This window comes from Chenopodium album, chromosome 1 (genome assembly GCF_948465745.1).
Source record: "Chenopodium album chromosome 1, dcCheAlbu1.1, whole genome shotgun sequence".
Classification (NCBI taxonomy): domain Eukaryota; kingdom Viridiplantae; phylum Streptophyta; class Magnoliopsida; order Caryophyllales; family Amaranthaceae; genus Chenopodium; species Chenopodium album.
Window position 1 is genome coordinate 78,289,080 of NC_137834.1, and position 70,577 is coordinate 78,359,656.

The following is a 70,577-nucleotide window of genomic DNA, read 5'->3' on the forward strand; positions in this document are numbered from 1 at the left end:
TTTGAGTCAATTGTTCTAGGTCATGTTTAGATCTGATATTCTGTTTTTTTTTTTTACTCTATATTTTGAGAGATTTGGAGGTTTTCTCCAAATTTGTGAAATAATTGGAATTTTGAGATTTTTCGGTTTAAGTTGCAAAATTTGAAATTTGTGCGGTTTTCCTGCGTTCTTCATCAAATTTTGAGAATCATGGATTTCTTCTTTTTTTTTTTCTACAAATTGAGCCATGATGAGGATTGAGATGTTTGAGGCAAATTTAATTCTATTTTTTAGAAGAAGCGTTCTAGATCTGAAATTCTATTTTTCCGTTCATTTTTTTCCTACATAATTTATAGAATTATTATAAGTTTGAAATATGTGGCGTGAATAGTGTTCTTAATGGAAAAGATTGAATCTTTTGCCTTGATTTTGGACTAGAGAGGTGAGCTGAATAAAGGGATTTCCGTGTTGAATTTTTTATGCCGAGGTATTGAATCCTTTATTTTTTTGGCCCCTATCTTATCTCTAAGATTTCCCTTATTATTTTCAACAAAATAATAAGTATTGCCTCAAAAAAAAAAAAAAGAAGTATTACATTTTCCTCAGAGAATAAACATCTGATTTAAGAATTAAGAATTATGAGTGATTTTTTTTTTTAAGGAATAGATAGATTTTGGGGATGAGGTATCAGATCTTATAGTTATAACGTTTGTCAGGAGCATTTATTAGAATTGAATTGAATTATATGCGATAATTATTTCAATTGATCTGTTATTATTTTTGTGATATACTATACAGAGTATTATTTTCATTGTTTAAATGGCTGTATGTTTGTTGGTGGGTACATGTGATTAGGGTGTTTTTGGGTTTTTTTTAGATTGTAATCTTTGGTTTTTTTTATCTTAGTTTTTTATTTTTATGATTTTGTTGATTGCTTATTGAGTTCAGTTTTTATGATTCCTGGTGGTTTATTCTTTTGAATGGTTGCACTCTCAAGTTATTTGCATGGGAAACTTATTTATTCTATTCTTTTGAATTGGGATACTTTATCTCGGCTTGATTGATGTGGATTCCTGTTGGTTCTATTCTTTTAATTGGCTTGTCACATATTGAGTTAATTGATTAATAATCCTGTTGTTTTTATGCCTTTGAGTTGTATGATTGCTTATTGAGTTGATTGAATTGGAAATCCTGTTAATATTTGCTTTGAAGTTTAGAGCTAGTTTTTAGGAGGTTCAGGTTCTTTTTGCTTGTGATCTGGTATTGCAGTTAAGTTATTACAGGTTTAAGGATGGTTTTATGTGTTATTTTAAATTTGTTCAGTAATTCTCTCCCCGGATGTTTCCATTTCCTTTTGTGTTGCCGTTTTAAGTTGTTCTTTAAAAATTGCTTCCTAATTATGTAAGCCCTTGCCTTGCGCTTAATAATAGCTTATTATGATCTGGGCTGCAGGATTAAGAGCTGGTTGAGAGCATTGGCATCCTCATGCCCTCATCATTTATAGGTTATGATCTAAATGTTCTTTTTCTGCTGCCTCTCCTCCTACATCAAAACTGCATTTGTGTATTTTGCTGCTAACTATAGCCTCTCGTTTTTGGTATGTAGTTCTCAGATGAATGCTGTGTTTCAGTAATCACTTGTTAGGATAGTGTAGCTTTATTTGGCGTGGTGTGATGTTTTCTCTTCTCTTTTAACTATTGTGAATGATGTCTTATTGAAATCAATGCTAATTGTAATTTATCTGATGATTGATTACAGAATCACAAACTCCTGTCACTCCCCAGTTAAGTGGTGGATCTTCTGAAGGAAGTGAACCTGATGTATTAGATATAGAAACAATTAAGGTACCTATCTTGAGACTTTTTATTTACTTGTGATGTCGAAAGTGATTTGATGTTTGGATGTTTTTTACTAGGGTTTATGATTTCTTATATATATATATATATTTTTAATTTTCAAGGCCATCCAACTAAAGAAGCTAGGTCATCATACCAAAGAGTTTCAATGGTTAGGCTCCCAATGGACATGCAAAAAGAAGAGAAAGCACTATAAAGCTTTCCATCGTAATGGAGTTAAAGTCATGGTGAGATTTAGTTATGTTATCTGCTTGATATTTCACATTCTTATCTGTATTCATCTGAAATATTGTGCGATTCTGCAAGTTTAACATTATTCTATAATCTTTATTAATAGGTTAATCAGTTTGTTCGTGTATTGGCTGAGGAGAATAAAAGACTTGTAGCCTACTTGGATGATATGTATGAAGATGTGAAAGGAAACAGGATGGTTGTGGTACGGTGGTTTCATAAAATTGATGAGGTTGGTATTGATTTGCCTCCCAATTTTAATGACAGAGAGATTTTGTTTTCTCTTTGCCTTCAAGATCTCAGTGTTGAATGCATTGACGGATTTGCCATGGTTCTAAGTCCCCGGCACTATTCCAAGTTTGTGTCTGAAGCCCAGCATGCTATGCTTCGACCATATATGTGCTGTCAGCAATATGACAGTGATGATCTCAAGCCTTTGGACATAACTCAAGTGAAAGGTTACTGGGAGCAGGATGCTGTCAGATACATAGCTTCTCTTCCTTCAGCAAGGGTTATTGAGAATACTTGTCTGCCTGAGGATTCCTGGAAAAAGGAAGATATCAGTGCTTTCAATGGTAGTAAACCAAGGAAGAGACTGCGTTTATCAAGAGAGTTCAAAGAGGACATGCAATGTGCTACTGTAAGAGGTTCTTTGGACACTGTTCCCGCAACAGGTCATACCAGTGCCGGTGTAGCGCAGGGTTCTGGCTTCACTGTATTTAGAAAAGAGAATGTTGAAGTTGTAGCGCAACACACAGCTGTGGGTTCAGTGGTTGAGAATTTGTCGCAGGATAGTGGGATGTTTGGTTGTTGGTTTAGAGCAACCATCATTAAGAAGCACAAGAACAAAGTAAAGCTACGTTATCATGACATCAAGGATGCAGAGGATGAAGCTAAATGCCTTGAGGTAATTTTCAGCATCTAGACCAATATTTGTCTGGGAAAACTGATAAATAAATTGGGAATAGACTGCAACTCTTTTATATTGAGATATTTGCTTGCATTTTTTATCTATGAAATTTTAGAATTTTTTGTTTATCAGTCTGTCCTTTCACAAAATTTCTTAGGTGAATTTATTTGTGCTTAATTTTGGTTGTGAAACCACATTTGGTAGCCTTTATCATATTGATATTGTACATTTGTACTTGTATTAAAATAAATAATGTAGAATTTTGGTGGGAGGGAAAAGGTAAAATTATTCCTGTCAGCTTGTGTAATTGTAATTGTTCCCCTCTTATATGACAACCTATTTGTGTCTTAGTTTTTGTTTTCTTTGTCACATACAAGTATATATTATAGGTTTTCAATTAATTAAGGATTTGATTATATTTTCAGGAATGGGTATTAGCATCTAGAATTGCTGTTAGTGATGCAATGGGCCTTCGACTTGAAGGTAGGACAACTATCAGGCCTTCTCCGATAAGTGATGGGAAAGTCACGTGGGCCATCAACGTTGGCACCATTGTTGATGCTTGGTGGCATGATGGCTGGTGGGAGGGTATTGTTATCAGGAAAGAAGCTAATGAGAAACTCTTAGTTTATTTTCCAGGTAAGAAGCATTCTTGTGATATCTTGGTATTCGGTTTCTCTGTATATTTATTTAAATTATTATAACTTTATCTAAATTTTAAACTAACGAAGGATAACTCTCATATTAGGTGAAAAGCGAGAAGCTGTCTTCTCTCGAAGTGATTTGAGACATTCCCAAGAGTGGGTAAAGGGTGCTTGGAAAGAATTTAGCGCAAGGGCAGATATTGCAATGTCCATAGTGTCTGACCTGAAAGTGGGAAAAGGTCTGAAGCATGGCCCCGAAAAGCATTCGCAAGCTTGTGATTCCAAACATCCTGAGTGTGATATCGGTAAAGATGAGCGTGGATCTCAAGATTTTTCTAATACTTTCCGTATAAGTACAATGTACAAGAAGGAAAACAGTACAGCTGTGACTGATCTTTTGAAAGATGATTACCTTTCACACTTGAAGTGGGAGTCATCATGTAAGAGAAAGCGCAGTGGACTTGTTCAGAAGCTGCATCCTCGTAGGAGCTATGGGTTTACCCCTGAAAGAAGACGTGACAATCGTGAGGTGTTCCGTGTACCTTCCACCTTAAAAGCTGAAAAAGAGCATCGCAAGTCTGTTAAAGTTGACCGTGACAACTGCAAGTACATAACTGATGCTATTTTCAGCCCATCTGTAGTGCCGTCTTTAACCAGTCTTGTTATGTCCAGATAGTTTATTTTCTATGCTTGTGAATCTATCTTTAACAAGGCATTTAGGTCATGGCAGTATTTTCTTTTGTGTTCATCCATGTGAAGATAACCATCTCCGTTCTCCTTGCTACAAAAGTGGTGGGGAAATAGGATTGTCATCCTAGACAAGGGCGTGGTGATAGAGCAAAGATGTGTATCAACTCATATTTAACAAGGACCCACAGGTGCGAATTGATTTTGAAACTGTTGGGAAGTAGTTTTGAGTAAGATTTAGAATAACAAGTAGGAGTATTTATTTAGGTTAGGATGCTAGGTTTTCTTATCTCTTTTTTGCTTAACTATGCAGTCTTTAACCTCTGAAGGCGTAACTTTTTACTTTGCCTAGGATTCTGTTAGTTTTGTATATTACCGTTAAGTAATAAAGATCTCACAGCTTGTATCGTTTGTATTGTCCTCACTGAAATGAAGATATATGGCATTTTAGTGATCTGACTGATGGTGTATTTGTGTGTTAATCATGGACATGAATTCGTTATATTATTAAAAATGCACTGTTTGTTATAGCTATTGAGTAATTGACTAATCATGCTCATGCTATTGAATATTTTGGAGTAATTACAGTTCTAATTGTCCCTATCCTCGTGCTCCTAGGTGTTTTATGCCTGTGCAGCAAAGGGAGGATGCAGATCTGACACTATTTCTGTGGGCCAGTTATTGAGCAATATTGGTAAGATTTGTCTAACTTGACATCTCTTATTTTGGAAGATTACGTTGGGCGTAAGCATAAATGGCTTTCATCATCCTACTATATTGAGACCGATTAGTGGGATTCGCTTGCTTGCTTCCAAGAGAGACCCCTCAATTGAACAAACAGCTCTTCGAAGAGCAGGTGGTCAAACAGTTGCCTTCTTGATAGATTTGTACCATGCTGTAGGACTTGCCTTAAACGGGATGGTTATCTCCTATGAGAACGATCTCATTTTTCTGAATTTGAGCAAGCTGGTCATTGAGGATTTGAGGACCATTAAGAAACTCGAGCTGCAATGGCTAGCAATCCAACGAGATAAGTCTCTGGATACTGCAGATTTCACACCTTCACTTGAAATCTCAGTCTTTCCTGTCTCATCTAAGTGGGTTTCGAGCAGGGATTCTACAATTTTAATGATTTTAACAGTTGTGGTCCATGGACTGGTAGCTCTGGGGCGAAGAATACTGGGGTCTGATAGAACCAAAGATGACAGTATAATCAGGTGGTGATTTATATGGCTGAGGTACAGAACAGTGCTGAAAAGAAAGTGCTCATGCAAGATAATTGCTTTGATTACCTCAATTAAAGCATAGGCTAAGATGCTCCAGCTTTTGCTTTACTCTTTAATTCTTTATAATAGTGGAAGGGTGCATTTTCTATTTTGACTTTTGGGTCCCAACCCCATCCTTCGTGATCAAAGATTGTATCCTTGTTTATATAAAAATAATTAGGAGTATAATATAAAAAAATTCTTCATTCTTCTATTCATCATTCCATTTTAGTGGTGGTATTATAATCTTAATAACTATTTTCCGTTCCTAAAAGATTGTCTTAACTTAAAATTCTTCATTCTTCATTTCGAGCATGACAATTGATTTCGGAACCAATGTTTTAACTTAAATTATTCCCAGTACTATCTTAAATCTGTAAAATCGTCTAGAATCAGCTTAATACCTCAAATTTGCAGCTGTAGAGCATTTATTTCCGTTGTGTAAAACAAATAATGACGAAGACTAAAATCAAGACGTTGGCCTTATGAAATTTACCAAACCACCAATTATACATAGTTTTGTGGGGTCATTTTACCACTCTTTTTCAAAGCATCTATATATCAACTATGCACTTAAGCATATTGTAAAATAATGTATACTCCGTATTATATATAAAGTACACTTTCCTACGCTCCTATTACTTTCGTCTGTCTAATCATATTAGATACTGACTTTTCTGCTTCATCAAATTATGTATTATTTCTGAATTTTAGGTAGAAAAAAAAAAGATGGTACTCCTCTTTCAATGTAGGATAATCTGCTATTAGTTCCTTTTCAGTTTTTTTATCAGCTTGTGGGATTGAGATTTGTTAACGTAAGTATGAATTTTCGGTCTTAATTACGCGTATTATAAAAACTGTGGAGGGCCAGCAGGCATAGTGTTTGTTAGGTAACTTTCGTTATATTGTAATAGAAAGAATGAAGGCATTTGATGTTGATTATGAATCTGCAACGGAGGCGATAGAGGTTATCAGAAGTGATCAGTCTGCTGCTCTTTTTCCTCAAACTAGCCTTGGGTTTATGGAGTCCCTAACCATGCCTGATGTTAGTCGGCGAAACCTGTACTGATTTTTTTCTGTAAATGCATTCAGTTTTCTAAATGACAGTTATATCAGCTTTCATTTTGCTAACAGGTGCAGGAGGTTGTTATATCAGCAGACGTGAGATGCTCAGACTGTCAGAAGAGGATTCTCGATATGATCTCTCGTTTTGATGGTGAGTTCTTTCTTTTAGTCTGAATTCGATGTTGTTGTAGACTTGTAGTTGTCGTAGTAGCTCTTGACAGTACAGGGTAAATTTATGCATGTTCGTTGTTTTACTTAATACAGAAACAGAATCTGTGGTGGTGAATTTGTCAGAAAAGAAAGTGGCTATCACTTGTAAGTACATCAAAGGCTCAAAGAAACAAATTATTGCCCGTCAAAAGATTACCTTTGGCAAGGTTGCTTTGATTAAGCGAATATTTGGATCGTCGAGGACTTAAATTTTCTGGTCTTAATCATTCATGAAGCGCTGCCATACAGTAGCTAGTAATGTAAGTAAACAGATTGGAATAGAGCAGGGTACCTGTATAGTGAAAACTCTTCAGTTTCTTATCTTTCTGAACTTATTTGTATAAGCATCTCTCATTTTCTCCTTTTTTTGGTATGTGAAGGTTTGTCACTTCAGTGTTAAAAATTGATCAATTTCAGATGTCAATTCTTTGTTTCATATGTTATTCTTATGCTGGATATCGCGTCTCTTTGGTATTTTCGGACCTCTTAGCTAAGGGGGTGTCTGAAATATAGTTATTTGCTTCCGAAACCAAAATTTTACAATCTTTACATCATCTTTGCTATTGTAACACGGAAAAACACAGGTGCTAGCCTCAAGGTAGATGCCATTGTAACGCGCTACATGCAGTCTCGAGAATGATTAGGTTAGGCAAGCCAGATTCTTGAGAATAACCAAACTCAAGATTTTGTAATAGGTTTTGTACAGGAGGCCAAGTTTATGGACCAAGAAACATAAAGGAATACTTAAGAAAACCTTAGCCCATCTAGGAGGATATTCTAATTACTTACCAATAAACTATGATATGACACAAAATACCTAGACCATATATATATGCAGCACATAATTTCATGTTAATAATCTCTATCAAATAGAAGAAGAATCAGATTCCAAAATGAAACCCCAAAAAGTGAAACAGAATTTCTTCAGTAAATTCTTAAATTTCTCCTGCTCAAATCCTAATAATAAAACAAAAGTTACAGGGCAAGTTGCTCCAGTTATTTGGTCCAACCCTCATGAAATGTCTATGTCAATAAAGGCAAGTTGAACCTCAAACCATTTTGTTATTTTTTTTATTTTTATTTTTTGTTCTTGGATTTTATTATTATTTTTTTTACTCCATTATTTAAATTTTTTATGTGAGATTATGTTGTTGCAGTATTGTTGCATGCTAATGAGAATCTCAATTGACTGCAAAGGGTGTTACAAAAAATTAAGAAGAACTCTTCTCAACATGAAAGGTGAGGTCGAATTGAGTTCATAATGAATTGTTTTAGTTACATGATTATTGGTTTGTTGTTGGCTTTTGGGACGCAACTTTGTAAACTTTTCTGATAAAGAGTTTAAAATCACGGATAATAGGTTAATAGTCATTCTAAATAAGATAAACCTTTTATTTATTTATGAATAAATCATCGTAGAAAAGAAAGTTCAAGTTCAAAAGTCATTTAGTAATTATAGTTTTTGCTTGTTTGAATTCATAAAAAAAATGAAAAATATTGGTTAACAAATTTTTTTAAGGGTAATGATATATGTAGCCCTTAGGGCTATGTTTAAGCATTAAATATACTTCCTAAAATGGAATTAAGTTGAGAATTCATGACAAATCACGCGAAAATCGGTGTAATTAATGTTAATTTTTTCCTATTATTTTCTTTTTTAGCTTCTTATTAAATTATAATCGATCTTGCTAACGAGCGCTCCGGGGCGTTAGTTAAGGATAAATTATATTGGTTGAAATGGTATTAAGTTAGGAATTCATGACAAAATCACGCGTCGTTCGGTGTAATTAATGTTAATTTTACTCTAATATTTGCACTTTAATTCATGACAAAATCACGCGTCGCTCATTAGCTTTTGCCAATTATAATTACCTCATTTTTTTTTTTGGTATTGGAAGAGTTGGAAACACATGTGATAGAAAGACAATACAACAGAGTAAGCGTATGCGGGAGATTCAGGCCATCTGATGTGGCCATAAAGATTAGGAAAAGGATGAATCGAAGGGTGGAGATTTTGGAAATTCAAGAGTTTGATGAAGGAATTCCTCAAGAACAACCCCTTGATAATCAACCTATGGGAAATGGTCATTCTCATGCTCATGTTGCATAATGTATATTAATTTTTTTTTTATGAAACCAGCATTTGACCTACACTAAGTACAAAGATGTTTATACTGGCTGAAATAGTGTTGGTTGAAAGGTTATCGGTTCGATGTTGGATAACAAAATTCAAATTAATAGTCCCTGGAATGTTTGAAATACAGATAAGTTGTAAAGTCGGTTTTATGTAAGTGTGAATATATACATACCAAACATTCTAGCTACTAATTGAATGTAGCTGGATTATTTAAACAATTCTTTCAGAAAAAAGGCTTAAATCAATATTAACTATTCATTGTAAGTATCAATATCAATTTGCTCCAAACGAATTAAAATCAACTAATCTTTCGTATGAAGCATGTAAAGGTCTTTGACCACCATTTGGGCCCGGTACTCTCATTGACTTTTTAGGAAAGATAAAAAGATAACTTCTAGTTTAACATCAACTAAATTCTGGAATTCTCCTAAGCTTTCTCAAAACACAAATTAAAAGTTAATTTTCATATTAACTTTGTCCATATAATGATGACTTCTCTTGTACTTTCTTGCTTTGAGCTTGTCATTCCTAACATTTATGCTTATTCTGGGCGACTAAAGATAACAAAGAATTGCATTGTGTTAATATGGATACTATGCATCTTCTTCGCGAATAGGGAAAAAGATGTCCATCTACTTTGAACAAAGCTCTCCTCATGAAGCAAGTTTGTAGAACGTATCCCACACTACATGCTTGTTTCAAAAAAATTCAATGCTTATACAAAAATTCCTTTCAAATGTCTATCTACGAGACATGATTCTTACAAATTTCGAGGGTTGATTTAAGCGGATCGGACAAACCTCTATTAAAAGGCTATGTTTGGAAAGTGGGTAATGGATGTTCCATAATAGCACGAAGTTCAAATTGGGTCCATATTACCAAACTTAAGTTTAAAAGAAAATTTACTTAGCATTGATAAGAATTGGACCATCAGTTACTTCATACATCATCAGGCACATTGTTAGAATTCTAACAAGGCATTGAACTGCTTTCAACATGATGTCACTACTATAATTCTTGCTATGCATGGAATCTCTAGCGATTAATAAAGAAGACTTTTGTTATTTGCTATTGATCCCATATGTCTTTAAGATGATAAGACACTCGGTGATTATTAATTAGATGACCCCCCAAAATAAATAAATTAAAAACTTGTCATTATAATATCGTGGCACAAAAGAGCACAAAAGTTCATACAAGTATTTTATTAAAGGCTGTGAAATAAAACAAAATTAAAGTTCATTGCTCTCAAGCTAATAAACTCTAGGCTCGGGAAGAGAATTTATCTTTTACTACTTAACCTAACTCCTGTAGATACCCAAATGTGTCTCCCCAAAACCAAACCCAGTGATGAGTACCTTTCACGTCGAATCATAATCGAATGAAGCGAAAGTGTGGAAAGTTTAGTGTTGCGGATAGTTTTAATTTCTTTTCTCTTCTCTCTTTTTTGAGAACTTATTTTAAGAAAAAAAGCCAATCCAGTTTGATTGGTCCAATAATGGTGTAGTTGGATGGGGCTTGACAAGAGTTTTCCAACGATATATTATAAGCCCAATTCCGATGAATATTGAAGAAGTTATGGCCAATTTACCAAACTGAGCCCGATTTGAGCCTTATATGCGGCCCAATGATCTAGGGGATGGCCTAATATGATTTATCATTCCTAATGCAATTAGGAATGGTTTTAGTCTTCTAGATTCTTCTAGAAGGTTCTTTTCATTCCTAATTCAATTAGCATTGATAAATTGACTTTTGTTGACTTTTCACAGTTTTAATTAAAATCAAAGAACATTTTTGAGGAAAAGATACGATTTTATCCTCCTATACGGCCAAATTTATCTGATTTTAGAAAACGCGTCAAAAACAGGACTAGCGCCTAACGCCAGACATTGGCGCCTGGCGCTAGGCCTGGTGGCGCCAGCTCTGTTTTAGGTGCGCCAATGCTCTGTTTTGATATTTTATCTTTTTGACTGATTTCTCTATAAATAACGTATTAAAAACTCCGTTTTCAATCATCTACAACCGGTTTTCAATTAGATTCACCAACAACCAGTTTTCAATTCTCCCATTCTCATTCTCTTCAATCCATCTTTTCCTCTCTTTTTCTAAACTTGCTTCTCAAATACAAAATTCTGCATTCGCAAAATCTAGATACACCTAGCCATATTCAAAGTTGCCTTTCGCCCTAGACGTGAAAGGTTTAATTTCTGAGGGTTTGGTCCCAAATCTCTCTTTCAATTATTTAATTTAATTGTTTGATTATTATTTTCCTTGAAGTTACTAACGTGTGTATTTTGTTATTAGAAAGAGGTACGAGGCATCAAAGTAAGTGCTTTAATGGTTTTTATTGATGTTATGATGTAGAGTTCATGTTTAAATTGTTATTATGATATTCCTAGTATCATGTCTAGGGTAACTTTAATATTAAATATGATTGTTACGATGCCTTTTATATTCTTCCTAATACTTATGATTGTTAGTATCATGTTAGGGTTAAAGATTTGATTTTTTTATTGCTTAGTGACATGCTAGGGTTTGTTATTAATCTTGTTAGTATCGTGCCTAGGATCTTGCTATTATTATGCTTTAATATTAACATGAACATGATTATGATTATAATGATTATAATTTATGATGATTATGAATATTATTATTATTTTGATGATAATTATTTTATTTATGATGATTATTTATTATGATTATTATTTTTATGATTATTATTGATGATGATTATAATTTTATTGTCATGATTATTATTATTTTATGATTATGTTGCTTGATATTCTTTATTTATTGCTTGATCACACTGATATATCCATTTTATATAGTGTTTTACCCCCGTCCCTTGGTCGTTATTAGTAGTGTTTTTGGCTCTTTCGGACCACTTTTATTACTAATTTGTGTGTTCTAGTGTTTTCGTAGTTTTAGTTGTATTTTACAGGAATTGCACTCTTGGAGCATTTTCCCGGGCTTTATGGATCAACTACGGAAGCTAGAAGGACACGACCACTTTTGGAGCCCAGGATCGGTGAGAGCCAGTGATTAAGGGCTCGGTAATTCGGATCCCGAGGCATTTGGACCAAGTATTTGAGACCCGAGAGGAAACCCAGATTGGGCCGAGAAATCTAGCCCAATCGAAGTCCAAGCCTCAAGAGGAGCAAAGACCCGATCGGGCAACCTCTAGCCCGATCGGGCGCGGCAAGATTAGTAAGCTGAGCGTGCTGAGGCGCGCCCGATCGTGCGAGCTGCTAGCACGATCGGGCGATGCTGCTTGGGAAGAACGCGAAGAAAAAGGCGCGTCCGATCGGGCGGCCCTTCGCCCGATCAGGCGATTTTTGAAACAGGAATTAAAGTGGTAGATCTTTTAGCCTCCTGGCGTCGAGCTATTTTTCCGCAGGACCTCCCCTACAGTATCGTCACCGCTTCGACCTGGTACATCTAGGACCCGTTTAAGCGCCGCGTTTTTAGAAGACCTGATTAAGTTAGTTTTAATTCTTGTTTTAGAAAACGTTTAAATACGATTTTGTACGGAATTATTGGAGGACCCTCTTTCTTAGACTTTCTCTCTCTACTTAGGATCTTTTCTCTCTCTTAACTCTTCTCTCAACTCCTGTTCTTGATTATTTCCAATAATACAGATTAGTTTGGTAACGATTTCTCTTCTCTTAATCTTATTTCCCTTCATCATGATTTACTCTATTACTTTGATTAGTTTAGATTTAATTATGTGTGAGTAGTTTTATTTCTAGGGTTTGTGGGGATCCATAAATAATATGAAGGGGTAATTTATTGTTGTTGATTATCAATGCTAGATTAATTTCCTATTGATTGATTTAATGCTTTGTGACTAGATTTGCGCAGATCTTTTATGCATGAGTTTAACAATATTGATTCGAGATTCGACAGATGAGAATTGATGTTTAGGTCTAGTTTCAATAGGCAGGTTAATTTATAAATGGTTAAGTCGAGATTCGAAAGATGAGATTTAATACCGGTAAATTAATTGTGTGATTATAATACGTAGCGAAAGCCCTTTATAATCTGATTGATGTATGCATTGATGAATGATTATTATATTCTACCCTGGAATATTATTTATTGGTGAACCTATGCCCTAGATCCTTTTATATATTGTTTTCTCCCTATTCTCAATCTTAGTAGTTTAGTTTCATACTCAAATATAAATATTGGTTACTTAGATAATTTAGATTATAATAATTAATTAGGAGTAAAAAGACTTGTTTCCCTGTGGAGATCGACCCTACTTCCCTATCTACTTTAGTTAGAGGATTTAGGCATTTACTTTTGATTAGAGGATACGACTTTACCCTGTCACACACCTTTTATGCATGTTTAAAGGAAATTTGTACTTGTAATCATGCTTAATAAAATAATTAATAACCTTGTTTAGGGTTAATATGATTATAATTCAAGTGATCGCCAATAATAGTTTATTTGTGCATTAATATTCAACCAACATAGATAAACAGGTTTAGGGTTAAACCTATTGATTGCATGTTAGTCAGAAAGCACACATGAATACGATCAGAATAAAGTAGAGGCCTATTATTAGGGCAGGTTCAATCTCTTTTAGGTTGGATTTGTACCTTCATCCCGGAACCCTTATTTGGTTCAAGACCTTATGGAGTTGACGATCTCTTGGATTGTTAAGGGGTGTAATCTTCACCCTGTGAACGGTTTATAAGTTCCTGAAACTTGTTGGCGACTGTTTTACTCTATTTTCTTCCCTTTTGGACGCCACCGTACTTTAGTGTATGATCACAGTGGGGTTCAAGCAAGGGGTTTAACGCTGAAATTTATTCCCCACAACTCCGCTACTACATTTTGGAAGATTCTTTGGTCTCTTAACATACACAACCAAATTTGAAACTTTTCTTATGGATGCTGCTTCATAATGCACTTGCATTTAAAAGTGAATTCAGCACACACGTGTTCCAGTTCAAGATGTGTTTTGTAACCTTCATAACAGAGGAGGAATTGCTTCATATATATATCGAATAACTTGGAGGGGTGGAGGCCATGACATCCACTATGAATTCAATGGAAAACATTTTCTTTTAGTTTGGATCCAAGGTTATATCGGATTTACTATTATTCTAGAAGATTCTTTAATTCCTATCTTCGTTTTAAAGCCCTCGCTATTTTTTAATGATGGTGGTGAGAAGTTTAAACTAAACTCGTGGTCTCATACATAAGCTCAAATGACATATTACGTCTCACTTTTTTCTCTTACACCTCACTTCTTGTTTACATCTTATGTTTTGAATACTATACCTTAGGGAAACAAGATCAAACTCCTAACTATCTTGGCCAATTATAAATCATGTCATCTTTATAAATATATAAATACAAATATAAAGGGCAACGCAGAATAAAAAGGAAAACTAAATATGCAACTCGGGGAAAAATTAAACAATTCTCAAATAATGGAGAATTAAAAGTTGTTTTTATTAATTAATAGAATTTTTTAACAATGTTAAGTAGTAACATTATAAATGTTTGACATTTGTGCACAACATACTCAACAACCTATGCTTTTATTGATTCATCAATTAGAATACTACAATTATAATACATATTTGACAAAATGAAAAAAAAAAATTCTTTAAAAAAAAATTAATCAAAGCAGTAACCCGGTACAACGCTCGGGCCGCACACTAGTTATAATTAAGAAACAGGCTGCCCACTCATATCTTATAAACTTAATCGTTTTTCTTTACATCCAAACAGCACCAATGTATTCAAACTTTGCAACTTTGATGGTTTTTGATATGCACGGATTTTGTATAACCTCATACATACTACGGGCCTGTTCTAATATAATTATTTTCAGTTCAATTCAGCTCAAGTTAGTTTAATTCAGCTCTAATAAGTTCAGTTCAACTCTAATAAGTTTAGTTCAGTTCAGCTCCTAATTTCCTTCTGTTATAAAATATTCAGTTCAGTTCCGTTCAGCTCCTAATTTCCTTCTCTTATAAAATATTCAGTTTAGTTCAGTTCAGCTATAATAAGTTTTGTTTAGTTCAGTTCAGTTCAGCTCTAATAAATTTAGTTTAGTTCAGCTCAATTCAGTCAATCAGAACAGGCCCTACATCCAGTAGTCTTAATTATGTGTTTACTCCTCGTCCCATGTTACTCACCGTCACCTCAATGTATCCACATGGAAAATACATAATCCACTAGTGCTGTCAAATTTCAAACCGAAACCGTTTAACTGTCCGAAACCGACCGACCCAAATGAGAACCGAACCGATTAAAAACCGATTTTTTTGAAACCGAAAACCGACCCGAACCGTATTTTAGTAAACCCGAAACCGAATCGACCCGAATAATGTTAAACCGTATAAGAACCGAACTCGTTAACAAACCGAACCGAATATAAACCGAACTGAAAGAAAACCGAACCGAAAAAGAACCGAACCGTATCTAACCCGAAATCGGTTCCAACCCGAAACCGTTTAAACTGGCAAAAAAACCGCTTACACCGAACCGTTAGCAAACTGCTACCCGTTTGCACCGAACCATTTAAAAACTGAACTGATTGTAAACCGAACTGGTTATAAACCGAACCGTTTATGAACCAAACCGCTTCTAAATCGAACCGTTTACAAACTTTTTTAAATAATTAAATGGATTTTTTTTTTTTTTTGACGGGGATATAATTAAATGGATTAAATATTAGAAATCTTAGAATATTTTTTTTTAAAATAGCAAGGCAAATCATTCATTAAGGTCTTAAGGATAATCACTGATTACTTGATTAGCAACACTTGTGTACATATGATTATCCTTAAGCAAAAGAAGACAAAACTAATTAAAAGATTACTAAGAGGTGTGAGTGTATGACAGCATGGAACTGAATGTACAGTAGGTTTGATTGATTATAAAAAGGAAGTAGTATAGTAGTAGAATGGTGATGTTTGTGTTTTAAGAGTTGTGAGCTAAAGTGAGTGTGGAGACTTGCAGCCTAAAGCTGCTAACTTGTAAAAAATCATTTGTTATCAATGAAAGCTTCAACCTTTCCTCTTAGTCTTTCTATTTCGGGTTGAAGCGGCAATTACACACCCTAAAATCATGCTATATGGCCTGAGACTTTTCAATCAACAGAAATAATAATCTTCATCAGTTGCGAGCTAGCTGAATATTACACAAAGACAATAAAGGACGCAAATCAAGCTAGCTGCTACATACCATCGCACATTTCTTGGGACACAAAGAAAACAGGAGATTGACTAATTTGCACAAATTGTTTACTAAACATTCAGATTGCAACTCAACTAATTTTATTCTCAAATTTCATTACATATTCAATGATCACAAAAAATTCTCAAAAGTAAAGCACTTTACTCACACTTTGATAGCTTGAGTATGTATAAAACCTCCTCATACTTAAATTGTATGAAACTGAAGGTTGTCTTAAATTCAACTCAACATATTTATACTACACTGCCAAGATGATGATCAATCACATCAAGAATTAACTGAATAACACAAAACACAAGGATATGCCTCACAGTATTTTTAGAGTTTAAAATCCATTTTAGCAACCTTAACTTGGCAGTAGGCACGCAACTGAAGAACTGATAAAGCCGTTTATGCTGGCTGCTCCTAAGAAAAATCATAGAACAGTTTAAGCCAAGCAAACCAACAAACTAAATTGATATGTAAATACTATCTTGTTGACTGTTTTAAAGCTGCTAACTAGTTCCCATCCCCTAAAATCATTCTGTCTCCTAATGAAACTGAATTCAGACAGCTCTTGAACCACTAGAGACTAGAGTTGACAACATTAATCAGTGTTCACAAACAAGAGCAAATTACATATACAACTGCTGCCTCCTCCATTTGCATGTATCTCCATTACAAGAAGTAAAATGCAAATCAGAGCAGCAACAGTAATTTGAAGCAATAGAAGAAACATCACAACACTTCAATACACAACACTTCAATATAACAATCCCAAAACCAAGCAAAGTCCATTAGCAATATGAACTACTCGTAGTTTAATTTTGTTAATATGAACACCAACCAACAACACTTCAATATGAACACCAACCAACTTATCAAAAAAGGTGTAATGCCTCCACACATCTGATGTTCGTTGACGCTTACTACCACTAGTGGTAGTGACTTCTTGTTGAGAAGAATCTTGATTCTGAACAGTGTCTTGAGAATCTATAGTATGCTCATCATAATTTCCAAACCCTTGCTCCATTACTAAAAAAACAGAAACAAAACAATATGAACTACTCGTAGTTTAATTTTGTTAATTCAAATTCATACATTTCCATCCCTGAGCCATGTTACAAGGAGAAAAGATCCATTTTCAATTTTTCATAGTAATTTCCTTGAACCAATTGTTTGTAAGTTTTTTTGGATTTTTTATTTTTATTTAGAAAATGGTTGAAATCAAATTAATTAAAATGGCTGAATTCAAATTAATTAAAATGGCTCGATTAGGGCCCAAAAAATAATGCAGGTCAATAAAAATCAAATTTGACTCAATTACGAATCAAATTAGGCTAAAAAAATTCACATAAAATACTTCTGGATTAAGTATATCAATCTAAATTAAACACAGTAAAATCCTAGAAACAAAAGTATTCATTGTACTATTTCATAGCTTCAGTAATTATAAACAATACTTCACGAACCCCTCCTAATTTGAACCCTAAATTGACAATACTGAAAATTAAATCAATGATAGTTTGATTAAACCCTAGATTATGAAAAACGATCTTACCTCATAAGCTGCTTCAATGGAGGATAGAGAGTGGGAGAGACAGAGAGTGCTGAGCAGAGTGGGAGAGAGGCAGAATCAGGACAGCTTCAAGGTCCGCCGTGAATGAGGGAGACGGAGAGGCGCTGAGCCAGTGAGAATGAGAGGCGCCGTGAGCCCGTGAGTGGTAAACTGAGAGTGGTAAAGTGAGAGTAAGAGTGAAAGGGTTTCAAAAGGGTTTCAAAAGGGTTTCATGTAAATCTAACCATTGGTTTTTTAATCTATGGTTCAGAATGGTGATCTGTGTGTGTTGTGGGAGAAAGAATCTAACCATTGATTTTTTAATCTATGGTTGATAGTGGTGATCCGTGTGTGTTGTGGGAGAAAGAATCTAACCATTGATTTTTTAATCTATGGTTGAGAGTGGTGATCCGTGTGTGTTTGTGTGTTGTATATTCATCTACAAAAATATTATTCCCTCAATTCTTTAGTATTTTTTTGCCCCATTTGATCGGGATCAGTGCCCAAGACACGTATTAAAACATCTACTAGACTACTAGTATATCTTTATTTTCATACACGTAAAAATTATAAAAACGTTATATTAATGAAATGTATAAATAGATAAATTTAAAAAGATCACTAATGAAGTAATGAGTCTATAACTTTGTACTAATACATACGAATAACGATGATACGAATATTTAACTATGAGATGGTTAGATGCCATGTGTTAATAATGTGTACATATGATCGATTGAACTAATCAATATTACCTTGTTAATCAATCATTAGTGTTTTCTTTCATTATACAAATCAAAGCACTTTGTAATATCTTCATAATTTCATGAAAATATATAATGATAAACGAGTCATAATTATCAGTCTTGTTGACTAATCAAGTATCGAATTACCAAATTGCAAATTTCCATTTCACAAGAACTCGTCAAATCATGATTATGATACTATGCGTAGTATATAAATGATTAAATAAGAAGCATATAATAACCTAATTGTAAAACAATAATACATTAATACACTAACTCTTATAATCAACTTCGTAATAAACTAGTAAGATCGGTATGACTAAACTTGAAACAGAACATAATATGTATTTATAAAATCAATGAGAATTTGTTTATAATATGATGCCTAAATATGAAATGATTCGCGACTTTATATAAAACTTGTGAACACAAAAGGTTAGCAAGTATTATCAAATTTCAAACCAAAACCATTTAACTGCCCGAATCCAAACAACTCGATAAACAATTTATTTTTTGAAACCGAAAACCGACCCGAACCGTAATTTAGTAAACTTGAAATGGAACCGATATGAATAACGTTAAAGTGGTTAAACAATCGAAGAACCGAACCAGTTATAAACTGAACCGAAAAAGAACCGAACCAGTTAAAAACTGAACCGAAAAAGAACCGAACCAGTTATAAACTGAACCAAAAAAGAACCGAACTGTTTCTAACCCGAAACCGTTTCCAACCCGAAACTGTTTGAACCGGGATAAAATCCGTTTACACCGCACCGTTAACAAAATGCAACCCGCCTGCACCGAACCGTTTACTACCCGGACCGAATTAAAACCGCTTAAGAATAAACCGAAACCGAATCGAACCGATAACTATTTAAACCGAACCAAAACAGACCCGTGAGACAATTAAACCGATTCCAAACCGACCCGATTAAATACCGAACCGATTTCAAACTGAACCGAAACCGAAAGCATTACTGAATTACTAAAACTTATCGAATCACAATTACTCATTTTATTTAATTTAATTAGAATGTACCAAAATCATTATATCATTCACTCACCTTGTATAACAAATATTTAGTAATTGAATTTTTTCCAAAAATATGAGATTTAGACTTGATTCTTTTACGGGACTTCAAAATAAATTGAGATTACCTAAAAGATAATACGTAGTACTTTACTTGTTTTTTTTTTACTTTATCTGTTTCTTTTATCACACTTACCATTGTAAAGCTTTGATGAATCATTATTCTTCATGAGTAAAAATTATAAAAGTCATGCTATACTACCTCCGTTTTTTATTAGTTGTCACGTTTTGACTTTAGCACTATTCACACATCTCCCTTTGACCATGTTTTGTGATTTATATGTGAAGAAAATGTAGTCAAGTGAGATTTTGTTATATTCGTCACAATGTATATTTTCAAAACATCAACTTTTTATAATTTTTGCTCATCGGTAATTAAAGATATCAACAATTGAATTTATGCATTGGCAAACATGACTAAAAACACGCGTCAATTAGAAGGAAGTATATTATAATAGTACTTAATGAGACAAATTTAAAAAAATCCCACGTATGTTTTTCCTTTACATATTATTCACAAAAGACGGTAAAAGGAAAGTTGGTGAATAGTGTAAAAGTCAAAGCGAGTCAAGTAAAAATAAAAAATAAAATGGAGTACAAGTAATTAAAAGGAAAATTGGAAATTAAAAATCCAACCTTTGCACTTTTTTCTTTACTAGGGCAGTTAAAGTGCGCGTTGCGCGAGGGATGATAAGCCCTTTCGGCTTAATTTTTCTTGGCTTGTGTTTGCACTTTATATAGCTAAAGGACTGGTAAGACCAGATTTATCTATGTATTGTTTAGGTTTAATTTTTCTTGGCTTGTGTTTGCACTTTGGTAGGTTGTCGTACACCTGTCAAAAATAAATTCCTAACAAAACCAACTAACAATGTAGTAGGGTAAGTAAGGTCGAATCCACAGAGAGATGGCTATTTAATCTAACCTTTAAGAATTTGGTGAAACTAAACTATGTCACGAAATTGGGGTAGAAAATTGTCGAAATTTAAATAGGAATAAAACCATTAATAAAAAGACCTAGGGTTGTGGTTCACCATGCTTATAGTTCTAAATCTATCAAATATCAATAACAATTCAATCAATCAATTATCTAGAGCAATTGCTAAGCCTACGGTCGAGTCTTAACGCTCTCAATTCAACATATGTAGTTCGGTCGCTAACATAATCAGAATTGCTAATTGTAGGTAAGCCTCTAAAAGTAAGATCTTTCGATTCAAACTCTTATTAACAAGAATTAATCAAACAATTGATCAGGTTGCAAGATTAACAATAAAACACTATCAATTAGAGAAACCAATAATCAAAATATCAATAATATCAAAGAAGATTCATAGTATAAACATGGATAACCAAACCCTAGAAATAAACTACTCAAGCATGAAATAAATAATTAAAACTAAATCTAAGGAATAAAACATAATTAAAAACAAGAAATAGAAATAAAATACCTCAATGAATTGAAATAATAAACCCAAGAATCATCCATGGAAGAATCCATGGAGATGCCATGAGAAACTAGGGTTCGAGAGAAAACTAAAAAGAACGTAAAATAATAAAAGATATAAAAGGCATAAGGGAAAAATAAAATCCCTTGGAGTATTTATATTATCCTAAAACTAATCTAAAGATAAATAAATAAAATAAAATCAGAAAAATAGCAATTACAATAGTCGCGATATGATTGGTCGATTGAAAGAGTTATAATCGATGTAGGATTTCTCGTGGCTTGCGCGCACACCCCCACCCATCGGGCGATGGGTGGCCGATGGTCGGAACGACACTCGACCATCAGGCGATGGAAAACCATCGCCCCAACCAGCAGCTCACGCTCGAGCGTACATCACGTCCATCGCCCGATGACTGGGCGATGGGTTGGCAGCTTCGCAGGCTTGACTTCAAAGGGCTGTATCTCGCGTTCTAGAATCCGTATAGGGGCGTGTGACCTATCAATGGAAAGCTCTTCAAGTCTTTTTTCCAACGCAATTTGAATCACCTCTATCCAATCTGTAGAACTCAAGTTATGATCAAAAGAGTGAATAAGAGTCAGTTTTACCACTTTGTAAAACATCGTTTATAACTCAAATTCAATTCCGAAAAGTGCATAATGATCAATGTGGATGCTATTTTCATTTCTCATGCATAAAATCCTCATAGTCAACATCCACGAACATGATATCTTCGATTAATAAGCTCAATTCATCGACTTTTCATCCTTTCATTGACCGATTCTTCCAAAACCACTTCGAAAGCGTCCAAATATATAGTTATAGAAACTACCTGAAACATTAAGAAAAACACAAACGAAGAGTAATAGAGCAAAAAAGGACAACTTATGCAATTGCGGCCTAAAAAGCGATAAAAGACTCAAAAAAACAACTATAAAACTAGCATAATTGTGCCTATAAACTCTATATAAATGTGATTTATCACACTTCACATGAAAAGGACAAGATATTTGACTTAGAAATACCAAATACTATAGTAGTGAGGAAGAGAAAGCATCCAAACGATCCAGTAGCTTTTCATAAATATAACATACGATTTTAGAAAGCAACATCTTTATATAGGAATTTACGTGCTTATATATCTTTTGCGCTCATTGACCTAATTAGAAACAACAAGGTACAACATATAGCAGTCTAAGGTACATCACAATACATAGTAGTGTCATTAATATATAATACTTAGTACTCAGATACACATGATTTAACAATGCTCAGAAGTTCACAAATAATTGGAAAGTAAACTTGGACAAAATGCTTCTAAGAATTTAGTTTTGCAGTAATATTAGCTCTATGCAGCTCTACTTGTAACCTCTTTGTCCATCCTTGATAATTTTCTTGAATCCTTTCTTGCTTTCTTCCCCTTTTCACTGTAGTCAGTTTGGTTTCCTAACTTCCTAGTATATCTATTTCGACACAATCATAGGTTATTTTCATTAGTCTCAATTTCCTTTAAACACAATTATGGGTTACTCGTTATTTTTTGCCTTCACAAAATAAAGAAAAAAAGCCCATATAATGCAATACATTTTGTATCCAGTGACTAATGTTGTCATGTAATTATACCATAAACCCCATTCAATATAAAGAATTTCAAAGATTATTATTCCATTCTCCATTTAATTTCTAATTAATTGTGGATCTTCCAAATTCATCCATCTAAAGTCACCAAGCTCTACTTCATATGGGGTAATAAGGTAAACAAACATTTTGAGGGGTATAATGGTCCGTACACTATTCATATGAACAATCTCCTACTTTTTATAAGGTAGGGAAAAAAAATCCAACTTTAAGTTAATTCCACAAAAATCTGACCTTTATACCCCATCTTCACAAACAGATCCATTTGACCTGAAACCTGTTAAGCATGTTAAAATGTTTTTTTTTTTCACTCTCCCTACTAGGGATGGCAATGGGTTGGGTCCACTGAGACCCGGACCCGAAATTTTAAAGGTGGCCGGATCCAAATCCAACCCAGACCCACCGGGTCTAAAAAAATGAGACCCAGGTCTCGGGTCTAAAACGAGTCCAAAACGGGTCCAACTATAATTTTTTATAATTTTTCATAATCTTTTATATATATTATAAATTTATAACTATACTACTACTTGATACAATAAAAGATGCATATTAAAAAATTGTTCATATTTTTTATACACAAATGATTTGTTCATTAAAAAGTAAAGACAATGCATGGCAAAAACAAAAAAACTTAAAAACTGCTCCGTAAGATTCTTGGTTGCTTGTTGTTTTGGTGACGTACTTTCTCGAAAATCTATTTTCTCAACCTCTAATTACGTAATATATTACGGAGTAGTAATCCAATATATCTAATTAAGTGGTTTATTTTAATAATAGTATGTCTAATATACATTTTTTTATTTAATAAAAAATAAAAAAATAAAAATTAAAACGAGTCCATGGGTCGGATCTAGGTCCAAATAGTGTAGACCCAGACCCAGACCCGACCTAGATCCACCGAGTCTAAAATTTAAGACCCAAACCCCAAAAATGGGTCGGGTCCAACCGGGTCTGGGTCGGGTCTATGACCCATTGCCATCCCGGCCTATCCCCTACCTCTCCATCCTCCTTCCATGCCCACCATAACCACCACCCCAAAACGCCTTGCCACCTGAACTGCCCTCCCCCCTTTGCTGCCACCCCCCCCCCCCCCCCACCCACCAACCTTAAAACCCCTAACTACAACTGTAATACCCCGTATTTTTATGTATTTTTATAAAGTATTTAAGTATTAATAAAATGTATTGTCAAGGGCTTAATTAAATATTTTAAAGGGTTAAAGTATTTTAAATATAAAGTTTTATAAAAGTAAAATAAGTTTTGGGTCAAACGTTTATTAATTATTGGGCAATGAAAATTATTCCTACATACTCTTATTGGAATAACCCATTCCAAAACCTATAACTTAAGCCCTATCCCATAACTCAAGCCCACATTTTTATAAGCCCAAATTTAACCCTACACTCTCTACTCTATAAATACCTCATGAATCCCCAAAAATTTCCCACACAAAAAGGTTAGTCTTATTTTCTCCCTCCTTTGTTTTATTAATTTGTGTAACTATAATTATTGATTAATGGGTTTTGATTTTATTGTTTGAAATTAATTTAATTAGTATCAAATTGTATTTTGATGATTAAACTTTATAATTTACAGATTTTGTAAATTTTATAACCTAGGGTTTTTAATTATTGAAAATCATGATTTTAGGGTTTTTATGAATAATTGATTTAGGGCTTTTATAGTAATGATGTTTTGAAATTTTGGTGATTATAACTACTGATTAGTTTAACTTAATTCCAGATTTATTTTGAACACGCAAATTCATGTTTTAATAATTAGATTTCCGTTCGTTAATATTAATCCCGTTTTAATCCCGATCAGGTTCTGAACTCATCCGATTTTGATAAAAAAAGTAGTGTCTCTCGTGGCCAAATTCAGCCTCTAAATATGATTTTCGGGCAGTTTTTGATTTTTAACGAAGTTTTTTTTTATGCTTTAAATTTTATCCTTGAGTTTAAAAGGGGTAAGAGATAATTTAATGTTTCTATGGATAATTTAAGTATAAAGATGTATTTTGATGAAGTTTTAAAGGATTTTTGATTAGTTTAAAATGTTGGAATTTTATTTAAAGTAGTATAATTGAGATTTTTAATAAAAGGGTGTGATTATCCATTAAAAGGAGTTTAATTAGGGGTTTTTAAATAATTTTCAGATTATTATAAGTTATTTAAAGTGAGTTTAAGTTGCTGGAAATTGTGTATACAAGGGTAATTAATAAAGTATTAATGTCCTTTTATGTAGAAGACTTGGTTCGAGAATTGTTGTAGAGTACTCGGTTATTTTAAGAGCTTATTTGAGGTACGTACGCGTACTTAGCATATTTTGATGATGTAGAATCATGCTAGGCTTGATTTCAATCAATTACAAGTAGTATCATGCTAAGGTTTATGTATGGAATTGTGAATTAATGGTGTTGGTGATTGAATTGTGAAGCATGAATTATTTGTGATGGTTATGGATTGGAAAAATTATATTTTGGGCATGTTGTGTTTGAACCACATTTATATTTATGGCATGTTAGAAGGCATGATTAATTAAACTACATGTTTAATTATGTTTGGAATATTGAAAAGGAATTTTATTATGGTTCAAATAATTTTTATTGATGCTTTAAGCATGAGGAAGAAGCTATATAAGTGTCTATGTACACAAGGAATAAATTGTATGTTGGTGCCTTTGTGCACTTAAGGTGTTTTTAACATCGAGGGATAGGATTTTTGGCGCATTATGCGTTTAAGGTGTCTTTGACACTGAGGTAGAATTAAAAAGGGTTCAACATTAAATAATATGTGGTCACTAGTTATTCAAGAATTAAATTGGTATGTTTGGTTGATTGAATAATTATTGTTGATTGTTTTATGATGCTTTGAGAGTCATCACCAAGTCCAATAAAAGGTAAATAACGTAAAGTGAAAGAGATTACGCACCAAAACTCTTGGAACGTATATACCTTGAGTATGAACAATGGGGGGAGTTATGGGGTTTTATATTTAACCATAACTTCTAATGGAATACAAGACGCTGTACATTCCTTTTTATTTATTATTATGCGCAGGAATTCCGCCACCTTTGAGTGATTTTGTCACTGGCACGGTTAACTCCCGTGTCAGTTAACCTCAATTTATTTGGGGGAGGTTAGGAGGAGGAAACCCGTTCAATGCGTAATCAACGCTAAATGAATTATTTAGTGACTAGTTAATGTGTCTTGTTGATTGTTGTGTGTGATTGTAAACAGGTGCAATGAGGTAAGTGTGTGTTGATAGGTGAAATCATGTTAGTGTGTAATTACGCTTATGTACTCAGCTTTGCTGATTGTCTGCGTTTGTGTGTTTGGCCATGTCTTTACTTTGGCCCTACGACGACCCATTTTCTAATGGCGAGTAGTGGGGACAAGTAGAGAGGAGGTTTTCAGGTGATGAAGCATATTCATGAATGGGCATGGGTGAAGAGCGAATCATGCTAGTTTCTATAAGTATATGATGTGTTTAACGCTTTAATTATTTATGATATTATTATCATGCATGACTAACGCAAAAGTTTTAAAGTCGGTTTGATTTTAATAAGGGCCTACAATGGTTCCAAGTTGTAGGATGGTTTTATTTTACTTCGTTTGACTTTGGTTTTGACTTTACTTTCGTTGGTTGACTTGTTTTGAATGGTTTTGAAATTAGTCTTCCGCTGTGTGTCTTTGATGGTTGCCTTAGCCGTTTTCACGGTGGCGGTAATATCTTAGATATTCCTATTTAAATTTTTAAACAGGGCAAATTAAAACATGTATTTTGAAAGAAAGGAATTTCTAGGGTGTTACAACAACCCCCCGTTGCCTTGAAACCCGCAACCCACTCCCATGCCGCCCCAAAACACATAGCAACACCCTTCTGCTGCCTTGAAACCTCCAACCCACCTTCCTGCCGCTCGCCCCCGCCCCACACAAAGCCCTAGCATCACCAACTCCTCCTTCCCTTCCTTGATGCCCATACCCAACTAACAATCACCAATTCAGCCCACTTCAACCCACATTAACAAATCACAGCTGTAGCAATCACCTCGCACCTCCACCACCTCACCGTCAACACCAACATTGTTCATCGCCCATAAAATAGTAACCTCACCACCCACCACCAATCCCAGCCCCGCGAACAACCACAACCACGATTTAGATTGTTCAGAATTAATGAAATTGGACGATTTTTTCGATAATGATGATGGTTGAGTGGTGAAGATCGCAAAACAGCCAAGAGAAACAGAGGAAATATCCGATTCTTTTGGAGATGATTATTGTTGTGATTTCGGGGAGGAGGTCTATAGGGTTGTCGGGGAAGGAGAGGTGGGGACGGGGAGGGGAAGGCGGTGGGCTGTTCCGATTGGGACGACGGCGAAGTGTTGGTCATTTAGGCCGTAAAAGGGGGCTGAGGCTTTTTTTTTTTCATTTACGGGGCGTTTGGCACGTGGGAATGGGAATAATGGGTGGGAATTTGTTGTTGTGAATTCATGAAAGGGAATAAAAGTCCATAGTTTGGTAGCTGCTAGGGATATGGTGATATTTACTAAGAAATTACATCAATGCCCCTACTCATATTTTTCCCCTTCCTTTTCACCTTTCTCATTAATGTCAATTTGGTCTTTTCATACCTTTTTCAATTCCCTTCCCCTATTTTCTGCCCCCCTAGGTAATAAGAATGTGGGAATTCATTGGGATTTTATTTCCCATTCCCTTAAAACAAACAAGGGAATTAGTCATGTTGGTACATATATTCCCATTCCCACCTTCTTAATCCCACTTACCAAACATCCCCTTAATTATATTTTTTATATTTTTTTAATTATATAAAAAATAATAGACCTATGAAAAGCTAACACGTGACATATAACTTATAAAAACCGATCACCAGATAATGGATCTTTAGATTAAGATAGGGTATAAAGGTTGGATTTTTGTGGAATAAACTTAAGGTTGAATTTTTTCAGAGAAAAAATTGCAAAGATTGGATTTTTAATTTTCATTTTTCCTAATTAAAAAGAATAATAATAATAATAATAAAAAAAACTCTAATTATCAATATTCCCAAACACGGCATTTATATACTCGTATGAGTCGTATCTAACTGTTGTTATTCGATCTCGCAAGCAATCCAAACAATTCCTTTTCCCCCATTCCTTCAACTTGCGAAATCTGTCCCGAACCCTAATTCTCCCAAACCCAAATCGAAACCCTAGAAATTCCTCCATTAATGGCGAGCGATTCCCATGATTCTCATCGAAAGCACAGCCGTTCTCCCTCCGATGACGATTCGCCGGAGAAATCAAAGCGCCACAAGCACCGCCATCACCGTCACCACCGCCGCCATCGCCACCACCACCGCCATAGCAGCTCGAAGCATGGAGATGCGAAGAAAGATGAAATTGAGGTTGTGAATAGAGAGGAAGTAGTGGAAGAGGTGACGAAACCAGCTCCTCTTGTTGATTATGATGATATGGAGGAAGGTGAGATTGTTGATGATGAAGGTGTTCCTGCTGCTGAAGTCGATTCTTTCGATAAGAAGGTTGGGTCCGATGTCGAATCAGGTGAATTTAAGGCCGGTGATGATTCTTACATGGTGTGTTTCTGATTTCCCCTCTTTTAATTTTTTGCGAAATTGATTGATTTTTTAATTTGATTGTGATAATTAGATTAAGCATATGATTAATACGAAAAGAAATTGAACTCTTTTATTGTTGGATTATTTTATGAGCTGACAAAATTTAGAATTTGTGATATAGATTTTACCATATAGTATGTACATTGGATATGGTTAATGGGGCAATGGGCATCCTAAAGACGGTTACGTAAAAGACAGCATGACTTCTTTTAGGGTGAATCATGAATCCAGAAGACAATGGTTTTCAATGCGGATTTAAGTTGTAAGACTTAGTTACATGTTATTATTGCATAGTTTTTGTAGGATGTTGCATTATTTATTTTGTGTTCGATTTGAATTTTTGAGTAATGTTTGCTAAGCTTTTTTACTGTTCCTTGTGCCACAGAGTGTTGATACTGATTTAGAAAATCCTGAAAGCAATCATAATGTGACGCGGAATGATAAAAGTGGGAAGTCTAAGAAGTATTTGAAGTCTCCTAGAAGTGATCGCAGTGGTAGTGAGGGCAAGGAAGACGGGAGTCACTCTCATCATGACGAATTTCCTGTGTCAGATAGGGTGGCTAATGGTGATCTTACTCGCAGGTCTAGAAAGGGAGAATCTAGGTCACATACAGGACATGAGTCTCCTTTAAAAGAAAGAAGCAAGGAGAAGGACCATATAAGGACCAAAAGCAAACATGCCTTGGAATTAATGGAGGTGGATGAAGATGATCTTAGAGGTAGAAGAGATTCATATTCTCATAAGGTTAGGGATGACCGCCATGAAGCAAGGTATCGCTCCCCTTCTCATGGAAGGTACCATCTAGAGACTAGTGATAGGAGCAGGTCTGAATCTCCTGATCGCAAGAAGGAAAGGGAACGTTCGCAGAGCATTGCGCACGAGAGGTATTCAAAAACAAGGCATCACAATGAAAGAGATGAAAAGCTATATGATAATGGCAAGGTTGGTTATGAGATGGATGGTGAAAAGGATAGTCGTGCAGGTAAAGATTACAGATCTAATGTTGGAGAAAAGGTTAAGGATAAAGGAGGAGAGAGAAGTTCCAGCTATCACAGGTCTAGTTTGCATGAAGGAAAGCATGAAGATGGTGATTCTAAGAACTATGAGACAGAGGAGAAGATGTACCGGGATAAGAAACGAGTGGAGCCAGAGCCAATAAAAGAGAGGAGCGAAAGGGATCGTGATAGGATCCGGAGCAGAGATTATGAACGGGAGAGGGATTTTGTGAGGGACAGAGAGATTCATAGAGAGGTAAAGAATGATATTGATCGGAATAGAGATCGTGGTGGGAGCAGGGACAGGGACCAAGAAAGGGATAGAGAAAGAGAAAGGAGAAGGGAGAAAGATCGTGGAAGGAGTCGGGACAGGGACCTTGGCAGGGAAAGGAGGAGAGATGATAGCACATCCATGTATAAAGATAGAGATGCTGAGAGAGAACGTGATAAGGAAAGGGACAGGTCTCGAAAGTCGGAGATGGATAGGGGAAGAGACAGATATAGTGGCAGCGATAGACATAGAAACAAGGCTAGAGATGACGAGGATGATAGGAGCAGTAGATACCATAAATTTGATGACCGTGATGATGTATACAGTAATCGTGATAGGCGCCGTGGTTATGATGAAGCAGAATATTTCAAGGACCGAAAGATGAAGCATGATCCATATGAAGATAAGGCCACTAAAGATGATTCTCTGAAGGATAATGAAGATGCAATGAATGGGTAATTTTTGTTCATTCAAGAGCCTCTCTTTACTGTTTGAGTTTCCATGTTTCTCATTTGCATTGTATTGAATGCTGATTCATTAGTTTTCCTGTCAGGGATGATGATGACAAGGATACGCTAGAGTTGAAGCCTGCAGAGCCTGAAGAGGATGATATCGACAGAATCAAGGAGGAGAGTAGAAGGCGAAGAGAAGCCATTCTTCAAAAATATAAAGCTAAACAATCGCAGCAGCAGCAGGCTGTGCCTCAAGTCTCTAAAGGTGTATTCTCTGTCTTTTTATTTATTCGGGGAATTTAGTATTTAGTTGTGTTTCTTTTTGTGTGCGGGTTTGCATAGTGTGTTCAAATGTTCTTTAGGTATATAAGATTGTGACTTATGGAATTTGAAGTAGTGTTGCAGTTGCCACGTGCTTGGTAATTGGTACAATTTTTTCCCTCTGAAAGAATATGTGTGCAGCTCCTTCTTGCACATTTAGCCTTGTAGTATCATCTTTTATGGGAGAGCTTCTTGGTGAAAGTAATTCATGGCTCCTGCAAATCAAGAGGAATAAAGAGGAATGAAATGCAGTCTTTTTTTTTTTTTTAATTGCATCCTATTAGGGACTCAAGTTTATTGAAGAGAGAATTCCTTTTTGGAAGGATAAAAGTCGATGGAAGTATGTCTTTGTTGCACCACCATTGTGTCTCTAGAAGGCAGTGTTGTTGCCTTGTCTATTAAGCTGTAGCATATTTTCTTTGTTATACCTGCAATCAGGTAAAATTTGGTGATAGATTGTTTGAAATTGATATTGAAATTACTAGTGGTTGTTTGCACAATGCCTACTACTTTTAAAAGCTTATCCCTGTTCTGTAGGCATCTATTTGTTACTTAACCATTTCAACTAGTCTTTATATTCTTGTTGTTATTCGTTTTCTGCTATTAATCGTCTGGTAATGTTATCTGTCTGAAAGGCCTTAATATTTATCTTCTATAATGTGCAATATCAGATGAGGAACTGACGAAGCAGCCTTCCCTTAAGTTGTCTTCTGCAAGCGCTGGTCAAAAAGAAAATAATGGTGCTAAGGGTGATGCTAACAAGAATTCTGTAGATGATACTTCCTTATACTTGGGGAAATCTGCTCCTGGAAATGACTCAGCTGCTGCTGAAAGGAATACTGTTATGCTGGGGGAGGGTTCTCCTAAGGTATGGATTTTTCCTGTTTTATAATTCAATTTAGTTTCCTGAAGAATTTACCATGTATAATGCCTATGCACGTGTGGCATGTTGTCTTCTCTCACCTACTCCCTTCCAATTGCAGTTGAATACCGCCTGCTGTGACAGTTATTTAACAAAGAACTATTGTGGGGGCTTATGGTTGTGTTTTTGCTAATTTTTGTACAAGATGGTTTGACGGGTCCTATACTTCTATATTGTCAGACCATGTATCAGTTAGACAAAAAGCTAAAAAAGTTACCAAAAATAGGTAAATGTTTGTAGATTTATGTAAAATGATGTAACATTCCTTTGATGTTAAAATAATTTCAAAATTGGAAAAGAAGGGTTAAAGTTATTTAATCGTCTGATAGAAGACCACCAGCTCGTACTTGGATATATTTAACCTTTGAAGCAGTAACTTTTAAAATTATTTAATCGTCTGATACAAGACCACCAGTTCATACTTGGATAGATTGATATATTTAACCTTCGAAGTAGTAATTTTTATGTTTTATAGGGTACAATTATGTGAACCTGCAAGCTTAGTCTTTATTATGATAGCTGATTTTAATCTGGTTTGGTGTGATAGCATATGAAATGGTCTTTGGGTTTCGAGATTAGCAATGCCATTACACTGTATTGATGTGTTTGTAATATTCTATTTGTCAAGGCTAGAATTGTTTGCATTATCATAGCTTTAACGGTTTTGTGATTAAAATATCTGGCACAGTGTTGATGGTATCTACTCATTTTAATGTATTATTGTGCCATTTCTTCTGTTGTTTTTTAAGCTTATGGATGATATTTTTTGCAGAGTGAAAGGTCAAATGATATGTTCTGTGATGATATATTTGGAGATTCTCCTGCTGGAGTTCGTAAAATGGTACGTGTGCTTATTTAAAATTATTTTCAACTCTGTATTTCATTTTAGTTGTCACTTTAAAGTTTGGCAAGTTTTGCTTCGGGGGATAAATTCTATATATTGTGATGTTGGCAACATGCCAACAAATAGTTTAATATCATCAACCTTGAAGGTGTTATTGTAAAACAAATTAGATTTGGTTGGCAGCTTTGTTATCTGTGGAAGATGAGAGAGTTATATTCATATCATACACCAAGAACGTTCTTATATTTTTTTACCTCAATGTATTTTTCTTCCTGCCTTTTTTAAGTTTTTTTAGAATGATTGTAGATATACTAGGGGTGTTATATTCTGATTCTTTTTGTATTGGGGTAGATTTGGTCCACTGGGAATTTAGACCGTATAAAATTTATATGTTGAGTTGGTTAACATGTTGTAACTTACTGAAATATTTATGTACTTCATATACAATGTCTCATGATTTTTCATTGACTTGACAGGGTAAGGGAGATGGTCTGCCTCTTGAAAGGAGTGGTCTTAATGATAATTGGGATGATCCAGAGGGATATTACAGTAAGTCTGTTTCTTTCTGATTTTGGCATTTACTTGTTTAACTGCTTTGCATTGACTTTTATGTATGATTATTCTCGTAATTTACATTGGGGTTGTAGGAGGGATGTCTATTAATAAAGGATATGCATTTACTTGTTTTCTTTTAATAAAATTCTGTAGGTGAAATGTTTTTACTTTCCCTTTTCCTTATATTGTATTTTATTCTTTAATTTCTTTATGCTCCATTGTTCACTTATTAACCACCTAAAAAGGATGTGCATAGGAAGACTTCTGTTGCATATTGAAATCAAGATTCTCCCATGCTTTATATCTATAATCATCTTGAATGGGATGCTGTGGTAGCTAATCACTATTATTTGGGGTTATTGTACCTAATTACTGCTTTATGCGGCTAGATAATCTTGTTATGTGCATCTTTTGGTATCTGGAATTCATTTGTAGATGTTAAGATCTGTAGTCTATGTATCAGAGATCTTAAGTGGTGGCGTGGGTTTGTAAAAGCATCTATTTTGCCTTGAGCCCTTAACATGGAGTTTAACTTGGTTGATGGTCTAAAAATTTTGGTTTTGTTGACAAGCTGTGTGATAAAATACTCCTGTTGTGTTGCAATATTAAGAAAACTCCATCAAGTTTGTCATATTCTGACATTTTTTGGTGGGTGACGTTTCTGAGGTTTAAATCGAGGATTCTGATATATATTTTTTAAAAGAATTTCTGCTGACTGAACAGGGGATTGCTGTCTTGTAGTTGTCACTTGTCATCTATTGACTTTTTGGGAGATGTAGGCTGCCAGCTTCTTAATAATCAAGTCTTATTACAGTTAGTGCCTTTTATGCTTCTACCCTGGCTAGGGCATGTCAATGCTTCACTTTTCTTCCTGTTAGGTTTCTGCTCTTTTTAATTGGTTCTCTATTTGCTTCTTAAAGGTTTTCGATTTGGTGAAGTACTTGATAGTCGCTATGAAATCACGGCAGCACATGGTAAAGGTGTATTTTCCACTGTTGTTCGTGCAAAGGATCTTAAAGCTGGAAGTGGGGATCCAGAGGAAGTGGCTATCAAAATAATTCGAAATAATGAAACTATGTTAGTACCTCCCCTTGTTGCAACCTTTTTATTATTGAGAATTTGTGTTATTGTGATTTTGGCTAAAGTCCTAATCTAATTACTGCTGTTCAATTCTTATGAAGGTTAAAAGCAGGGACAGAAGAGCTAGTGATTTTGAAGAAGCTAGTTGGTGCAGATCCCGATGATCGCCGACATTGTGTTCGTTATCTTTCAAATTTCAAGTACCGTAATCATCTCTGTATAGTTTTTGAATCTCTTCATATGAATCTGCGTGAGGTTCTAAAGAAGTTTGGTCGTAATATTGGCCTTAAGCTTACTGCTGTGAGGACCTATGCGAAGCAATTGTTTATTGCGTTGAAGCATCTTAGAAATTGCGGAGTTCTACATTGTGACATTAAACCAGATAATATGCTGGTAAGTTTTTGAAATTTATTGATTCACATTATTTATAAACAAGTCCAATTGTTTCTTATTTATCTAAATCTTCTGTCAATTAGGTCAATGAATCTAAAAATGTGCTGAAGCTTTGTGACTTTGGAAATGCAATGTTCGCTGGTAAAAATGAAATCACGCCGTACCTTGTGAGCCGTTTTTACCGTGCACCTGAGATTAGTAAGTTCTTTAATTTTAATTTGTGTTGCAAGACATTGTTGATGAAAACTGTTATAATGTATTTACTACATGTCATCACTTACATATCAATGTTTTGGCTCATTGTTTAATGCTTGTAATTTTTCTTGGTGCAGTTCTCGGCTTGACCTATGACCACCCCATGGACATTTGGTCAGTTGGTTGCTGTTTATATGAGTTGTATACTGGAAAGGTTCTCTTTCCAGGCCCCTCAAACAATGATATGCTTCGTCTTCACATGGAATTGAAGGGTCCTTTCCCAAAGAAGATGCTTCGCAAGGTACTCACCATGGATGCCATTTTAGCATAACTAAGTAGTATTATTTATTTATTTATTTTTATGATTAGATTCTAAGATGCAGTTTCCCTCTTACAAGAGGTGGGAAACTAATTCTTGTTAAGATATATGTAGGACACTGACTTTTGAGAATAGTTATGTATTTATCTAACTATTCTTATATGTCTTGTCTTTATGTATTCTGCTTTTTCAGGGAGCTTTCATTGAGCAACATTTTGACCAGGATTTAAATTTTCTTGCGTTAGAAGAAGATCCTGTCACTAAGAAGGTAAGGCAGTAAGATTAATGATTATAGTGTATCTCAAATGAACAAAGCTGCAGGCATTGTTTTTTTAACTTAGAGCTATATGTTTGTTTTTGTGCAGACTCTTAGGAAGGTGATCGTTAATATTAAGCCAAAAGATGTTGGTAACATCATTAGGGGTTCTTCTGGTGAAGATCCAAAAATGTTAGCCAACTTCAAGGATCTGCTGGAAAAAATATTTGTCCTAGATCCAGATAAAAGGCTAACTGTTTCACAAGCTTTGAATCACCCATTTATTACGGGCAAGTGAATTCAGATGCTGATTTTCTGACTCCACAAATGCTGTAGCTCTAGATTTTTGTATATTACGGTCTTAGTTTATATCACACTCTAATCATTGGGAATTTACTGTCTATCTTTTCTGCACTACTGTGGGCCTGATTGGGGGAGATTGATTCTGGCGTCATTCAAGTTGGACTCAGAAGGCTGATATCTGTTGGGAGGTCACTTACTGGCAGTTCTCAATGGAATGTGTTCTGTTTCTATTGTAAGACAACTCGCCAAAGGCGTTTTTTCTTTTATTGTAATCATTTTTGATAATTTATTGTGCAATAGTACATTACATTTATCACATTTCTCTCTAAACATTTGCCTTGTGAGTTTAGTATATCTTCTCGTACTTTATTTTGGTCTGTTGCTTATAAGCACACTGGATGAATGTTGCTCAAACATGGAGCTTAAATGCTCACGATAGTTATCCATTGGAAGCCGATGTACTCTCTGCGTTTAACTTTGGTTTCTTGAATGAAAGTATACGATGCTTACATCGGTGTTGCTCTTCTTACAATCTTTACTACTTATCTTTCTGAATATTTCTGATTATATTCATCTCTTATCTAGTTTTTGTAGTTGAATATTTCTATTTTCTTTCTGCCTGGAGAGTCTAATCTTGTTTTTGATTCAGGGATTTTCCAGTTCTTGGGGGAACCCTCCAATCTTTATATGCCTAGAAGGAACCATGGAGAAGGTACCTTTGTTGTTTACTGGGATCATTACTTTGATACCCTTGTTAGTTTGACTCATGAGCTAGTCATGGATTGCCCTTGTTAATAAACTTGAAGATTGAATTTATTTGTTACATGAAAATTATTTCGTGACAGTTTTGTGTTTTGCTTAAGTGGCCTAACACCCCAAAATAGCTCATCTGATTTCTCTATTGTAAAGTTTCATTGTGCATTTTATTTTCTTGGCTTTGTTATTTTCGTCGAGATTATGATTCCTTTTTCATTCTTTTTTCCCTCTTCATGTCTGTATTGTTCTAATGAATGTACTACATCTGCTTTATGGCTGGTCATTATGGAGGCTTTGGCTTTGGAGATGTCTGGTGCTGCTGCTTGGAAATTTTTGCAGTGAGTTCTTGTCATAGTTTATAAGCTTTTTTTCAGGATCATGCTGAATCTTCTAGGCATTAAATGACCTCCTTTTTTCTTCTTCTTTTTTTTTTTTTTTTTTTTTTTTTTTTTTTTTTTTTTGTGATAGGGAAATGATCCTTGCTCCTGCAACACTCTTTGTAAGTTTCCTCATTATTGTTGGTATCCTTTCTCTATCTTCTTGTTTTATTGGTTCTTATTAGGCTGTGTGCTGTAAGTCTCTTGGTTAATTGCAAAATGTTCCTTCCTTTCCCTATATTCTTTGCTGATCATATCACATGTTACAATAGTCTAATGGGTTCAAATGTAGTGATAAACCTAATAGTTGATGCAAGTAGTCTTTGTAACCACTGATATTCACAGTTCTTCCTGTTAATAATTTTCTGCTTAGGTAGAGAATGTTGCAACTTCTGGTGTTAAATATTTCTGCTTATGTAGAGAATGTTGCGACTTTCATATTCTGGAAGATGAGATTGCTTATATTTTTGCATTTTGAGCGACGGGAAAAATTGCAGTGAGCACTTTGGTTCAAAATTATATTGTTTGGGTTGTCACTTTTGAAGCTAGGTTTTTATTGTTTTACCAAGATTGGCCATAGAGATTGTGGTATAATTACTCCTAGTCGATGTAGTTGTGTAATAATAAGTTCTTTTTAGTCATTCGAATTTAGTGCAGTGTACAAACAACTCCTTCCTTGGTGGTGGCTCATCTCTGCCTAGGTAAGGGATTTAAAGGAAGAGAGGAAACATTATCATAAAAATACATGTCTTGATTTTTTTTTTTGAATAAAAAAACCCTATAAAGATTAATTGCTCTTAGCTTGTCATTGCTTTATAATTTTATACTTCCTCCGTTTCTATTTAGTTGACACGTTTGATTTGGGCACATATATTAAGGAGAGGAGAGAGAGTGAGAGAGAATGAAAAAGCAAGTGGGGTAACTTGTAAATGCAAGGTAAAAAATTTACCCCAAAAGGAAACATGTCAACTAAAAAAAAAACTTCCTAAAAAGGAATACATGTCAACTAAAAAGAAAGTATGATTTTCTGACAGCATTTAGTCATATTATATCAAATAATCATTAGTAGACTAGTAATGTAGCAATTGAAACAATAAATTTTTAATCTTTTGTTAGAGGTGAAATTAATTTCAAGCTTTGGTATGAATGTTTTTCATATGGATGAATTACATGAACATAAACTTGATTTTCTTTATTTTGATGGTTTGTAGCTGTAAGTTCTACTCCCTCTGTTTCGTAATAATCGCAACACTTTCCTTTTATGTCCGTTTCATAACATTTGCAACACTTATCTTATTTGGTAAGGACCCACCATTATTTTATTATTTTTCTCTCTTCCTAATTACACTTTCTCCAATATATTATTATTTCTCTCCTTTGTTAAACCCACTTATATATATATATATATATATATATATATATATATATATATATTTTTTTTTTTCTTCTCTCTCTCTTATTAACTATACTTCGTATTATAAAAAATTCTCTTTTGGTCCCTACCCTATAATTTTCCTAAAACTTTGTGCATACCCTACTATTGCGATTATTACGAAATGTAGGGAGTAATAATTTTGAAGTATGTCTATGCACCTAAGGGCTAGGTGTAGAAGCAATCAATTTGTCGTGCCAATTGGTAAAGAAGGGAATGCTAAACTTTACCTCGGCACCGAACTTTTTTATTTGCGCTTCATGATAGGTTAGAGAAATTAGAATTTTGGAAGTGAGAATGAACTCAATTACCGAGAAAGATAATAGAATGAAGAAAGGAAGCTTACTCGCCGGATATAGCTGGAGCTCTTGATCATGGTGGTTAAAGGTCATGGTTTGGAGTAGATAGGTAGCTGAAGTTTATATCATAATTTTTTTTTATTAATGTATATCGTATGGTTTTTTTTGGAGTGAAATATTAGAGTATAGCTAATTAGTTAACCAATGTCAAAGAGGCAATGGAGTTTACATATAGCAGGAGCTCTTGATCATGGTGATTAAAGGTCTCGATTTGGAGTAGATAGGTAGCTGAAGTTTAGATCCTAATTTTTTTTTTATTAATGTATGTCGTATGGTTTTTTGTAGAGTGAAACACTAGAGTATAGCTAATTAGTTAACCAATCGCAAAGAGGCAATGAGGTTTACATATAGCCCTATTTACAATAGCCTGAATGTTTTATGAGTGAGGAGGGTTAAAAAAAAAAAAAAAAGCAATCTGCTTATCCTAAAAAATGGGTTGGGGTCCATGGATCTGACCAGGTTTTGGACCCATTGGCATCCTTAGGTATAACCGTATAATCACTTTGTGTATGGTATTTAGAGGTGTCAAACAGATCGGGTCGGGCTCGTGTTCGGGTCAGCTGACCCCAACCCTAACCCGATCCATTTAAGCTTTCGAGTTGAAAAACTGAACCCGAACCTAATATTTTCGGGTTCGGGTTAACCCGAAAATGACCTGATTTGACCCAAAACTTTGTTTTGAGGATAAACCAGGTTGCTAAATTCGGATTGGGTCAACCCGGCCAACCTGATTTTGTTCATTCAATTGCATTTTAAATTTTTAGGCAAAACTACAAGTCAATCTCAAACAAAATAGTCTAATAAATTTACTTTATGGATTACAATCAAGTCTAATTAACGAATTACAAATTGGATTCAAAAGCTACGCTGATTTTTAAATACAATCTTTAATACTCTTTGTTTTGCCCATCCTTTCATAGTGGAATTAATCTATTCCTTTTTGAATGAAATGGATTTGAGTGGCCGCTATTTGCTGCAATTACATAATAACACAACAACACAACAATTAATTAAAACCAAAACACAAGTAATTTGCTCACAAACATGCAGATAAATTAACAGGTAGAATTTATCAAACAAGTAAACGACTTCTCACAAAAAGAACATTATCAGCGAATAAAACCATGCATTAACAAAAATTAACAGAAATAAGCATTATAAATTCATATGATACTAGAAATTAACTTTAAAAATTCATACAAACACATTTACAACAAAAATTTACAACAAAAACTAACAACAAAAATCAGCAAAAACATGGCAAAACCCATATAACAATACAACATAACTTAACAGCAAAAATTAGCAGGAAAAAACCTAAAACTACCCCAGCCACCCCAGCCCCACCAACCGCGCCACCACCGTCGTCCCCAAACCCACCCCCCGCCGGCGTCTGGCGTCCTTGAGAATCGCCCGGCGACCCCACCCCCACCACCCTTTTCACCACCTACGCACCCCACCCCTTCCCTTACCCCATTTTCGTTTCCCGACCCACAACCCCGAAACCACCCTAAACGGGTTTTAGGGTTTTGTTTGGGGTGGTAGGGAATCGATTAAGGGAGGGGGAAAGGAGAGGGAGGGCGTTTCCCGGGGAGGAGGAAGGGGAGGAGGGGCGTTTTCCGAGGGAGGGGGCATTTAGGGTGGTTTTGTGGTGGTGGGTCGGGAAACGAAAATAGGGAAGGGGTGGGGTGCATAGGTGGAGGAAAGGGGGGTGGGGGTGGGGGTGGGGTCGCCGGTGCCGGGTGCCGGGCGATTTTCTGGGACGCTGGACGCTGGCAGTGGGTGGGTTGGGGGACGATGCTGGTGGCGCGGTGGTGGGGCTGGGGGTAGTTTTAGGTTTTTTAAATTTATTTTTTGTTTTTTAATTTTTTATTATTTTTTGGCCAATAATAAAGCGACACGTTATATGGCCTTACTTAACAGATTTGTAAACAGAATCAGTTACGTGGTGGTAATACCCAATTTTTTGAAATTTGGGTGGTGTTAAAATCAATTTTTTTTAGGAGGTGTTTAAAACCATTTTCGGGTTTTTAGCAGGTATTAAAATCTAAAATAACCTTTTAATTTCATCCAAAACTTTTGTGTACACCTGGTAAGTAACATTTAGCCAATTTGGTGTAACTTTAATATTCTTTGGTGTAATTTCAAACCTGATGTGATTTTAATGTAAAAAGGCAATGGAATAAGCTTTAAAAGGATAATGTAGCTATGTTTTACCCATTGAGATTCGATTTTCACTCATTTTGAAAAGAGTAAGTCAATCATAAAGCGTAAATAACTTCTTTATCGGGGGTACTTTTATATATTTTGGGGTAACTTTTGATCATTTTAGATTTTTTAGGGCAACTTTACAACTGACGTACAATATCACTCTATTTTTGTACAAGTTTGTGTAACTTTATTCCTCAAGTCGTGTACATTAAATTCATTTTAGATGCTTGTAAATGAGACAACTTTTCAATCAGAAGAATTGGATCCTGCTTCAATCTTAAAAGTTTGCGCTGAGTTTTACTGTCGGTTATGTTTGTCTGGGCCAAAGTTCATTGTTCTCCATCTCTTAGGAGAAATTTGGTTCTGTTTAGATAAATTCTTTGTCATATTTCAGCTAAAGCATGGTTATAGTGTGCATCTTTATCTTCTGTAGGCCGGGGCCTTCTAGGCTTTGGATTTCTTCTTTTTTTTGTTGTACTACGTGTATGATACTTCTGCAGGGTCTAGGAGAAGCCGAGAAGCACTGCTGTGGCAAATACCCTGAATATCTTGTGATTGTTGTTTTTTTTGTTAGTAACTTTGTGGGTTCTTTGCTTGGTTTAGATTGTGGATTGAAATTTTGCTTAAGATATATTTTTGCCCCATGTTTTGGTATGCTTTGAGTTTTGCCAAGGAGGATAATGATATAATTTAGTCAGACGTGTGTTATGTTTGAGCTGGTGACCCACTATCTTCCTGCTAATTTTCATTCTGAACTTAGATACCATAGTTCATTAGTTTTGGACTGTTGATATTTTTTAACCATTGAAGGCAAAAGAGATTTTTAATTTCAAAATCTTGGGTGTGTGTGTTTGTCTGTTGTCTATGTGTGCATTCCATGAAATTGGATAACTTGATTATTTTGATCTGTAAAAATAGAACCAAGTGTTCAGAATGTTACAGCATTCTAGTAGACTGGAATTCTAGTAGACTATTGGTAAAAAGAAAACCAAGTTGGCAGCATGTTAGTCAAGGTAACATATCTTTATCTGACCTAAGCTTGTAGATTCTTCTTTTGAATATGTATTGTGCTGTAGAAGTGGTTGGCATAGAACAGCTGCTACTATGAAATCTTTTGTTTTTAGTGTACAAGCTCTAATATGGAATATTGACTTGTGCATATGGTGTTGTGAAGGCACTACCATACGAAATAGAGTAGAACAAGGAAAATAACTGAAGCTCTGGAACTATATGTTTAGAATTGGTTGTAGTAAAAATGTTTTCAGTGATGCATGTTGACTGAGTTGGTGGGGGTCCTGTGTTCAGTTCTAATTTTCATACTGTTAGAGGAATATTGCTAAGGGCTTTGGGCCTTTATTTATTTATTTATTAGATAAGTAATTTTCTATTAAAGTTTAATCCATTTAAGTATATAAGTAATTTCAGTCAATGAAATACAGCTGTTATTAGTAAATAATTAGTTTAATTAAGTGAAAAGTTATAATCAGCAATTTTAGCAACTTGAACTATCAATGAAGGATGTATTAGTTATTTGTGGTGTAAAAGGAGAAACTGGATTTCCTTATAGAGGAATATAAAAGGTAGTAGTTTCACATTTTATATCCGTGGAATTATCCATCATAATCTTTTTTCTTTTTTTCTTTCTTTTTTTTTTCTTTTTCTTTTTTTGAAACAACATTATATTCTATTTATTTATTCTTCGTATATTTATTTTTATTTATTCAATTTTTATCATGTAGCTGACCCCATTTATGGGATAAAAGGCTTTGATTAATTGATTTGATTTTATCATTTTTTTTTCATTGTTTTTTTTGTAAATATTTCTTATTATTAAATTGTCACTCAATTAAGCACAGGTCATTCCAGAGATAAGAAAACTCTTCTTTAGAGTAGTGTTTTAGAGTAATGGTCGTATATATTTAAATTTTCTACTTATATTGAAAATTTCTACCTTTGCCAATCTTCAATGGCCTGCAATCATGCTTGGCTGAACACTAAATGCTTGTGAGAGTTTAAGCAAGTGGTAATATCTTTTGCACTTGACGCATTTTTGCTCTTTGCCCGTAAAGGCGGCGTCTTCTGATTGTGCCATTTGTTCGGGCCATTTGTTCATTTTTTATTATAACTTGAAGGTTTTGGTATATTTTATAAGTACTGATTGTAACATACAAACATATGGATTCCTGGAGTGATTGTTATAGAAAATAATGAAAGTTACATTCTTTTGAGTTCTTAATCCTGAACTCTGACTTTGTTAGAGTTTTAAGTCCCAATTATAGTTTCAAGTTTATGTTCTACAAGATTTGAGTCGAGGGCTCTATGCATAACTTTGGACTTGACTTCTATTTGCAATCTGATCTATTTTATAAAATTAGACATTCACTCAATTAAGCACAGGACTTGACTTGACTTGTATTTGCAATCTGATCTACTTAAAGGAACTAGCTCCATCATTCCCTCGAATTTTGTCGTCAGGGGAATTCAGCGAGATATACATATAGGAGATTAAGTTATCTTTATGATGGAGCTAGTTCCTTTAAGTAGGAGGAAGAATAATTAAATTTAAATTATAAATCATCAAATTTGAAATTTAGACCGCAAAAAAATTAGTTGGAGGCCCCAATAAGATCTTGTTGATGGAAGCTAAGATGTAGCTGGGTGAATTACTTATTACAAGGTTAATGGGATTTGAACACCTAATCACTTGTAAAAAAGTTGGCTATTTAACTATCTTAGTCTATGATCAAACATCTGTTTTTATTTTTTTTTTTTTGACATTGGAAATGATCAAACATCTTATAAGTAAGAAAATGAAATTTACAGAAGTATATACGACATGATGTAATTACTGCCTTTGTTACACATTGTGTGCAACAATTGAGTATTTTATGTAAGATATAAGAAATTCAATTGTTGTACATAATAAGAAATAGATGTAGTATTTAAAAAAAAAAAAACCATTAAATATTGTCAATTTAGCTTTTAAATTTGTTAATAAAAATACTCCAATTGATTTCAAAGTAACAATCCGGTATCGCGCGAACATATTCTTATGGTTGTTTGTTTTGTCTTAATGATTGCATTAATTTTTATATTATTTTTTTTATTATAATTTCTACCACTCCATTATATAATTTGATACATTAGTGGTCAAATATATGTTTTTGCGGTCCAAGTAGACTTGTATAAAAAAAACAATTATATATTTTTGGTGTTTAGAGAGCCACAAGGGCGGGTGATGTGAATCAATTCCAAGATCTCTTAAAATAGGAGGGGGAGTTCTAATCACTTGATCTATCCCTCACTCTGAAGAAACAATTATATTAATTGACACTTTTTTATAAAGTTGTTCATGTTTCTTATTAATGATATGTATTAACTTATTATTTTTCTCACATAATAGAGAGAAATAGGAATGTAATAAGGGACGGAGAGAGTACTAACTATAATATATTCCCTCTGTCTCTTATTGAAGTCCCCTTTCTTATTTTTCACGAGAATTAAAGTTTTTGGTAGATTTCTTAAACAATTACCAAAGTACATTACTTGCATTAAATAACTAGTGGGAGAATAAAAATAGAGAGAGAATAAATAGTGTGTCATAAATGATGGGAACATTTGGCACAAAAAATCAGAAAATTTTGAGGATAATTTGGGAATTAAATTAGAGAATAAGGTTAAAATTGTAAAAAAAATTCACTTACTAAAAGAAGAAATATTATTATAATGAGACTTTAATTTTAATTTGCCAAAAAAAAAAAGGATAAAAGGACTATAAAAAAGAGACGGAGAGAGTAGTAAAAATATTTTCTATAATGATCATAGCTATTATAATATATAATAGGAAAAATTAGAAAAAATAATCCCAACTTTCAACAATTTTGGTGGAATAATCCCAACTTTCATTTATTCTGGAATAATCCGAACTTTGGGGTTGTTCTTTTTCTTCAATCCCAAACCGGTCAACGAAAGTCAATGACTTGTTATATATAGCAGGTTATGTGCCACGTGTCGAGCTTCAATTGGTCCAAAAAAAAGATAAATAAAAAAAATAATTTAAAAAAAAAAACAGAAAACCCTTATATCCCCTACCTGAACACCGTAACCCCCACCACCACCACCACCACCACCTGCCACCGCCGGCCGCGCGTACCCAACCCTTGCCTTGCCCCAACAATGCGCCACTATCCCCCAAATCCCTGGTGCTGTCGTGCGACCCACCTCCACCCCCATTCCCCACGAAACGACCAATTAAACCCCTCCCCCACTTTCAAAAATCCCAGATCGTTCCTCCAACCACCTCAAAACTCTTGCAGCTAGGGTTTTAAATGGTGGTGGAGGCGTTTTTGGTGGTTTTAGAGAGTGGGGGGGGGTGGGTTTAAGGGTGTTTCGAGTGGAGGTAGAGGTTTCAAGGGTTTTTGAGTGTCGCCGAAAAACGAGAAAACGAAAAAGAAAGGGAGGGGGAATCAGCTGCGAAAGGGGAGGGCGAATCAGCGGCGTAGAGGGGAGGGGGAATCAGCGACGACGGGGGAGGGAAAATCAGCGGCAAAGGGGGTGATTGTTTGGATTATGCTGGTGGCCGGAATTGGGAGGGGTTGGCTGGGTTAATTTTTTATTTTTTTACTTTTGCTTTTTTTTTATAATTTTTTTTAACCACTCAATTTGTGACATGTGTCACTTTAACAAAAAAAAAAAAAAAAAAAAAAACCATTCAACCGGTAACCAGTATTTGGGATTGAAGAAAAAGAATAACCCCCAAAGTTCGGATTATTCTAGAATAATTCAAAGTTGGGATTATTGTAGCAAAATCCATAAAAGTTGGGATTATTTTTTCTAATTTTTCCTATATAATATTATAAAAGATTATTATAATGGGACTTTAGTTTTGATTTGCCAAAAAAAGAATAAGGAACTCTAATAAAGAGACGGAGGGAGTAGTAAATTTTTTTTTTTTATAACGATCATAAAATTAAACCTAACTATTCTATAGCTATTATAAAAGGAAAAATTCATTTTATAAATCTCAACTTTGGGCGGTTTACTTTAAAAAAATCTCAACTAAATTTTAGCCTGGAAAAATCCCAACTTTCATACCCATTTTCTTTCAGAGGACCTAGCAGGTCACCAAACCTGTTACTCCAGGTTTCTAGGCCACGTGTCACACTTTATTGGTAAAAAAAATAAAATCAGAAAATTAAAAAAAAATCAGATTTTTTTTTTTTAGAAAGTCAGAAAATAAAAAAAAAAATCAGAAAATTAAAAAAAAAAAAAACAGAAAAAAATTTCTAAAAAAACTAAAATTAAAAAAATCAAAAAAAATAAAAAAGCAACAACCCCCACCCTTGCCCCCTTCCCCCGGAAAAACGTCTCCCCGGCCGGAATCCCCCTCTCGGAACTACATTCCCCGACCCCCCGCCTCCTTTAATTGCCGGAAAACAACCCCCCACAGTCGCGAAACCCTCCCCTTCCCTAGATCTATCCCATAAACCTCCCTCCTCTAATCCCCCACTCTCGAAAACGCCCCCCCTCTCTTCCACCACCCCTAAAATTGATGTCCCAATCTGGGTCGATTTGGGGAGGGGTGGTTTTACGGGTCGATTTCAGGGGTGGGGGAAGGGAGAGGGGAGTTTTCGAGGGTGGGGTCGGGGTTTGGAGAGGGGTGGTTATACGGGGAGAGAGGGAGAGGGTTTTGAGGGTGGGGAGGGAAAGGGTGGGTTTCGAGGGCGGGGGAGGGCTGGGCACCGTATCCTGGCGCGGTGGGAGGTGTTTACAGGGGTGAGGGCAATTACTGGCGGGAGTGGGGTGTTTTCCGGGATGGGGGGCTACTGGTTTGGGGGTAGGGGTAGGGGTGGGGGGGGGGGCTGGTTGGGTACTTGTTTTTTTTTTTTTTTTTTTTAATTTTTTTATTTTAAATAAATCAGATTTTTTAAAAACAATTATTTTTATTTTTTGATCCACTAACTGTATGACACGTGGCAATTTAAAAAAAAAAAAAGTTAACCTTTTTCTTCAGGTAACCAGACATTTGGGTCCTATGAAAGAAAATATCCCTAAAAGTTGGGATTTATCAGGGATAACGCGTAATTGGGATTTTTTTAAAGTAAAACGCCCAAAGTTGGGATTTATAAGAGCAACTCCAATGGCAAGCCAAGCTAAATTAGCTTGCCATTGACTTTTAACATTTTCTTTTTGGCAAGTTTTTTTGGCAAAGCTAATTTGCTTGACTAAGCTAATTACATATTTTTGCTCCAATGGTCAGGCTAGTAGCTAGGGACTATTTAAAATTGCAAGCAAGTCTCTAGCTACAACCATTGGAGTTGCTCTAAAATGAAAATTTCCATTATAAAATATAATATACAACTACTCACAAATTGACACAAGATCGTTGTAGATTAAATATAATATATTCAGCTAGGGACTATTTAAAATTGCAAGCAAGTCTTTATGCATTCTATAACTTGCAAATTCAATTAAGAAAATGTAGTGTTTCATTTCCATCGTAATAAAATAAAGTTCAACCAACTAATATATATCACATAGACATATGAATTGAATTACTACGTATATAAAAATTGTCTTTTCAATTCTTAGACTTAAAACAACTTAAAATTAATATGTCATTTCATATCCTACAATCTTCATGTATATATACGTAACTAAATTCCATCATCTTTTTCCATAGTTCTACCCTCATTCTTTTTTTTCCTTTTATGTTTTAGCAATGAAACAATTACTTCGTATTTCATATCAAAAGTTTCAACTATTGAAATACATACCTACATATGAAATAACCTAGGTAAAAATCTGTGCATCGAACGGGCCAAAAGGCTAGTTAATGGCTAATTTCACCACACAAGCCTTAGGATGCTATTTTAGTGTATGTTTTGTATACGTACATAAACATATGAAAACTAGGCCAAAACTTCTAGAAAACGTAAAAACAAACCTACATATATTAAAATAATTTTTTCCTTTATTTGTTACTTGTTAGGTAATTAAGATTTATTAAAGTAAATCCAACCGCGTTAGTATTATAATTTTCTTAGCCACGATTTTCTCAAAAACCCAAATAAAATATTTTTTTACCAAAATATAAAAGCCAGCTGTTCATGCTCTTCCACAAGGTCTTTGCTGCTCCACTATATATCGTTCTCTTCAACCCTAAGTAATCAAAACCTCGTCAAACACGTTCGTTTAAAATTCTTAAAAAAAAAAAAAAAAAAAAAGTCCATATTTTCACACATATTGTGTCATCACACAAAGTTGCCAAGCAGCCGTATCCCTTGTTCTCATCCCTGCAGCCAAAGTCGCAGCAGCAGCAGCACCTGCCGCTTGGGGAGTCTTGGGACTGTTGCTGCTGGCTGCTGCATTCACCTGCCGCTAGGAATATCTCTTTGTAGGGCTTACACACTCTTAGCGTTGGAAGTAAGAAGTTTAAGCATGGGAAAAACGCTGGATGCATTGCTAGGAAGAAGCTTTAAGGCTTCCAAATTCAAAACCCTTGTAAACCTTGCCATATCTCGGCTTTCTGTCCTTAAGAACCAGAAGCGAGCGCGATGTTCCATTGCTTGCTCTGATGTCATTCAACTCCTCCAAATTTCCGAACACGAGCGTGCTCTCATCAGGGTAACCACCATTGCTTCCTTCATAATATATGATATCTGACACAAAATAGATTTTGATGCATGGTTTTGTGCTTTTATTTGCATGTTTTTGATAGGTTGAACAAGTGATCAAGGAGCAAAATATGTTGGATGTGTTTTCCATGATTGAGAGTTACTGCATTCTTTTGAGCGAGAGGGTCAAACTTATTGAAGATGAAAAGTTAGCCTCCTTTTTTCTCTTTTTGTTCTAATCTATTATCGTGGTGTTTCAGTCTTGTACATGTTTGACACATGAATAAATAAATATCATCTGATTTCAGAACCTGCCCTGAAGAGCTTCAAGAGGCTATATCAAGCCTGATTTTTGCAGCATCAAGGTGCGGAGAATTACCTGAACTACAGGAGATACGCTATATTTTTTCATCCCGTTATGGCAAAGAGTTCACCCTTCGCGCTACTGAATTACGTAACAGATGTGGTGTCAACCTCAAGGTAAATGCTTTCCACTTACATGTCAAGAAATCAAGAATACATGTTAATTGTGTGTTTAACGGGTGTTTTTCTGGGCAGATCATCCAGAAACTATCGACTAGGCAGCCAAGTTTGGAAAGCAGAATGAAGTTGCTGAAAGAAATAGCTGATGAAAATGGCATCAAATTGCAGCTAGAGGAGGCTCCTTCAACAGCAGCAGAGGTACCTTATTCAGCTTAAATTCTCAGAAATGTTACTTCCCCTGTTCCTAAATAATACTTCGTATGTCACATTTCTGTTTAGAGTCATCCAAGAAAAACACACCAAGACACCTAGTTAAGACACCTAGTTATAAAGTCCAAACTTTACCAGACTAAATATTTTAAATAAGAATTCTGATCATACAAAGTATGTAGCTTGTGATTGATGGACAGGGGAGTATATTTTAACAGCGAGTACACTACAGATAACTTTTAACAGCGAGTAATCAGTGTATGTATGCACTAACTTTGTGCAGGTAAATAAAGAAGAGGACAATCGTAGTGCTAAAAATCAATCAGCTACTTCAGGAGTTAATTTTGGAGATGATAGGAAGGACTACCCTGAAGAAATGTGCAGAGTTGGGGATTTAAGTCTTTCATTGAATAGGGGAAAGCAATATAAAGATGTAGCAGAAGCAGCCCAAGAAGCCTTCATGTCTGCAGCGTATGCAGCTTCTGCAGCAAGAGCTGCTGTGGATCTCTCTAGGTCGACTTCTGGGGGACCACCAGATGATCTCAATCATCCAAGTAATAAACAGAGAAATCAAGTCATGGATTCGAATAGTGAAGTAAAATCAAGAACTGTTGATAGTCAGAAAAGTTATTCACAGGAACTTAAAGACTCTGTTTTGCGGCATGAAGAAGTTCATCCATTCGACAGTTATAGCCTTAGTTCTGATGAAGAGGAAATCTGTCAAAGCGACGAGATGATAAACGTCAAGCAAGTAGATCCAATAAGCATTTCTTCAGGTAGAGCAGAGCAGAACCTGAAGTTCAATGAGACTATGAACGAAGATGTAGTTAAGAGTGAGACCTATTCAGTTGGAAACAAAGATGAACAGGAAAAAAGAGAAACCAAGCTGCTTTACTATTCTCCTAAACAAACAGCTACTAATATTCAAGCTAACTCCAGGAAAGAAAGCGAGGAACACATTTCTGCAGGAATGGGTGTGAAGAGTTCACAGAGATTGAATACAGTGAAAAGGCTTGTTTCTGTGAGGACCAGAAGATAGCATTGATACCTAAAATGCTATTGAAGTTATCTATAGATGAGCCAGAGGAGTGTCTGAGTTTTTTTTTTTTTTTTGGCCTCTTTTTTTTTTTCATTGCTACTCTGCAGAACGTATATAGGGGCAATAGTAAATGTATTTATCATTATAAAAACCTAAATGTAGCCTTAAATTTTGCAAATCTGGAAAAGAATTTTGTTTACTGAGCTCGAGTAAGCTTCAAAGCAGTTCATTACTATCCGGTCAATGTCCCAGAACTAGCCACTATTCAAAATCTATTGTATTAAGTGCAGAAACAATAACTGAGAAGTAATTCCTCTTGTGCATGGATAGCCAGTCAACATTTCTACTTTCCAGACATTATGCATTAGTACAGAAATGCTCATCATTGAGATAATCTTGTTTTCACTAAATAATGCAAGCAGTTCAGATAAAGTTTCTTGGGTAGGTAGGTAATAAGTAACCAGTAACCCAGTATACTTAAGTTATGTTGATTACACTGTACATAATAGAGGACTCTATAGATATCAAGCATATATAAGCTTATAAACACTAATAAGTGAAACTGCTTTTACAACTATGAATTATAGTTCTAGTAAAACTTACTGATGAAAACCAACAACATCCAGCGTACCTGAACGATCTATTCTGGTACAATACTTCCCAAATGCATAAATATATACCACGAACTTTGTCGCAAGCCACTAGTAAAACTTCAGCATTGACTGCAGCATGAACTTTACTGACCTCTTCCCCGCTTTTTGCTTTGTGGCATCAAATTACAAAAAGACTGCAAATTCTGACCAGCATCTTCATCATATTCAATGCCGAGTTCCTCCTGAAATAAATGGAAGGAGTTGAATCAGTGAAGGGGAATATTTTTGGAGGCCTATAAAACTATAGAAGTGAGGAAGAAAAAGACCTTAAGCTCTTTTAGATCCCTCGGTAAATTTTCAGTTATTGTATCCCATATGTCTTTGAACATCCTTTTGCGCTTTCTCCAATGACTAATTGCATTCACATAAAGATCTTCAATAGCCTTCCTGTCCTCTGGTTTCACAAGGGTGACTCCTCCACGCAATTTAGTCAACTTATCCTCCATTTCCTCAACCTAGTTGAGATGTCAACAGAGAAATCATCAATTTCAAAATTCTCCCAAGTCAGCTATTTGTTTCAAAAAAACGCAAGTTAATATCATAATAAAAATATCTTCCTGCAAATCATGCAATATACCTCTGTGTTAAGCCTTCCCAGCTTGGCTTGCATATCTTCTAGTGTCAAATTTGACTGTAAGGATTTGATTTCTGAAAACAAAATTATCAAGGAGATAAGCCAGATCACTGGCATTGCATCCCAAATTCCAATTCAATTTTCCTTTATCAAATTGTAAGGTTAGAAGTTTAGCATACCTCCCTCAACCTCGCTAACTGCTTTCTTCTGTTCGCTAACTTGTTCCTGTAATTTAGAATTCTGTTCCTTCATCTGATTAAGCTCTTCACTGTTTGGAATCTCAAACTGGTCTTGACGTGCAATGTAGATCTTCTGCTTGCCATACTCTTTAAACGCAATCTTTCCACTATCAGCGAGTGAATCAAGAGCTTTTTGAACTGCAGTCTTTTTGAGATTGAACTTTTGCAATGCATCAGCAGCATTCTGTGCATTTAAAGGCCTATTTTGCTGGACAAGAACAGCAAACATGAAAGTGCAATTTATTTAATGACTTCTATTTCATTTATTTATTTTCCGCTTAATCATCAGATTACGCGTCTAATAACAAACATGAAAGTGCAATTTCAGGTCTTTTATCAGGTTGTTAACCTATCTCATTGAAATCTTTTCAACTTATTGTTCTTCACTCCCAACCTTACATTTCTCCAAACTCTTAAAATACCAGACACAACACGATATCCAAGTACTTCATAATAGACCTAATGATACTTGAATCCGCAAATAAAGCCAGTACTTACCCTTAGATTTACAAACATACAAAACTAGTAGGGATATCATATGAAAGAATAATTCACAAGTCCATGAACTTTAATTCTTTTGTAAATTCTAGAATCAGAGGTAAATTAGCACAATAACTTCGAAATGATGCTCATGAATCATACACTCGCAAATCAGTTTCATAAAAATATCATTTCGTACTGCAACTTTCGACTATAGAATTCATTTTAAAAAAAAAAAAAATCAAAATGCAGGAAATAGTCCTGATTTAAAATTTCAGCTAAACATCCTAACCTAAAATAAGCTACTTTGTGTTTGTTCTACTTATTTTACAGAAAAATCAATCAATTTCCAAGCAACTTGAGCTCTAAAATTACAAGTTCATATATGTTGAACACAATTTCAATCTCAAGAATCTAAAAATAAACAAATTGACGAACATAACTATCAAATATTTTGCCACAAAATCGGTAAAATAAAAACAAGGGTTTAAGGTAAATGGATTACCTCGTTGACGAAGTTGAGTACTATACCTGAACAAATTACATCCAACAAAAAAATTCAACAATGTTAGAGAAATTAACAATGAAAAAATTAAAAAAAAAAGGTGAAATTAAGAGGAAATTATACGAATTCAGTGAAATGAGAGGTATAATCAGAAATTCAGAAGATTAAACCTTAAAAAAACAGCAAATTGGAGTGATTGAAGGTGAAAATGAGTAAAGGAGAGAGAAAATACCTTCAGCGCTGTCGGGTTTGGGAGCCATGGTGGAGAAGAGAAGAGAAGAGAAGAGGAGAGAGAAAATATGAAAGTTAGGCGGAGTGAAGTTGAGTTGCAGATGTTGCGCGGGAAAAATGACAAGTTGACAACTTTGGGAGGAGCAGTAGAGACTAGAGAGTAGAGATGGTGTTTCAGCAGTGTTGCGTTTTTCTAATACGTCGCCGTTTTAAAGTGTTATGTGTTCAAAATGGTGCGCTTTTGTTAGATTGTAGCTTGCCGCCTACGATTTGGGGTGAAGCCTCAAGAGTGGAAATGGAGTTTTTTAAAAACCAAAATTAGGACAATTTGTTAAAAAAAAAAAAAAAACCATTTTAAATGCATTATTTTGTGAAAAAAACAAATCTTTTAAAAGGCTTTTTGACAAACGAAAACCCGGTTTGTAACATTTGGCAAAACAAAGAAATTCGATTTTGCATTTTTTTTTTTTTTTTTTAAAACAACCTAATATTTCTAATTCACTTAATTTATCACTAATTTCTTTTAATTAATGGTCATATCTTATTTAACCATCTAATTACTGGCTATCTTTCGCCTAATTAACCTAATGAAATTAATATGCATGATGCACATATATTGGTGGAATTTTCACCGTAGAATTGTGCTGAAACTTTGTCAACGAGGACACGTATGGTCTCCACATAAACGATAGGATCCTCATTTGAAGTTGTACTTGTTGAGTATATAGATCATAATACCTACGCTTTGGTGGTATTCTTCACTTTTGTTCTTTTATTTAGATGCTATGCTCTATTTCGATTTTCATACACATGATGATAAACCAAACACAAAGAGTGAAGGATACCTAAAGTGATTAAAGCTTTCTTTTCGATTATAAGGATCCTAGGATCAATTCTCATAGAATTTGTTATTTACACCCGGGTGTACCGTACACTCAACTTACCTAAGGTTAGTTTTTCCTCTTCATTTGATAATAAAATGAAAAAACAATCATCAAAATGAGCACAAATACTCATGGGTGTACGGTACACCCAGGTGTATATAACAACCTCACCAATTCTCATCACTCGCCCATATGGCTCTATAAACAACCCCAAAAAAATGATAATTAAACACGACTGGATATCTTACTAAAATAATAAATAATTTTTTTTGTGGCTAATTATGTACTAATCTTAAGACATGTTTCAGTTCCTAATTTCTTTATCTCATAAACAATTCATTTCAGCTCATTTAGTAAATCAGAACACCCTCTTAGTTAGACCTGGCAAATGGGTCATTCGGATCGGATATGGGTCGGGTCATTTCGGGTCGGGTCAAGTTTGGGTCAAAAGATTATCAGGTCAAGTTCGGGTCGGGTCGGATCATTTCGGGTTTCGGGTTGATTTCGGGTCGGCCGATATCGGGTCGGGTCGGGTATCGGGTCAACACTTCGGGTCGGGTTAAGTTTGGGTCGGGTCAGTTTGGGTCGGGTCAATTTTCGGGTCGGGTCAGGTCAATTTTCGGGTCAACTTTGGGTCGGGTCAACTTCTAGTCGAGTCATATTCGGGTGATTCATTGGGTTAAATTCAACTCTGTATACATATTTATTTATTTATTTTTTGACGAAAAACTCACTAAATTTATTAAGGCTATTTTTTCATGGATTATAGTAATTGTTTGACTTTTATTAACCTTTTTTTTTTTTTTTTTTTTTTTTGTGTGTTTAGAATTTTAGACCGAGAATCACTTTCAGGATCTCCTGAAACTAAGAGGGATGCTCTAACTAATTGAGTTATACCTCACTCTCTTATTGATCTTAGTTTTAATACGTACTCTTATTATCATTGTCATTGTTGTAATAATTTCTTTGAATTATTCTTATACCCCCTCCGTCCCAAATTACTCTTAACGATTTGACATTTTGCATTGTTCATACATCTCACTTTGACCATCTTTTTTAGCTATTATATGAAAGTCAATGTAGTCATGTAAGATGTTGTTGGGTCTATTTTAATGTATAATTTTCTAATATAAACCTTTTATAACTTATATAATTATTTACTAAAAGAAGTTAAAGGTCGGGTCATTTTTGGGTCAAGTCAACTTCGGGTCGGGTCGTTTCGGGTCAACTTTGGTCGGGTTATCTCGGGTCGGGTCGTTTCGGGTTGGGTCATTTCGGGTTTCGGGTCAGTTCCACTTCGGGTCGGGTATGGGTCGGGTTTTGGGTCAATTTCGGGTCACTGGTTTCGGGTCGATTTTGGGTCATGAGTCAGGTCATTCGGGTCGGGTCATCGGGTCTGGGTCAGGATTGCCGGGTCTACTCTTAGTTGTCCTGCAAATATTACAGAGTACGAGTATTACCGTTTTCACGGATAAACGGATAATTGGATACCCCGTCTTATGAATTACTCCGTGAAACTAATCTCTGATGAATTTGGCGCCACGTTGCCATGAAACACAGGAACCAAACCAATAACCATTCTCTCTCTTCTTCATCACAACTTTCAGCAGTACCTTGAAGATGACAACAATGGCGTCGTCAACAGTTACTCCACTTCGAGCTCTTCTCTTCCACCCTTCCCAACCACCTCCTAAACCTTCCATTTCTCGACGCTTTTCTCCTTCTCATCATTATCATCAACTCAAAATCCCCCAAAAAACAACCCTTAATTTTCCGCCAAATCGCCATTGTCAACTCACAATTCCTTGTTCTGCAACTCGAAGTTCGTCGAATAGGAAGAATTCTGGGTTAGTTGGTGTTGAAGTTGAAGATGAATCTGAATCTTTTCGAAGAAGATTAACACAAGCAGTGTTGTGGGTTATGGAAGGGGTCTACATTGTTTGGCTATTTTTGCTTCCTTTTGCTCCTGTTAGTATGCTCTCTTCCTTTTTATGCTCTTCTATTTTCCTCTAATTTTCTGCCATATTTGCTTTTTTTGGTTTGATAGAATGTAGAATAAGGTATAGATTAATTGGAATAATGTTGTCTTGGATTGTGATGCTATTATTTGCATTGTATTTGGATTTTCATTGTTTATATGTGAATGATTTGTCAAACCTAACAAATTTCAATAGAAATTGACAATTCATATATTGTACTTAATTGTTTCAATTGTCTCAAATTATTGACAATTACTAGCTGTGCTATGCAAGTTTGACTTCTCTTTTAAAGTATAAAAAAATGAACTTGCAAATATGACAGGGTGATCCTGTATGGGCTATCAGTTCGGACACTATCAATGATCTTGTGGGGCTTTCTTTGAATTTCTTCTTTATCTTGCCGATAACAAATGCTGGTAAGTATCACTTTGATGGTCTTATATTCTTGGTAAGTGTAAATAATATGATTGCCTGCATCATAAGTTATTTTACCAGTCTTTTGATGTTGTTTGGAACCATATATGATCACTAGTCGGTCCAATATAAAGTCCCATGCTGGCCTTGAGTTAATGAAGGGAATCATAAGTTGTAAACAAACAGTTCCAACCACCCCCAAATGGGCTCCCAGGGTGTTGTGGGGTCAATATGAGCACCTGGCATGTTTCCTTTAAGAGAACAGACAAGTCAAAAATTGTCCAAAGCTAAAGGCTATAATCCACGTTTTTTTGGCATGAACTTTACCCAAAATTGAAGTGAATGTGTTGGGTGCTCCCCGGGGTCACATGAGTTGGATTGAAACCATAACAAGCCTATCAATAAGTGTATAAAAGTCTTGAAAATGAGCTTGATTTAGTTATGTGGCTACTTCAGAATTGTGTCGCACTGTTAGTGAAGAGCTGCAAGAGATGATTGTTTGTTTATATCACCAACTTGACATCCCGAAGTCTTTAAGGTGTCAGGAATCCTTCATTCATCTTCCTTAGGTTATCAATTAATTATACTCAAATTCACTACTTACCATAACGTCAATAAATAACATAGGTTGTTTTTAACTTCAATATTATATTACTATATCGATGTTGTTTGTTACTCAACACCAATCATAGATTCCAAGATATCCTCTTTATTTCCACTCAACGATCCCATTTTGTTGTGGTGTGCCTACACAACTAGTTTGGTTTATTATAAGGAAGTCCATGTTTAATTTGACACCTAAATTCAGCACCATTTCCTAAATTATCACGTCATTCACATGCAACCATAACAATGGAGAAATTATCAAGTTGAGGAGGTTCCCGCCTTTATAATGTTTTAGGATTGAGAATCACTCTTAGCAAGGCAAAAGCGAATTCAAGGCAAAAGCACACTTGAGCCTTCTTTGGAGCTCATGAATACCTCCATCTTCTTTATAAGCAGACCTGCATTCAGTATTTCAAATATTATCGGCAAAATGGCTAGGTAATTTTTGTTCTGGGAGTTAAAAACTTATGGCAATTTTTGCTCCTTTTCTGTTGTTGAGGGAATGAAGAATAAACTCATGGGATTGACACGTGGGAGGGGGATAGCTATATTAGAGTGAACTCCGGCGAATTTGAAGCACATGGATGCAAGTAGCCAGGTAGGGCTAGTCATTATGACTTTATGAGAAGGAAGATGTAAATCATGTAATTATCATCTTACACATTATGACTTACGATGGAATGAGGTTCATAGGCCAATTGCTTTCATTAGGGCTGTGACTGTATACATCAACAAAATAGAGCTCTCACTAACATTCCATCTGTACACAATTACTGATTTCATATGGTTGTTTACTTGTTTACACCTGTGGCATTTTGAATTTATGATATACTAGAAGCTGTATACTTCCATAGCATGAAGCTTTGTTCTTCTGTCTATGATAAAAGCATAAAATCTCTGTCCCTATGATTAAAGCATAAATTATGATATAACGTTTCTGCATTTTTTAATATATGCCCACCTTTATCCTCTTTTGCATAGACAGGTAATTATACTCTGCTTTGTCTTCGGTTAACCTTGTGAGGTACCAGAGCTGTAGTACTAATCATTCGTATTGTGTATGTTTCTGACAGAGTAGTTGGTATTCATGCTATAGAAGCCCCAGTTCTTCACCCAGTAAGTAGTGTGACTGAAGTTCAAGACCAATGCATTCAATATCTTAATTGCCTACTCTGATTGAGAATTTTGATTTCAATTTAGATGTCTGAAGGGCTCTTCAACTTTGTTGTGGCATGAACCTTCATGTTTGCTCCTCTACTATACACTGATTTTAAGAACAGTAGATACAAGGGATCCCTGGATGCGTTATGGGGCCTTCAGATGTTCCTGACAAACAGTAAGTTCTAGTGTTCTACTGATGACTCTTTTGCTTAGTTTGGAAAATCTTGCCTGATTCTGCTCTGCTGTTCTGATGAAGTTGAATAAAATTCATTTTATGTAATGGTAGTCATAAGTAAAATTTTGAAAGAGTATTCATAAATAGTACATTAGAAAATATAGAGCAATATAACAAAATCGCTCACCTTGGAAATGTAAACATTGTGCGACATGTAAACATCAACCCACATTTTTAAAATGTTTCTTCATGTTGATAACTAAGGAAGGCTTAGTTCCTCGTAATTCCTCTTAGTTTTATCCTCGTAATTCATCTTTATTCCATGTAGTTTGCTTCCTTTCCAACAATTGGATAATGTGTCTTGGTTATTTTCCCTAGAATTTGTCCTTACATTTAATATCCTGAATTCCTGATAGCTACAGGCACTCTGATGAAGTTACTGTAAAGTTGCTTTTATAGTTTTCTTACATTAAGTTATACTGGTAAAAATCAGTTATTTTGATTTCCTGGTTTAAACATCTTTTAATTGGGATACATTATAGGATTCGTATTTTTCTGTGACTATGCTTTTATATATAGATATACAGAGTATATATTTTACGCAAGAGTTGTTGAGTACCATTGTTATTTTTTGTTCATAGCATTCTTGATACCCTACATGGCTATCAGACAAAATGGAGCTGATGCAAGTGACTACCCAAGAAAGCCCTCTCAACTGGGTACTGTGATGATCAAAGGTGCTCCAGTAGTTGGTTTGATTGGTGGGGCTGTGTGTGCAATATCCATTCTGTGGGCTCTATATGGAAGAATGGATGGTGATTTTGGAAGTTTAAATGAAAGGTGGAATTTCTTGTTGAGCTATCTGGGATCTGAGAGGCTCGCTTATGCTTTTATCTGGGATATTGTTCTTTATACAATCTTTCAGCCTTGGTTGATTGGTGAAAACCTACCAAATGTTGCGGAAGACAGACTTATGTTTGTAAAATACGCTAGATTCATACCAGTAATTGGCTTGTTTGCTTACCTTCTTTGTCTAAAAAGAGAGGTGGTTGAAGAGCTGCTTGAATGATTGATTAGGAGAACAACTCAGGATGAGAGTTTCAATTCTTGAGTTTTCCTCTATACATTTTGTAGTTAACTCCGATGTAAAAGGCTGATAATACTGTTTCATTAAAGTGACAGTCGGCAAATCTAGCCATAAATAAGTCACCAGTCAATGGTTCAAGATATTTAATTATAGAGGGGGATTCAAATCCGACATAAATTCTCAACCTTCTTTGTGGACCCATTTTTGTTCGTTTGGGTGGAGCAATGGAACATATATAGCACAACCAAAGATTTTTAGATGTGAGATACTTAATTCACGACCACAAACATGTTGTAGTGGTGAGAATTTATGATAAGCTCCGGGGCTCAATCTAATTAGTGTTGCTTCATGTATTATAACATGTCCTCAAACAAATAATGGCAATTTAAACCTCATTAATAATAGTCTTACAATCAATTGTAATATCTTAATTAGTGATTCAGCTAAACCATTTTGTGTATGAACATGAGCTACTGGGTGTTCAACAACAATTCCAATTGACATACAACAATCCTATGTTAATCGGACTCGGCCAATATTGACACTAAATTCGTGTCGGATTCTCCACTTTGCACTCGGACACTTCATCTCATAGAAGAGAGTGGAAGAGAAAATACATATCTGATTTTTTATTTATTTATTTTTTAATACAAGAAAAGACCATACTAAATCCTACCTTGCCATTCAGATACAAAACCGTGGAAAACCCTCTCGAAATTTGAAGTTCTATGCCATGATTTTAGAGAATTATGAGTAGAAATTATAAATGGAGGATATAGCTATGTTTTTACGAAGAAAAAAGGAAGGAGAAAAGAGGAATAGGGGGTAGGTGGGTCACAACTGTAACTCTAAGTCAGATTTTTTTTTTTTTAAAAAAAGTTATCATATCACGTGAGGGATAGGAGAAATTTTCTCCTTTATTCATATCTACTTCTTTGGGCCCACTCACACCTCATTCTCTTTAAGGACTTGTTAGTACACTTGTTAACATAATTTGTTAGTACACTTATTAACATAATTTTACATACTGTATGATTTATTTGTTAAAAAAAAATGACGTGTCCCTACACATGTGTCCAAATTTCGGACAATGTTCCCGTGACCTAAAATTTTGAAAATTGCCGAATCTGATACTTGGACACGCGTCCGTGTTCGACACCTGTTCCCGAGTCCAAGTAACATAGCAATAATTATTAAATGTTTGGGATGTAAATTCCCCAACATTGTCAAGTTTTATTTTCTTTATTTGTATGATCTGAGAATTGTGCTCTTCATTTGAATTTGGGCAAGTAATTTTGCAAATGCAACATTTCTACTTGAAAAGCAGACTGACATGTGACCATCATATAGAAGCATCAATTAAAACCATGAAATATCGAAATGGTCCACATGTCTGATTCATTGGCCCACATATATCTCCCTGAATTCTTTCTAGGAATCAGTAGCAATTTTGTTCCTAGATGGCCTTATTATTAATTTGCCAAGTGAACATGCAAGGCATGTTAATTCTTCTGATCGAGGAATTTTGACATTTCTTATTGAATGTCCAACTGTATTTGCTATTATTCTTTGCAGCATCCCAGTTACTAAATGTCCCAAACGATCATACCATAAAATAATCAAATGTTGTCATCTAACTTCTTGTTAGATATCATATTGATTTTCACAGGTCGTATGTTTATACGATATAACCCCGAAGAATATGCCGGCAATTTCTCATAAATATGTTTCTTGCCATGTTTTTTTGCCGTGAGGTATATATACTCCTTTTGATCTGTTGTCATTGTTTTTAAATGATAGCCATTTTGGCGTACATCTTTGGAGCTTATGAGATTTCTTCGAGATTTACTCGAATATAAAGCATTATTGATTATCAATTTTGTCCCATTTGGAAGCATTATACAAGCCTTTCCAGATCCTTTAATTAATTTTGCTGACCCAGAAATAGTTGTTGGATAATCATTAATTTAATGACTTTGGGTTAATGGTTAAGGTGATCAGATTATAATAGGTAATTGAGATTATGATTTTTTTTAGTAAGGGCAAAGTAGTAATTTTATATGAAAAAATTTACCAAAAAAAAGAAAGAAATATAAAGTTGCAACTAATAGGTAGCACCCCTAAATGGCAAAAGTTGCAACTAATATGTAACGGAGGTAGTATTTACATTTACTTGAAACAACTTTAGTTGTGAAAAATATTTTCTATCCTTCGAGATAGTATGTATTGTTCCACTGTCCAAAAGTCATTGATATTCGGAACTAACGTCAGGCAGATCCGTATCTTCATAAAATAAAGGTTTTTTTTTAGAAAATATCACCATAAATTTTGCAAAAAATGGATTATAACACTAACAAAAAAAGAACTTTGATTATAACACCAAAAAAAACACAAAAAATGGATTTCACCACCACTTAACGGTTCTTTGGATGAAAACCGTTAGTAGGGCCCTCAAATTACACGTGTCAATAATCTAATGGTTTAAAATAAAAATAAAAAAGAAAAAACCTTAAACCTTAACCCAACCAAGCCCCACCACCTGCCCTCGCCACCGACAGCCCAAACCCAGCCGCCAGCACACCCCTTGCCCCCACCAAAACCAGCGACTCAATTCAACCCCTTCTCCATCCCCGAAAACCAACCCAGCCCCCTAACCACCTCACGCACCACATCAACCCACCAAAGCAAAGCACGCAGCACTTCACGCACCGCACCAACCCACGCTACTACCTTGCGCACCGCACCAACCCACATAACCACCAGGCGCACTACGCCTCCACATCAACCTCGTGCACTCAAGAGAGCAATTTGGGTTCAATTATCGACAATTATGGTTTTAGGGTATGTTGATTTCGATTGTTTTAGGGGTAGAGGTGGCTGCTACGGTGGTTTTCGGGAAGGGGGAAAAGAGTTAGGAAAGGGTTTGTTGATTTGGAGAAAGGGAAGGGCATGGCTGAGTGGTTCTACCCGTGAAGTAGCGGGTTTCGACAGCGGTGGAGAGAGTTCGGCTGCCGGCGGTGGCAGATAGGGCTGCCGGCGGTGGAGGAGTATGGCTGGGTTAGGTTTTGGTTTTTTTTTAAAAAAAAAAAAAAAATTTGAACCAATAAAGCATTGACACGTGTCCAAAGTGAGCCCCACTAACGGAATCCATCCAAGAATCCGTTAAATGGTGGTGAAATCAAATTTTTGTATCTTTATGTGGTGTTATAATAAAAATTTGAGATTTTGTGGTGTTATAATCCATTTTTCGAAAAATTTGTGGTGTTATTTTCTAAAAAAAAACCTAAAATAAATATGAGATTAGTTTAGAATAACATCATACAAACTTTTATTGGTGATAGAAATTAAAAGTACATAACTAGAAATTTAAAATACATTACACAACAGAAAATACATTAAAACATAATATATATTACATTAGTAGATGAGAAATCTGAAAATCTAAGCATTGTTATTTTCTTCAAAGATGAAATCATTTCCAATTTCAGCATTATCCATGAAATAATCAGACACATCAAAGCTGGGACAAGGAGCATTTTCTTCATTAACATAATTTGCTTCTTCATTTTTCTCTTTGCCTTTTATATTACAAACTTTTATGGTTAACAGATTGAGATTAAATACACAAAACTTGTTTTATTTGATTTTTCCAACGAAAATCTGCACGAATTATGGTTCAATTGGTTGAAATTCATCTGCCCCGCCCCGCCCCATTGACATCCCTCACCTTACGCTTTGGTGGTATTCTTCACTTTTGTTCTTTTATTTAGATGTTGCGCTCGATCTATTATGACTTTCATAGACATGATACAGTAATTAACTAAACACAAAAGGTGAAGAATAGCTCAAATGGTTATAGCTTTTTCCCTGATTTTAGGGGATCACAGAATCGATTCTCATCATTCGTTCATATGGCTCGCTAAACACCAAAAACAAATTTGATAATCAAACATGACTTGATATTTTACCGAAATTATAAATAAATTTTGGGTTTTTCTACACAATACCTGAGGTATTCAATTTCCAAGCCGTGTCTCAAAATTCCACGCTGTAACCCCAAAGTACCTTCAGCGTGTAAGATGTAACCCTGCCGTTAAATTGCCATTTGCTATTGCCGTAAGTTTTATATTTCCTCGCCACCAAAACCCAGCCATCACGACCCACCACCTACCAACACACCCCAGGCCACCCGCCGAACCCCCACCTGCAAGCAGATCGAGAACCCCGCCAGCGACCTCTACCATCACCCATCACAACCCCACTACCACCCATCGGAGGCCCACCACCGCCTATAGTGCACCACCAAAGAAAGTGTTAGAATGCAATGTAGGAGTTTAATTCGAATTGAAATTTTGAAAAATTGGTTTAGAGATTTTGTTTTATTGGATTCAAATTGCAAAATTAAGTTGTTAATTGCTGTTTTCGTTTTGAAATCAAAGAATTTGGTTTAAAACAATAGAAAACCCTAATTTTTCCCTCAATTTGATTTTTAATTGTTAAATCATCAATTTTTGTTCAATTAGATTGAGATTAAATACACAAAACTTGTTTTAATTGATTTTTCCAACTAAAATCTGCACGAATTATGGTTCAATTGGTTGAAATTGTTCGACGTTTGCCCAAAATTTTTCGAAAAATGGTCGAAAATCTGGGCATTAAGAGTTGAGAGAGAAGGAGAGAGGAGGGTCACGCGGTGGTGGGTCGAGGAGAGAGGAGCGAGGCGCGCTGGTGCGGCGGGAGGTTTGGCGGTGGTGCGGCCGGAGGTTCGGCGATGGTGCGGCTTGTAGGGAGGAGATCGAGAGAGGTGTTTGGGTGTTTTGGGGTTCTTTATTTTGAAGTTAATAGAAAGTTAAATTAAGTTAACGAAGGGAAACTAAAGGTACCTTGGGGTTACAGCGCGGAATTTTGAAAATGGGTGGTTACAGCTTGGAAAAGTGAATATCTTAAGGGAATTTTGAAAATGGATGGACACAACTTGAAAAAAGTAAATACCTTAAGGGTACTCCCTCCGCCCCTAAGTTACATTCTTACTTCTAGCATTTATTCCTCACATAATGGAGAGAAGTAAGAATGTAATTTAGGGACGGAGGGAGTATTATTTTGGCTAATTCTCTAATCTTAGGGCCTGTTTACTGAATTGAGCTGAGCTGAACTCAACTGAACTGATTGGAGCGGCTAAACTGAATTGAGCTGAAATGAATATTTTATGAGAGAGGAAAATTGAGAGCTGAACTGAACTGAAATGAAATTAAATAAATGTGAACAAACCCTTAGGGCCTGTTCCGATTGACTGAATTGAACTGAACTGATCTGAACCGATTAATTAGTGATTTTTAACTACGGATTAGTGATCTTTGATTATTTATTGATTATTTATTACTATACATATGTGTATATACAAATGTACATATTATTATTAATATTATTATTATTATTATTATTATTATTAATTATTGATGATTATTATTATTATTATTATTATTATTATTATTATTTATTGATTATTATTATTAGTATTATTATTTTATTGTTATTATTATTATTATTATTATTATTATTATTATTATTATTATTATTTATTGATGATTATTATTATTATTATTATTATTATTTATTGATTATTATTATTATTATTTATTACTTATTGATTATTATTATTATTATTATTATTATTATTATTATTATTATTGTTGTTGTTGTTGTTGTTGTCGTCGTTGTTGTAATAAGAGCTTAAAAGAATGAAATTTGGCTTTATATCATTAGCAATATCATTAGACGTAAATTAAAAGCTGAACTGAACTGAATTTCAACGAAAGAGAACAGACCCTTAGTTTACCGACCCATAACTATTACAGATTGCCTAAGTACGGAGTTTACCGTTTTCACGGATAATTGGATACCCCGTCGGCCCGTCCTATGAATTACTCCGTGAAACGATGAATTTGGCGCCACGTTGCCATGAAACACAGGAACCAAACCAATAACCATTCTCTCTCTTCTTCATCACAACTTTCAGCAGTACCTTGAAGATGACAACAATGGCGTCGTCAACAGTCCTCCATTTCGAGCTCTACTCTTCCACACTTCCCAACCACCTCCTAAACCTTCCATTTCTCAACGCTTTTCTCTCTCTCATCATCATCATCTTCCACTCAAATTCCCCCAAAAAACTACCCCTAATTTCCCGCCAAATCGCCATTGTCAACTAACAATTCCTTGTTCTGCAACTCGAAGTTCGTCGAATAGAAAGAATTCTGGGTTAGTTGGTGTTGAAGATGAATCTGAATCTTTTCGTAGAAAATTAACTCAAGCAGTGTTGTGGGTTATGGAAGGGGTCTACATTGTTTGGCTATTTTTGCTTCCTTTTGCTCCTGTTAGTATGCTCTCTTCCTTTTTATGCTCTTCTATTTTCCCCTAATTTTCTTTCATATTTGTTGTTGTTGTTGTTTTTTTTTTTTTTTTTTTTTTTTTTTTTTTTAATTTTTTTATTTATGAAATGTAGCATAAGGTGTGAATTGACTGAATTCATTGGAATTATGTTGTCGTGAATTGTGATGCTGTTGTTTCATAGTATTTGGAATTTATGTGAATTTGTCAAACCTAATAATTTTCGAATAAATAGAAATTTCAATAGAATTCATTTTATGGAGAACTACTGAGTCGTTTATGTGTTTTGCTTTATCAGAAACTAAAAGAGAACTGATCAATTGGAAATCTTGCATCAATATTTTCAATTTTCATTTTACAGTTATTGAGTAAAGTTATCATCAATATCAAGTGCATTACACAGATATTAGTCCATTCTCCAAATTTCAATGAATTATGGTATCTTTGTGATGTTGAAGGTGGAGTATTAGTGGATAGTTTAGAGTAAGATGCTCATCTTTTACACCCCTGATTGGCTGATATTGTGGTTATTGCGGCGGAATGGACGTCATTTTTGGAGATATTTATCATTTGACTTTGAAGTTGAGACATGAGTGTATGACATATTTTGAACTCTATTACTTATTTAAGAGTTTCTTGAGTTACTTTTGTGGCAAGACGTCATAGGACTGAATTAGTTTCAAAGAGGTTAATAATCGAGAGAAGTCTTTCATCTAACTTTCTCCTTGAGTCCTTGATATTCAGTTCACTTCATCTTATATTTGCTAAATTGAAATTATTTTTACTGAACCGAAATTACTTTCATCTAGCCGAAATTAATTTTACTGTACTAAAATTATTTTAACTAATTTTCTATTATATTCCATCTTTGAAGTTACTGGTTTTTACTGAATTCAACTTTTTTTTTTTTACTAAATTGAACTTATTTTTATTGGACTGTTTTTTTTTTTTTTTTTAAGGTGAAGTGAACAGGGCCTTAAGATAAGAAAAGAAAATTCATTGAAACAGTTAAAGAAGTTTCGAAAAGAGGGGGACTGAAAGTCTACAAAACTCCAGCAAAAGTATAAATGAGCACCAAACACCAATCACGTAGTACATCTGGAAGGGACATGCACCTCGAGCATAAGCTGAAAAAGAAGCTGAATACCACGAGATCCCATAAGGACATCATTGCCGAGGAAGACAGGATTATGTAAATTCAATTTTATCATTCCTCTTCAACCAAAGCATCCACAAAACAGCAAAAATCACAGCTTGCAACAATTTGTGCCTCTTGCTTCTCGTATACCTCATATATTGTTATCTATAGATGACCAAAGAAGTAAATAAGGCTCCTAGCTATCTCAACCATACTAAAAAGCTTTTTTCCAATGAAAAATCATTGTATCATAATGTACAGTCAATCTGGTATTTTACTCTTTTTTATCTCATAAGATAAAACACAATATACCTGCAAGAGATGACACCTTCCTGTCTTCAAAGTCTATAGATTCTCACAAAAATATGATCTCTGCAAACTGACAACCTACACAGTTGCTTTCATCTGCTTCGGAACTGTAGGTCTGTAGCAAAGTAGTCTCCTGATAAGGAAAAGTCATTCATGTTATCTTCATCTTCTTTAACATATGAATGGACTGAATTAGAGGATTGGGGTGGGGGGAGGGGATGCATTCAATTAAATGTCCATAGAAAGTTGATCATGCCACAAACTCTCTCACTGTGACACCTCCTCCTCACCCCACCCCTCAAACCATCCTGTGAGGAAAGGAGATGGAGAATTTCCTGCTCTATGTTTGATGTTTTCATATTCTTATACGTTCTATTGCCTTGTGATCTTATATATTGAACTTTATTGTTTCTATTGTCTCAAATAGAATATGATTATCTGCAATTACTAGCATTGTGCTATGTAAGTTTGACCTTTCCTTTTAACTTTGAAGTTTAACTTGCATATATGACAGGGTGATCCTGTATGGGCTATCAGTTCTGACACTATCAATGATCTTGTGGGCCTTTTTTTGAATTTCTTCTTTATCTTGCCGATAACAAATGCTGGTAAGTATCACTTTGATGGTCTTATATTCTTGGTAAGTGTAAATATACTACCATAATAATATGATTGGCTGCATCTTAAGCTATTTTACCAGTCTTCTAAGACAAGACCGATCAATTTTTTTTTTGTACCTTATATAAGAACAAGATATTAGTTATGACTAACTTCAAGCCAAGCAGGATGTGTAGCTTGTGCATGACTAATTGGCTCTTAGATTCAAAGAGAAGGAGAGCTGGTTGGTTACAGGGTGAGAGAGGAAAAATACGATAACAATAATGTGTTGGTTGGGGTCATATAATGTAGGGGATATGCATCCCAGGGTCATATGATGTTTGTTGAAACTGTATATGATTACTACGCAATCTTGTATAAAGTCTAGTGGTGGCCTTGAATTAATGAAGGGAATCGTAAGTTGTAAACAAACGGTTCCAACCACCCAAATGGGCTCCCAGGGTGTTGTGGGGCCAATATGAGCACCCTGGCATGTTTCCTTTTTGGGTCAGACAAAAATTGTCCAATATGAGCACCCTGGCATGTTTCCTTTCGGTCAATTTTGGAAATTTTTTCCAAAATTGAAGTGAATGTGCTGGGTGTTTTCCGAGGTCATATGAGTTGCTTTGGAACCATAACAAGCCTACCAATAAGTGCATAAAAGTCCTAAAAATGTGTTTGGTTTAGCTACATTGCTACTTCAGAACTATGTTGTCGCATTGCTAGTGAAGAGCTGCAAGAGATTATTATTTGTTTACATAATTATATCACCAACTTAGCTTCCCGAAGTCTTTAAGGTGTCGGGAATCCTTCATCTTCATTGGGTTATCATTTTATTATACTCAAATTCACTACTTACCATAACATCAACAAGTAACATAGGTGTTTTTAACTTAAGATTATACGATTGTACTATATTACTATATCGGTGTTGTGTTTGTTACACAACACTAATCATAGATTCTAAGACATCCTCTTTATTTCCACTCAAAAATTCCATTTTGTTGTGGTGTGCGTGTGCCTACACAACTAGTTTGGTTTATTATAAGTGAGCCCATGTTTAATTTGACACCTAAATTCAGCACCATTTCCTAAGTTATCACGTCATCCACGTGCAACCCTATAATGGAGAAATTATCAAGTTGAGGAGGTTCTCGCCTTATGATCCTTCTTTAAAGCACAGGAATACTAAGCAGACCTGCACTCAGTATTTCAAATATTATTGGCAAAATGGCTAGGTAATTTTTGTTCTGGGAGTTTTACAACTGATGTCAATTTTTGCTCCTTTTCTGTTGAGAGAATGAAGAATAAACTCATGGGATTGACATGAGGAGGGGATAGCTATATGAGAGTGAACTCTAGCGAATATGAAGTGCATGGTTGCAAGTAGCCAGGTAGGGCTAGTCATTATGAAAATGAGGATGTAATTGTCTTCTTACACATTATGACATACGACATAATGAGGTTCATAGGCCAATTTGCTATCATTAGGGCTGTGACTGTATACATCAACAAAATCGAGCTCTCACTAACATTCCATCTGTACACAATTACTGATTTCATATGGTTGTTTACACCTTTGGCATTTTAAAGTTATGATATACTAGAAGTTGTATACTTCCATAGCATGAATCATTGTTCTGCTGTCTATGACAGAAGCATAAAATGACTGTCACTATGATTAAAGCATAAAATATGTTAATTTGTGATGTCATCATATAACTTTTTTGCATTTTTAAATATATGCCCACCTTTATCCTTTTTTTGCATAGACAGGTAATTGGCCTATACTCTGCTTCGTCTTCTGTTAACCTTGTGAGGTACTAGAGCTCTAGTACTAATCAGTATTGTGTGTGTTTCTGACAGAGTAGTTGGTATTCATGCTATAGAAGCCCCAGTTCTTCACCCAGTAAGTAGTGTGACTGAAGTTCAAGACCAATGCATTCAATATCTTTATTGCCTACTCTGATTGAAAATTCTGATTTCAATTTAGGTGTCTGAAGGGCTCAGCAACTTCGTTGTGGCATGGACCTTCATGTTTGCTCCTCTACTATACACTGATTTTAAGAATGGTAGATACAAGGGATCCCTGGATGCGTTATGGGGCCTTCAGATGTTCCTGACAAACAGTAAGTTCTACTGATAACTCTTTTGCTTAGTCTGAAAAATCTTGCCTGATTCTGCTCTGCTGTTCTGATGAAGTTGAATAAAGTTCTTGTTTAATGGTAGTCAGAAGTTAAACCTTGAAAGAGTTCATTAAAAAAGTACATTAGAAAATCTGGAGCTATATAACAAAATCGCTCACCTTGGAATTGTAATCATAGTATGACATGTAAATATCAACCCACAATTTAAAAAATGTTTCATGTTGATAAATAATGACGGCTTAGTTCCTCATAATTCCTCTTAGTTATATCCTCACAATTCATCTTTGTTCCATGTAGTTTGCTTCCTTTCCAACAATTGGAGAATGTGTCTTGGTTATTTACCCTAGAATTTGTCCTTACATTTAATATCCTGATAGCTGTAGGCACCCTGATCAAGTTACTGTAAAGTTGCTTCTCCAGTTTTCTTACATTAAGTTATACTTGTATAATTCAGTCATCTTCATTTGCTGGTTTAAACATCTTTTAATTGTGATATATTATAGGATTCCTACTTTTCTGTGGCTATGCTTTTATATATAGATATATGGAGTATATATATTACGCAAGAGTTGTTGAATACCATTGTTACTTTTGGTCATAGCATTCATGATACCCTACATGGCTATCAGACTAAATGGAGCTGATGCAAGTGATTACCCAAGAAAGCCCTCTCAACTGGGTACTGTTATGATCAAAGGTGCACCAGTGGTTGGTTTGATTGGTGGGGCTGTGTGTGCAATATCCATTCCATGGGCTCTATTTGGAAGAATGGATGGTGATTTTGGAAGTGTAAATGACAGGTTGAATTTCTTGTTGAGCTATCTGGGATCCGATAGGCTCGCTTATGCTTTTAGCTGGGATATTGTTCTTTATACGATTTTTCAGCCTTGGTTGATCGGTGAAAACCTACTAAACGTTTCGGAAGACAGACTTACGTTTGTAAAATACGCTAGGTACATACCAGTAGTTGGCTTGCTCGCTTATCTTCTTTGTCTGAAAGAAGAGGTAGTTGAAGAGCTGCTTGAATGATTGCTTAGGAGATTAACTTGAGATGAGAGTTTAGATCCTTGAGGTTTCCTCTATACATTTTTTAGTGAACTCCGATGTAATAATTTATCAATGATATTCATGATCCTTGAGAATCGCTGATAAAACGTTTCAATTTTTATTTTATTTTATTTTATGTTTTTGTAACCTCCCTCTGATTCCTCTGTAGCCTCACACTGACTGTAAAACAGTATTGAGAGATTGATGGAAGACTTCTTGGTGCATTCCTACATATACTTTGTGAAGTACTGAAGTTGCTATGCCCTAACCT

General features: G+C 35.1%; 6 protein-coding genes and 1 pseudogene across 11 annotated transcripts in view; 6 read left to right on the top strand and 1 right to left on the bottom strand.

Annotated features, from left to right (window-relative positions):
* LOC145558064 (uncharacterized) overlaps window positions 1–5,798 on the top strand; it is a 6,771-nt gene extending 973 nt beyond the window's left edge. The window contains exons 2-8 of one of the 3 annotated variants that reach the window (XR_014092355.1): window positions 1,432–1,483; window positions 1,738–1,823; window positions 1,940–2,062; window positions 2,173–2,973; window positions 3,402–3,615; window positions 3,725–4,498; window positions 4,926–5,798. Coding sequence is in view for 1 of the 3 variants with exons in the window: in XM_081619218.1 (XP_081475344.1) it covers window positions 1,738–1,823; window positions 1,940–2,062; window positions 2,173–2,973; window positions 3,402–3,615; window positions 3,725–4,296 (1,796 nt within the window). In the remaining 2 variants the exon portion in view is untranslated. Of the gene's footprint in view, window positions 1–1,431; window positions 1,484–1,737; window positions 1,824–1,939; window positions 2,063–2,172; window positions 2,974–3,401; window positions 3,616–3,724; window positions 4,764–4,925 lie in introns of those variants that run through there. The other 2 variants (XR_014092354.1, XM_081619218.1) reach the window with 2 other exon arrangements.
* A 355-nt stretch (window positions 5,799–6,153) lies between these two features.
* LOC145558076 (uncharacterized) lies at window positions 6,154–9,202 on the top strand. The gene is made up of 4 exons (XM_081619228.1): window positions 6,154–6,617; window positions 6,707–6,788; window positions 6,902–8,086; window positions 8,746–9,202. Exons 1-3 carry the CDS (start codon window positions 6,492–6,494, stop codon window positions 7,054–7,056), a joined length of 363 nt encoding a protein of 120 aa, XP_081475354.1. The 5' UTR covers window positions 6,154–6,491; the 3' UTR covers window positions 7,057–8,086; window positions 8,746–9,202.
* Window positions 9,203–27,700: 18,498 nt separating this feature from the next.
* On the top strand, window positions 27,701–42,063 carry LOC145558083 (uncharacterized). Of its 3 annotated transcripts, XR_014092357.1 has the most exons (16): window positions 27,701–28,261; window positions 28,689–30,025; window positions 30,124–30,287; window positions 31,015–31,211; window positions 32,038–32,106; window positions 32,586–32,658; window positions 33,585–33,741; window positions 33,846–34,137; window positions 34,221–34,335; window positions 34,470–34,633; window positions 34,845–34,919; window positions 35,017–35,442; window positions 35,860–35,922; window positions 36,258–36,304; window positions 36,435–36,465; window positions 40,846–42,063. XR_014092357.1 is itself a non-coding variant. In XM_081619235.1 (12 exons), the coding sequence occupies exons 1-12, from the start codon at window positions 27,896–27,898 to the stop codon at window positions 35,203–35,205; spliced, it is 3,198 nt and encodes a 1,065-aa protein (XP_081475361.1). In that variant the 5' UTR covers window positions 27,701–27,895; the 3' UTR covers window positions 35,206–35,562. The 3 variants fall into 3 exon arrangements, 1 of the variants encoding a protein (XP_081475361.1); XR_014092356.1 differs by lacking the exons at window positions 36,258–36,304; window positions 36,435–36,465; window positions 40,846–42,063 and having other exon boundaries at window positions 35,860–36,037; XM_081619235.1 differs by lacking the exons at window positions 35,860–35,922; window positions 36,258–36,304; window positions 36,435–36,465; window positions 40,846–42,063 and having other exon boundaries at window positions 35,017–35,562.
* Window positions 42,064–47,191: 5,128 nt separating this feature from the next.
* LOC145605384 (uncharacterized) lies at window positions 47,192–49,892 on the top strand. Its single transcript, XM_081661459.1, has 5 exons — window positions 47,192–47,971; window positions 48,066–48,169; window positions 48,270–48,441; window positions 48,520–48,642; window positions 48,938–49,892. Exons 1-5 carry the CDS (start codon window positions 47,786–47,788, stop codon window positions 49,691–49,693), a joined length of 1,341 nt encoding a protein of 446 aa, XP_081517585.1. The 5' UTR covers window positions 47,192–47,785; the 3' UTR covers window positions 49,694–49,892.
* A 172-nt stretch (window positions 49,893–50,064) lies between these two features.
* On the bottom strand, window positions 50,065–52,493 carry LOC145605475 (homologous-pairing protein 2 homolog). Its single transcript, XM_081661567.1, has 6 exons — window positions 52,377–52,493; window positions 52,145–52,170; window positions 51,100–51,367; window positions 50,924–50,994; window positions 50,613–50,801; window positions 50,065–50,528 (listed from the first exon to the last, which is right to left on the bottom strand). Exons 1-6 carry the CDS (start codon window positions 52,402–52,404, stop codon window positions 50,430–50,432), a joined length of 681 nt encoding a protein of 226 aa, XP_081517693.1. The 5' UTR covers window positions 52,405–52,493; the 3' UTR covers window positions 50,065–50,429.
* Window positions 52,494–54,748: 2,255 nt separating this feature from the next.
* Window positions 54,749–59,140, top strand: LOC145605569 (uncharacterized; annotated as a pseudogene). The gene is made up of 6 exons (XR_014105106.1): window positions 54,749–55,227; window positions 55,561–55,654; window positions 57,337–57,374; window positions 57,459–57,594; window positions 58,236–58,712; window positions 58,762–59,140. The product of XR_014105106.1 is annotated as an uncharacterized LOC145605569 (transcript).
* A 3,212-nt stretch (window positions 59,141–62,352) lies between these two features.
* Window positions 62,353–70,563, top strand: LOC145636041 (uncharacterized). The gene is made up of 6 exons (XM_081687475.1): window positions 62,353–62,422; window positions 64,651–65,054; window positions 67,030–67,123; window positions 68,984–69,021; window positions 69,106–69,241; window positions 69,861–70,563. The coding sequence occupies exons 1-6, from the start codon at window positions 62,353–62,355 to the stop codon at window positions 70,286–70,288; spliced, it is 1,170 nt and encodes a 389-aa protein (XP_081543601.1). The 3' UTR covers window positions 70,289–70,563.
* Window positions 70,564–70,577: the final 14 nt, after the last annotated feature.

Excerpts from the sequence above, each read along its gene's own strand:
- LOC145558083 (XM_081619235.1), top strand. The coding sequence starts at position 27,896 with ATGGCGAGCGATTCCCATGATTCTCATCGAAAGCACAGCCGTTCTCCC. Across the intron at positions 30,288-31,014 it reads TGTGCCTCAAGTCTCTAAAG|ATGAGGAACTGACGAAGCAG; the intron begins GTGTATTCTCTG and ends GTGCAATATCAG. Across the intron at positions 32,107-32,585 it reads CTGCTGGAGTTCGTAAAATG|GGTAAGGGAGATGGTCTGCC; the intron begins GTACGTGTGCTT and ends TTGACTTGACAG.
- LOC145605475 (XM_081661567.1), bottom strand. The coding sequence starts at position 52,404 with ATGGCTCCCAAACCCGACAGCGCTGAAG. Across the intron at positions 52,171-52,376 it reads CAAACCCGACAGCGCTGAAG|GTATAGTACTCAACTTCGTC; the intron begins GTATTTTCTCTC and ends TAATTTGTTCAG. Across the intron at positions 50,529-50,612 it reads GGGATCTAAAAGAGCTTAAG|GAGGAACTCGGCATTGAATA; the intron begins GTCTTTTTCTTC and ends CATTTATTTCAG.
- LOC145605384 (XM_081661459.1), top strand. The coding sequence starts at position 47,786 with ATGGGAAAAACGCTGGATGCATTGCTAGGAAGAAGCTTTAAGGCTTCC. Across the intron at positions 48,170-48,269 it reads AAACTTATTGAAGATGAAAA|AACCTGCCCTGAAGAGCTTC; the intron begins GTTAGCCTCCTT and ends ATCTGATTTCAG. Across the intron at positions 48,442-48,519 it reads GATGTGGTGTCAACCTCAAG|ATCATCCAGAAACTATCGAC; the intron begins GTAAATGCTTTC and ends TTTTCTGGGCAG.
- LOC145636041 (XM_081687475.1), top strand. The coding sequence starts at position 62,353 with ATGGTTCAATTGGTTGAAATTCATCTGCCCCGCCCCGCCCCATTGACA. Across the intron at positions 62,423-64,650 it reads CCTCACCTTACGCTTTGGTG|GAACCAAACCAATAACCATT; the intron begins GTATTCTTCACT and ends CATGAAACACAG. Across the intron at positions 69,022-69,105 it reads AAGCCCCAGTTCTTCACCCA|GTGTCTGAAGGGCTCAGCAA; the intron begins GTAAGTAGTGTG and ends ATTTCAATTTAG.
- LOC145558076 (XM_081619228.1), top strand. The coding sequence starts at position 6,492 with ATGAAGGCATTTGATGTTGATTATGAATCTGCAACGGAGGCGATAGAG. Across the intron at positions 6,618-6,706 it reads AGTCCCTAACCATGCCTGAT|GTGCAGGAGGTTGTTATATC; the intron begins GTTAGTCGGCGA and ends TTTTGCTAACAG. Across the intron at positions 6,789-6,901 it reads TATGATCTCTCGTTTTGATG|AAACAGAATCTGTGGTGGTG; the intron begins GTGAGTTCTTTC and ends TACTTAATACAG.